At 35.8% G+C, this 72,089-nt stretch overlaps 4 protein-coding genes across 6 annotated transcripts in view; 2 read left to right on the forward strand and 2 right to left on the reverse strand.

Moving 5' to 3' along the window:
- The first annotated feature begins 5,328 nt into the window (after nucleotides 1-5,328).
- On the forward strand, nucleotides 5,329-27,324 carry LOC109113578 (calmin-like). Its single transcript, XM_019126386.2, has 13 exons — nucleotides 5,329-5,759; nucleotides 15,790-15,851; nucleotides 17,624-17,719; nucleotides 17,809-17,892; nucleotides 17,989-18,081; nucleotides 18,484-18,677; nucleotides 18,791-18,984; nucleotides 20,615-20,697; nucleotides 20,791-22,788; nucleotides 23,982-24,145; nucleotides 24,524-24,599; nucleotides 25,155-25,213; nucleotides 26,808-27,324. Exons 1-13 carry the CDS (start codon nucleotides 5,675-5,677, stop codon nucleotides 26,962-26,964), a joined length of 3,345 nt encoding a protein of 1,114 aa, XP_018981931.2. The 5' UTR covers nucleotides 5,329-5,674; the 3' UTR covers nucleotides 26,965-27,324.
- Nucleotides 27,325-31,157: 3,833 nt separating this feature from the next.
- Nucleotides 31,158-39,975, reverse strand: LOC109104784 (ensconsin-like). The gene is given in 15 exon segments (XM_042773765.1): nucleotides 31,158-31,305; nucleotides 31,650-31,842; nucleotides 31,915-31,965; nucleotides 33,086-33,187; nucleotides 33,576-33,747; nucleotides 34,000-34,156; nucleotides 35,237-35,424; nucleotides 35,812-35,934; nucleotides 36,029-36,176; nucleotides 36,355-36,468; nucleotides 36,599-36,704; nucleotides 37,143-37,306; nucleotides 37,405-37,479; nucleotides 37,695-37,820; nucleotides 39,607-39,975. Coding segments are annotated over 15 exon segments (1,863 nt in total). The 5' UTR covers nucleotides 39,740-39,975; the 3' UTR covers nucleotides 31,158-31,294.
- Nucleotides 39,976-50,234: 10,259 nt separating this feature from the next.
- On the forward strand, nucleotides 50,235-58,430 carry LOC109104786 (zinc finger protein 395-like). 2 transcript variants are annotated; one of them, XM_042773767.1, is made up of 10 exons: nucleotides 50,235-50,674; nucleotides 53,047-53,273; nucleotides 53,393-53,580; nucleotides 53,657-53,763; nucleotides 54,585-54,778; nucleotides 54,883-54,983; nucleotides 55,077-55,308; nucleotides 55,468-55,566; nucleotides 56,198-56,316; nucleotides 57,050-58,430. In XM_042773767.1, exons 2-10 carry the CDS (start codon nucleotides 53,130-53,132, stop codon nucleotides 57,159-57,161), a joined length of 1,296 nt encoding a protein of 431 aa, XP_042629701.1. In that variant the 5' UTR covers nucleotides 50,235-50,674; nucleotides 53,047-53,129; the 3' UTR covers nucleotides 57,162-58,430. The 2 variants fall into 2 exon arrangements, with proteins under 2 accessions (XP_042629701.1, XP_042629702.1); XM_042773768.1 differs by having other exon boundaries at nucleotides 53,070-53,273.
- Nucleotides 58,431-59,317: 887 nt separating this feature from the next.
- LOC109104788 (prepronociceptin-like) overlaps nucleotides 59,318-72,089 on the reverse strand; it is a 13,219-nt gene continuing 447 nt past the window's right edge. Inside the window, exons 2-3 of one of the 2 annotated variants that reach the window (XM_042773769.1) lie at nucleotides 63,120-63,272; nucleotides 59,318-60,528 (exon numbers count right to left, since the gene is read on the reverse strand). In XM_042773769.1, the coding sequence (XP_042629703.1) occupies nucleotides 59,938-60,528; nucleotides 63,120-63,242 (714 nt within the window). In that variant the 5' untranslated portion in view covers nucleotides 63,243-63,272 and the 3' untranslated portion in view covers nucleotides 59,318-59,937. Of the gene's footprint in view, nucleotides 60,529-61,932; nucleotides 62,059-63,119; nucleotides 63,273-72,089 lie in introns of those variants that run through there. The other variant, XM_042773770.1, reaches the window with a different exon arrangement.

Here is a 72,089-nt window from a genome sequence, read left to right on the forward strand (position 1 = left end):
CTTGTTCTGTAAAGCAGAAAAAAAAATCCAATCAGTGCTACTGCAGCAACTAGTGGCATCACATCAGTGCCTCGGGTCAATGCACAAGAAACACAAAACAGCTGTGGCCCACATCAAAATAAGGTGAGTGTCAAATCTAGAGGCAGAATTTCTGCCTAAATTAAATATAGATTCAGATGGCATCAATATTTATCAGATTCCAAAGCTCAGTGACTCCCTTGAGGTTTTAGAATGATTGTTTCCAATATTGATCAATAATGCATATTTTAATTTCGCAATATTGACTATGGGAATCCAAAGGCTGAAACAACACACTCATTTTAGTTCATAACTATTTTATCTTTTGGTGAACTGGTGGCTAATTCGTATAATCCTATTTCAGTCATGACAACTCTTGGAAATAGTTTGTAAAACATTTTATTAATTTAAATGGAGATGTACATAGGTTTGGTATTGGTGGACTTGATCTGCTACGCTGCTGCTGCTGGAGTTGTGCTGCAGAGCAAGTATGACTTGCTTCTGCAAAAGAACATAAATAAAGAGAGAGGTAGATCTCCCAAGCAGATCTAGGCAGGTGGTGCTGGGGAGGTGGTGGGCTAAGGAGAGGGCTCTCATAGCTTGTGGGTATGGATGTGATAAGATTAAATGGTTGAACTATTAATGAATGCATGAAGCTGATTGGTTGGAGAAGTTACGACTGAATGAACCAATCAGGACGCTAATAGAGTTCCATGGTTATTTGTGTGTTTTTGTACAATTTACCCATCCTTGCTGAAAAAAATAAAGAAGAAGAAAAAAACCTGCTAAAACCAGCCTAAGCTGGTTGGCTGGTCTCAGCTGGTTTAAGCTGGAAGTAGCTGGTTTTAGCTGGTCTCCCAGCCTGTCCAAGCTAAAGAAGTGGTCAAAACCCCTCTAAAACCAGCCTGCAGGCCAGCTATGACCAGGATGGATAACCAGCTAAAACCAGCCGGTTTATTTTCCCCGTTTTTTTTTTTTTTTTTTTTTTCCAGCACTGATGGCTAGCCTAAGGGTGGATGTGCGTTCTTAGTTTTTCAAAAAATCTAAAGTTTTTGAACAAATCACATCGTACAAATTAATATGAAATCACCACCTTGTAAAATACTTACAATTTCTAATGAGATCGGATTGTCCGAAACATGCTCTATGCAAGTACACTAACACACGGTCTGGTTGAAAATAATGTACTTGCAATAATGCAAACGTTAGTCCTAAAATTTTGACAAAGAATGTAAATCTAAGGGACGAAACGGCACACTCTCACAGGAATTCGTAACTATTTTATGTTTTAGTGAATTGGTGGCTGATTCATATCATCTCATTTGTAAAATCTACGTATGCTGATGGTTAGCTTAGCGTTGGAACTTCATGCTTAAATTTTTTTATGTCATTTGTACATCTTTGGTATGCTTTTGACTGTTTTTTTTTTTGAACTTTTTCTCTATAAAATCTTTTAGTAATTCTCATAAATTATATATCATTTGAAATCTTAGAAGCCCAAGATTCATGAAAACATTTGAAATCGACATTGCGTTACATGGAAATGGTACTTTAAAATCTTATGGCGGTCTCCTCCCCCTTAGTGGGCAGTGTCAAGTGTCATATTACAAAATGCATTACGGTCAGAATCAAAACTTTTTAAATCTTGGCAACAAACATATCATTGGAAGGTTGAGTCTCAGGATCCATGAAGTAAATTGACAGCGATCTACGGGGAAAAAAATTCATAAACAAAAATTCAAAGGAGTTTTGATGGCTCCAGTGGCTGTTTGTGGTATGAACGCCCTAAATAAAATCTCACAGAAACCATCGAAATTTTTTCATATCAACGTCAAATTTTGGAACATAACTTATTTAGACACAAGGCTTTAATTTTATACCAAATTTTAGAGTAAAAAACCTGTTATGTAAATATTTTATAATAAATAAAATAAAAATAAAATTAATATAGCGCATTTTTATTTACAGTACATTTAAACTTCTATAAACTTTATTTTTTTGAAAGAATCCACTTTTGCCAAAAATCTGCAAATTTTCCTTCTTTAAAAGAGACCAACCATTTAGGTCTATATTTGTTCATAAAATAAACAATTTAGTTGGGATAGTGAACTTTAATGCCTATTGTAAAAAATGGACCGTTAAGGGTTGAAAATGTCTTAAAAATCATGTTTTCATACAAATCACATCTTTCAAATTCATACAAAATCGACACACTTCTAAAATAGTTTTTGTTGTTGTTGTTGTTTTCATAAAATCTGATTGGTTGAAACATATTTTCTGGAAGTACACCAACGTGTGGCCCGGTCTGTCATATTTGGGCTTTTTCTTGCGTTGGTCTGTTGGTAAAAAAGCATTGATTAGTTTTTTGTTTTTTCCTAGAATGTTCTTGTTGGGTTTCCAAAAAAATAACCAAATGGGAACCATACGGGAACGTTAGGGGAACGTTCTGTGTTTGCTGGGCAGTAGTTAACTCGAAATAGAAAAACCAACCAAAAACTAAAGACATTACCACTGATTTCTGCTATAGTGCCCCCTGCAGCAACACTGAGACAGTGCATACTTGCATTAGGTTATGATTTGTATGCCTTGAAACAAGTGAAATTAAACAATATATATTTTTTAAATACACCCATGGTGTTATTGTAAATCAAAGGATTGTTTCATGGACTCAGATGTTGTTGGTTTTATGACCTGATAAGCATCATCTCCAGTGGTACATTTAAGTTAAAACAGCAACATACAAAAACTGCTACTATTCGGTTATAGACATGCATTGTAGACAAAATCAATGTAAATATCTCAAACAGATCAGTAATTTCCAGTAAGCATGCATAGTCCCGGATAGTGTTGTACATTTAACCCAACAGTCCTTCCCATTATTCAGCATTGGATTATAAGAGTAAAATGCTAAGGACAAAGACTTGGATGAAATATTTTGTTCCAGCTTCTGTTTGTAGGCAGTTTTTAATTCTCATCTTCTTCCCTGTTACACAACAGCCGCCTCTGCCTGGAACAGAGGGTGGGTGAACGCTGGTGCTCATCAATCTTTATGAATATTCTGCATAACTGACCCTCGCAGACATGTCTCATCATAATCACTGCAATGCAAAAACGACAGTGCTGTTACACCTCTTGTTCTCTGTCACCTCTTGTTCTCACAATCCACATTCAGAGGATGGGACACCATTATTGGGCTACACGTCACGTCACATCATGTTGTTAGCAGCACTGCATTGCTCCTCTACAGGAGATCCCTGTTAATAGGCTATATTATAATGGCTTGCTTTGGGACCAAATATCAGGATGTTGTAGTCAACGGACTGTACACCTTATTACTACAATACATTTTCTAAAAAAAGCCCAATATGATCTCACGTATACTAAAAACACAAAGCACTTTATTTATTGGGCACTTGCATTTACTTTGCATTGTAAAAAAGAAACATTTATTGTGAAATATCAGGCTACCGTGATCATGTATAATCATAATTATTAAAGATGTTAAGTTTTGCAAATGATAATTTTGTAAACTACACATAGTGATGAGCAATACCAATCTGATATGTTTTCCATTAAGATAAAAGTTTGAAGGCTTTTATCTTAATGTATCTTACTTATAAATGTTTGAAGGCTTGTGAGACTTTAACAAGAAAATGTTTGCTGATTTAGTGAAGATATATCAGTGATCTCGTGTTGACTCATGTTCCTGGATGATTAAATTCCATCAAGAGTAAAAACAGGCGGATCAAGATAAAACCTACAGTAGTTTAAGCTACTGTGCTGCTCTCTGCACCAGTTTACTATTGTTTAATCGATAACCTTTAACGCGACTATTCTTGTTTCTTATCAGATTGATTAAATCTTATCAGTGTTTGTTGGTTTAATCAGAAAAGCTCTGCAGGAGTGGTCACGAAAATAGATCGTTCATTACAGCTCACTTTAAACGATCAGTCGGATATGTGCTCGCGGGATGGGGGTGGGTGTTTACATCACATGAAGCGGATTTAGCTCGGTCATCGTGTAGCTAAAACGTGCAGCGAAGCCTGTATCCTTCTCATTTACACGACCTATATGCCGCACAACTCCGCATACAGACACGATTCCTTCAAGTCGTCTTTCGTCAGTGATAAAGAGCGAGAGAGACCAGTTGTTGCAATGTCTGATTCATTTTAGTGAACCGATTCGTTCTGACGCTCCGTTCAAATGAATCGAATCTCATGGCTAATTCACCTGTTCTATTGAGTCTTCACTCAAAATAGCCTCAAAAAGTCATGAAGGATTTGATTGATAAATCTTAATTATAATTTATCAATTCTTATAATGGCTTACGATCTCATAATAGGCTAATGATTTATAAATATACACCTACTATAGTTTACCTGTTTTGTTAACAAGTTTTAGTATTACGTGATGTAGGATCTTTGATTCAAAGTGAATATTTATCAATAACCTAAGTGTAGGCTATATTTCATTGGGTGCTACTTTCTATAAGTTTCTAGAAGAAGACATGGAGCCAGTTAATGCTTATTGTTTTTTTTACAGTGTAATGCCCCATACACTCATAAATTTTGGATTTTTAAGTTACTAACACATTTCTTTTCACTATTATTTTATTTTGTACTTTAATATTGTCCTTAATAAAACAAAAGAAGACTTAGAAAATGGAAAAACATATAAAGCTGAAAATAGTTTAAACATTAAAATAATATGCAATACAAATATTATTTTTAGCTCCAGGGTTATTGTTATGAGACAATTTCTAAATATCATACAATTTTAAGTCATAATTATGAGAATTATTAGGCTAACTCATATATATATATATTAGATGTAGCCTTCTCATAACTGCAAAAAAGCTTTCTGTTATTATGAGATTCCCAATATTATAAAATGTTAACTCAAATTCCCCTGGTTTCTCATACAAAACTTAAGGCTAGTCCCAGACTAAAATACATGCCTGGGCTGTTTAAAAAAAAAAAAAAAAACTTGTACTGACATATCTTAAAATAATGCCCACATATCTTAAAATATGTCAGTGCCCTAGATTTGTCTAAGATGCACCCCAGTAATTTTTTTGGTCTAAGGCATGTTTATAAAAAAATACTTAAATTATCTAATTGAACTATTGCCCAATCCTGACCTAATCTAAACCCTGTCTGTGAAATCCGGCCAATAAGATATTATATATAATACACTAACATTTAATGATTTAAACCGGCTTCCATATGTCGCAAATGAGTTGTACCCCCGCTTTGCCATCGATTCTACTGAAAAAGAATCAGTTCAAATCAATGATTCGTTCAAGAATCAAACGAGAGAGAGAGAAAGTCCCGTCCTCAGAGTATCGGAGGTTGCGAGGGCGTGCACAGAGAATCCTGCAAACATTAACCAGGTGGTTTTTCCTCGCACATTTTCCTCCTCCAATCTGCGCTGGAGAGACTTCCCTGTGCGTCACGAGGAATCAAAGTAACTTTACTGGAGCAATGCGGGAGCCGAACACCAGCATCTCTTCGGATCTAGACCCCTGAAACCCCCACGAACTCCACTCATGGCCACCGCCTGGCCACCCGCCTCAGAGAGCACTTTATAAGAAACAAATCGACCGACATCACGGGACGGGAGCTTCATAAAACGAGCGACGCTCTGTTTGATCCAGATGGCGGGACACGAATGGGATGATTGGTTTGAACGGGAGGAATTGATCGGGCAGATCAGCGACATCCGAGTGCAGAATCTGCAAGGTAAGAGTGCTGGAGGCATGGGATGGGTAAAAGAGGATAAATATTTATGAGCACTAACATTTGTATTGGAAGTAACTGGAGTCGATTAAATGTCTCCATTAAGGTTTCGCTATAAAAATAAAAAATAAAGAAAACGTTTCACTTTTCATTTAACAATGTACCGGCGAGGTATAGCAGTGTTGCGCTTTAGTGTTCCATTATGGCAAGCCATTTTAACATGCGTTCATTAAAATTTTTTTGTTACTCGTACCTCTTTTCTAAGTAACAATAATTTGTGCAGTAGTGACTGTTAGCCTATATATTCAGTAACTATTCAGTATTTACACACAAGGAATTGGTCATGATGAAAGTGAAACAGTGAGATTAACTAGTTTATGTAATATCTTTCTTAAATAAGTTTAGTTTTTGGGTTGTTTACATAGACAGCGATTTACATTAACGTTCATTTTCAATGACAGCTTGTGAGTTTCAGTAACACTAGCAACAGAGGCCATTGCCAATGCAACAGAGTTGACGTGTTTAGAGCATCATAGTTTTTGAGGTGACTTGTTAATATTTTAATATGCCGAAACCTATTTGACTTTGAATTAAGACAGATATTAGTCAACTTGTGTTTAGGGAACCCATCAGCTAGTCAGTATTTGAGCCCAAGCTTTAGATGCTACTGGATAATTTACTATTAATAAATAAGTTTATACAATAAGTACAAATAACATAAATACTGGTTAGTTTTAAAGAATAAATGTTACAGCTGCTTGCCATAAGTGCACTTCTATTCAGTACTTTGCATGATTAGTAACTTGAGGCTGATGGTTATAACCCTATAATTTTGAGAGTTGGAACAACTGTTAAAAACCTAATTTGTTTGTTGTGTTATGGACATGATGCAGTACCAATGGGTCACCGGAATATCAGTCTTTTTAATTTTCATAGACAACTTTTTAGAGAAGGGAAGCAACAGTTATCTGAATATAGTCTGCATGTATTCACCTGCAAAGCAGCATCTGGCCCACATGTTTGACGCATAAACAAGAATAAATCATTACCCTGGAAAGAATTGATTTAATGAGCAGGAGTTTTACACATCAGTGATTGTGCATGTTCTCAGCTTTGCCATCAATTACTTCAATGTGCACTGTTAGTTGCTGCTCAGTGTTGGCCGGTGGCATTTCAGGGCTGTTTTATGTGTTAAGTATTGCAGGTTGCATGACTAAAAACATGTCAAGTGGGGAGAGAATGAACATTAGGGCCTGTTAAGTAGCTCTCTGATGAACTTTCAGATTGAATGGAAGCCCTCTGCTCCTGTGGCCTAGTGCTGTTCATTGCAATAAGGATTAGGTTGTAATGTGGCCTGTATAGGGCTTAGTGGCAGAGAAATTACTGTAGAATATAAAAGAAGCACTGCAGAAAACAGATGCTGGAAGCCGATTACATTAACATCTTCTCTTCATTGAAAGAGCATTGCCCTCTGCATTGGACCACTGGAATTTCAGTGCACTGTTCCCACAGTCAGGCCTTTGAGTGCTTTCCAGATAATTGGGATGCAATTCATCTTAGTACATGCCTGCTGTAGGTTTGTTCTAAAAAGGAGGCAAAATCCATATCTGTATTAAATGTGCATGTGTGCACACACATTCACACACACGCTCCTTACCTCATGTTATTACAGTATCTCCTCTGCAAATTAGAAGTGCACAAAATATCAGTGGCTGATACATTATTTGGTGGTAACTTGTGAAATTAAATTATTATTATTAAGAGTTACAGCTGATCATTGCAGGATATTTGCTGTTTTTGCTGTTGTATTATGACTGAGGATTATTTTGAGATCTTTTCATCGTGATATGCAAGTGAAATCAATATTCTTCCTTTATTCTACTAGTTAATTTAGGACACCTAAAACTAAATCAGACACCTAAATAGATATGTATAAATAGATGTAAATAGAACATACAAACAGTTAGGCTACATATGTTTTTATAGATTATATTTGCAAATTATGAAACTGAAAGAAAGCATGTGTTTGTATTCAGGGTTTGGATTTGGTCTGTAAGTGCTTTTTATCATAAAGAATCTTCTAAAACTGTGATAAAAACAAAACCACTTGCCATGAAGCAGAGTGCCGCTGATGATGGCAGTATTCAGTACCTAAAAGAGTCCCACATCTGCTGAAGCGTTCTGAATTGCTGAACCAAAGCCAGTGTGCGCTAGGGTAGAAAAAGTGCAATAAAGTAGAGATCAGTGCGACTATATGGATGAAATTGTTTTGGGGTTGTCAAGCAGTACAGATTTTCATATGAAGTGTTGAATGAGAAATTACTGAAGTACCTCCTCCTTTCCTGCTTCACATGCACACTTGCAGGGAAGGCAATGTTTTTTGGGAAGCGCTGTTCTATATTAAAAGGCTTTTCAAGAAGAGTTGACCGTAGGGTAGAAGTCTTTGGTATGAGTGTGCAGAAACGCATGGAAATCAGGACAGTATCTCCCTTTCTTTTCCGTTCTTTTCCTGTTTTTATCTGTAATTTTCCTCAGGCAGCTGCAGCAACTCTGATAACTCACTTTAGCCTCACTTTAAAGTCCCCCCTTCTGGTCCCTGTTTATGCATGAAGCATGTTGAAATGATGAACTCTAAGTAGTTCATCCTTGTTGTGTGGCATGTTGATTGGTTCAAGGGATAGTTCACTCAAAAAGGAAAATTCAGTCATCATTAACTCAGTATTTGTTGTCCAAATATCACCTTTTTGTGTCCTACAGAAGAAAGTTGTACAGGTAAGTAAATGATGACAGACTTTTCATTTTTGGAAGAACTCAACTAACCCTTCAAAACACAGCATTCATATGTATTTTCTGATGGGAATCCAATCCATACAGTACAATGCACCATTCACTGTTCTTTTTGAAAGTGCTTTACCTATTGTTTAGCTTCAAACATAGTTCCATATTTTCTTGGAGTTACTTGAAGAGTCTCAGATAAGAGTTATTATAGTGTATAAAGGACCTCGGAAACCTAGAAATATCACTGCCATTTCCCACAATCCTCCTTTTTAAGATATTAGGGATTCTGTTCTGATTCTCTGGACATCTAGAGCCGTATCATCAGTGAAGGAGAGCCATACTGTAGGTGTACCATTATCTATATTTAGCGGCACTTTCTCCTGCACGCCTGAGCGACTCGCCTGCCTGACATAGGCTGTATGTAAGGAGGGTGCAGCTGAGTGCTAGAAACCTCTGCAGCTGAGAAATTATGTAAGCCTTGTTAACTCTATAGTTTCCAAGACAGTTACTGGTGAATCTCAAAATGGATCATTCTTGTGGGATTGCATTATTCATGCTTTGCTTATGGGATGTTACTGCATCAGTTTAGGCTTTCATATTGATTGTGTCATGGAAACAGTGGCTTGGCAAACACTGTGTATTTTATTAGTGATGCTAGTGATCCATGAATCATACTTACAATTATGCAGCTTAAATGATCATACTTACTGTAGATGATTTTTAGATGATAAAACAAAAGAATCCTATAGAGTTACAATGAACATTGAAGAACATCTTAGCAACTGTATAGCATTATAGGTGAGATTTGGATGAGAAAGCAATATATTTGTATAGTGTATAATGAAATTGGCTTATAAATTGTTTTCCCTTTGTACTCATTAAAAACTTTATTATGTACCTTTGTGCTTTTTCTAAAAGTTGCCGTCTGTTTTAAGAACATATTTTTTTTCTGTTTTAGGTAATGAGAACATCAAGAAAGCTATTTTATTCGTTGCAGGTGTTTCTGACTGCTGACACAGTCCAGTAGTGATGAATAGCATCAATGTTGTAAAACCTGTGCTGGCTCTGTCATTTTTTTTAAGTAGACTCGTGGTCTAAAAGAGTCTATGATTGACCTCTCGTCATGATAGAAAGATGATAAAAGTCTTATTCAAAAGCAGATATATGGTGTAATGTCTTGGACATAAATGAATGGCATTGTTCATCATAAAAAGCACATCCATCCTTTGTCTCTTAAACAGAATATTGTTGGATCATCAGCGAGTTGCATAAAAGCTCAGGGCCTCTGCTATGGTTTGGTCCTCATGATACACAAATCATCAAGGGTCAGATAGGTTTCTCCATGAGAGATTTGCAAAACTGTCCGTTTTACATTGTTCACTGCAACTTGCTTAGGGAGAGAAACCGGCTCTAATTGCTTTTGCATAAGAGTTTCTTGGTGTCAAGTAGAGTTGGGCTTTTGTAAAAGGCTTAATTAAACTCTTTGGGCTGACAGATAACAGCCATTGTCCAACAATAACACCTCTTCTGCTGGTATTCAGAGCTAATCACTACGTCTTATTGTCTTATAAACATAAATGCTGTGAGAATATCAGCAAATAGATTTTTGAATATATGTTTTGTTCATTTCTTCGTTCACCCACCAACATTAAATATTTCTTTCTCTTCGTCTGTTTATACATTCTGCACATCTGTGATCAGAGGTGAGCTGTTTTCTCTTGACATTGCACAGCCTGACTAGTTACCTCATTCCCAGTCTAGGGACAGACGTACGATTCGTTTGATGTTTGAATATGCCATTTGCACTCTGAAGTCCTTAATCCTCTGAAACAAATTGTGACATTTAATCTCATTTTTTAAGCATGTAAATGCTTCAGTGTTCACTTCTTTCATGCTGTGAAATGCTTCATATTTCAATTAACATTGGATTTATTTTTATGGGTGAATCTCACAAAATCATTTATTTTACTTTTTTTTTATTGTTTTACATGCTGCTACAGTAAATATAATCTAATGACAATAATGTTTTCTAATGAGAAACACTTGTTTTATGAGCATTTTAATGGGAATTTGGGAGAACAGTCTGTTTAATTAGCATGAGAACAATACAAAATGCTTTTAACAGTTCTGGATATAAATTTTTCTTCATGTTTTCTTCATGCAAAATGTGTCTTATTGGCATGAAATGTGACCTGAACACATGGCATGTAGTGTGGCATGTAAAGTACACAAGCAGCAGCTCACTTTGTAGCACTTGTAGCCTACAGTGGATTGAGACAGATGAACCAAGCGTGTCTAAATGTATTTATTTAGACCAAAGAAAACATTGACATGCTCACAATGGCTGCTCTCGAAGTTTCAGAAAAACTGAAGCATGACTCAGTGACATTATCCTGTGTGCCATCTTTTAAATGAACACAGTAGAGGTTTTGACCATTTAACTTGTATATTGAAAGCCCTAAATAAATTTCAAAAGACCTTCTTTTGTGTAGTAATATAATGCCTACCCAGTTGGCACTCAAGCCCACCTAATCATAGTTCTATCACATTTTGTATGGAATTAAATATTATGAAGCTTCCAGTATGGTGACATTACCGATCAAGCCAGTGGAGTTGGATATTTCATTTTTGCCCATATATATTTCATATATATATGCTTATAGGCTCAACATTAATTTGGCAGCCTACCTTAATAATCAAATTCAAGCAAACACTATCTATGTACAGTAGCTGGCAAAATGTGATACAGTAGCATTTATAACTATACTATAACCATGCTTGTTTTTCTGACAGTGCTTCATTGTTACCCAGCATATAGAGTTGTTAACTTCTGACTCTTCAACAGCTTTTTATAGAACAGATTTCTACTTGCATACTTTTGGGATCCTGCACTTGCCGATCAGCCGATCATCCTTGCAGCATAAATCAAATTCTTATGTTGTGCTTTTGGAAACCTTTTTCATGATGGAGACTACTTAATTGACTGGTGGTTTCTATTTTATGCCCCTCTCTTACTATATATGGGAAACTTTCCTGTTTAAAATTCACAGTGTCTCCTAAATGCAAGAATGGTTGGTTTCCTGCTGGATGATATCTCACTCGCCAAACCCATTCTTTGCATGTTAAGCAAATAAGAGTCACATGATTCTGAGTCTCTATGGATTTATCAGGTGAAGGCAGACTGGAAGTAAAGAGTCCTGAACAATAATGAATCTGGTCACTGAGACTTAAGTGATTTTGTTAGTTACTTTTATTTAATTCTCATATTTAAATCAAATCTGAGCATTTTGAGAGATAATTATACTGTATATCAGAGACAAGGTTCTTCCACAGAGAAAAATTATGTTGTTCTATTTGGACAAAGCATTGTTTTCATCACACATCCATGTTTCTGATTGTAGTTTTTAGCTTTGTTTCTTGATCGATTTACTGTGAACTGTTATTTTGAAGAGCATGTACAGTCATTGTAACATAAAGCTAATTCTTCTATGAAGTGAACTTCTGTGGATCTGAAAATGCTAACTTTGGGCAAAATAAAAATGTGTCTGTCATGTAATATTAAGAGATATGTGGGAACATGTAGGAGCCATTCATTGGGAACTGAAAATAGAGCAGAGTTTGCTTTGTTAAGCTAAATTATTGCAAATCAGCTAATACTTAGCATATGAAAAAAATCTCTGAAGCCGTCTTGTTATAAATTCATTCAGCTCTTGACATAATTCAATAACATTAATTACGGTTGCAACAACTAAATGATTAAATGGTTTGTAAAATACGGTAATGAAAATGACTGTTTCATTATTGATTAGTCAGTTTATTCATTAATGATTTCATTATTGATTAGTTTTGTGGTTTCACAGTGCATAAAGAACCTCCATCCTGAAGTGTTGAAAAATGCATTCCTATGTAAAAAAAAAACACATTTACAAAAATCATAAGTCATTACCATAATGCAAATAACTACTTTTTTACTTTTTATTTTTTAACACTAAGAATCGCTACTACAGTAATGATAATTGCTGAAAAATAAAGAGCAGCTCCTTGTAATCTCTGATGGAATAGTCAGTCAATCGAAGACAAAAATCTTCAGATTAATCATAAATTTGTTATGTGAACTGCTGGTCACAGCAAAACAAACTAGCTGTGCTAACAAAGACATTTTCATGAAAGGTTGCAGCTTTACTCTTGTTGAACCTTCAGACAGCCAGGGTTCAGGCCTGTCTGTCACACTTGAGAGCTCAAAGCTGTCCCGCGCAACCAGGCAGTGGCCTTTTGTGTTTATGAGCACTGGCTCTTTGGAGCTGGAAGACGGCCCCCTCATTAAACAGACATGGTCTGTGCAGAAAGATGGAGAGGCCTGTGTTCTTGGCTGGGGCCCCTGGCCTGAAATGCTTTATAGATCCTTTGGCAGGAAAAAAGAAATGAATGGCGTCGTGTTAATGATCTTTGTGATTTCTACAAAGGGATTGCTTTTATAGTTTTGTTAAATTGATATTGCTTCACTGAACATCAAAGTCATTATCTAGTTTCATATCTTTTGTGTGATATGGAATTTATAAGTATCGGTGGATATTGTATATTTATTTGTGCATGTGCATTTTCCCACAATTTGTAGATTTAGATTAACTTTACATCATCAAACACTTAAAGTTAATCTTTAAAAACACTAATAATTTAATAACACTTATAGATGTAATATTTAGCGATCTATTTTTCATACTGTACATTATAATGTTGTCATACTTAAATAATTTTGTAGCTTTTAAACCATAAAAGTTTTTGAGTGTTTAATTTTTTTTATTTAGTCAAAGTAGTGCAGCAATAATTTAATATCAACCATTTAGCAATTATTGACTCATGATTCGGTACATAAACATTAAAAGATGTTTGGATGATGCACATGTACATATGTAGCATATATTATTGTGAACAACAGACTCCATTTGTTTTTGGGCTTGACAAAACAGCTAAAGTACTGTAGGTGATCGAACTGTTTGTCATACTGGATCTGGTAATGTAAGAGTAGCCAATAGTAACCAGAATCCTTTGCAAGGATTAACTGTTTATTAGGACCGACCAGAAAGAACCAGTTCTTGGAAGCCAGGAAATTACAAAACACTGTGTTGTTTCATTAAACATTGCATTAGGCCTACGTATTTGAATTTGGTAGCACCCATGTTTTTAGTCAATATAGAAGAAGGATATGAAGTCACATGGAAAACATAGATAAACATGTAAAATAAAGCATTTTTGTTGACGTAATTTAGCACTAGCTGAATTTAAGGAGACATTTTACAGGGGTCACATTATCCAAACACTGGCTTGTGTTCAGAATAATGAATTATCTGCCAAAATCATTTCTATTAAGAAAGCACTCTACTGTGAGGTATTTATGGTGTTATTATATGTTGTCACAAAAAAAAAAAAAAAATGGTTTCGACTTGGCCACTCTCTGAATGTGCGCTATTGTGCTGTTGAGTTCTGTGTATGTGGCGACATGCCTAGACTTCCTGTTAGACTTTTCAGTCATTATTCCATCATGGCATTTGGACCACAGTTATTGATTCTAGCAAATGGAGCCTCTTTATGTTTCCAGTGATATCCCCTTCAGGATCTTCCCGTTTCTTGTGTGTGTACACCTATAGAATCCAAGCTGCCGCGGAGGAAGAAAAAACTTGAGAAGAAACCAATCATCATGAGTAGACGGTGTAGATGCTCTGCCTGACGGATCATATAATTAAGCACAGTCTCATGGGAGTCTCCCCGACCGCCACCATCTCTCTAGACAAGATGTCTTTTATTTTGAAGAGTGTGCGCAAGGTCCAAAGAAACTTGTGTCCTTTCCTCCCAAACATGCATTAATAGTCACCACTTGGTACCATATTAACTTTTTCACAGTGGAAGCAAAGTGTTACTGAGATTTATGACTGAGATGTGATTTATGACAGAAATTACAGAAAACTGGGTGAACGTACAGTACGTTCTTTTTTTCCCAGACATGTCCTGGCTGGGATTTCTAAATTGCCTAAAATGGTTTACAACTTTGTTTTTTCTATTGACATGCTCTCTACAGTCCTCGTACATTATATGTAGATATATTTGCATTGCTTTGACCATGTGCAATGCCTGCACACTATTGGTCAAATTACTTTTCAGTCATTATCTTCAGCAAATATGAAAACAAAAGAAAAACAAACCAAAATTGGACATTTTTGACAATTTAGAAATCCCGGCCAGGACATGTCTGGGGAAAAAGAGGACGTATGATCACCCTACAGAAACAGTTAATTAGAATTAATTTACAGTTAATTAGAATTAATTTAATGTTTATAATTTTTCCAATGCATTGCTAATAGTTTTTTGCTTATGCAATTTTCAAAAAAACTATTGAAGCAAGTCAGACTCAATGTAAATGTTATATTAGAAGTTATTGTGACAATTTATGTAAGCAGCGTTTTCTGAACAATTTACACATTTGTTCTGTTTGTGTTTCACGAATAAGCAGACAGAACAGCAATAAAGCTGCTTACAAGCTAAATGTATCTGGGGTGAAAGAAAAAAAATAGTTGTGTCAATCTGGGATTTGCATAAACAGTTTATGATTTTTACAATATAAGAAAAGTTTAAGGAGTTTTCTTGATGTTGTGAGCATATTAAGTATAATTGTGTGTGTGTGTGTGTGTGTGTGTGTGTGTGTGTGTGTGTGTGTGTGTGTGCGCGTGAAACTGTGCATATTATAATGTCTTCACTGATTTATTGTGTACTTGTTATACTTGCTGGGCTAAAGTGCATTGCTCCTCAAGAGCACGATTGTGGTAGTTTTTTTACTAGCCTTTCCTAATCATAGTTTTGCTTTGCACAATATGTTTAATGTTTATTCTTCATGTCAGCACTACACTTACAGCATATTGTAAAACATTTGGGTTTTAATGATGTTTCTACAAGTGTCTGTCAATGCATTCTTAGTGTAATAATGCAAAGACTTATTGAAGTTGCTGTTGGCTGCTCATTAAATAAAACAGCTCAGTGGAGGTTTGCCGTTTATGGGCACTGGTCATTCCACATTGACTGTAATGATCATGTGCTGTTTGGCCTTTGTTGCCATGGCGTGCTCACAAGTAAGCGATTGCTTCAGGCTACGTGTGATTAATGACATGGAGCTGCTGTTTTAGATGAAGCAACTTCTTGCCGTTTCATCTCCGTGCATCATTTACCTCCACTGACATGATGCTGTTGTGTTTTGTTTCTCTTCCAGTTGAGAGGGAGGTGGTGCAGAAGAGAACATTCACCAGATGGATGAATCTACATCTAGAGAAAGTCAGTAAGAATTCATTTGGATCCTATGAAACTAGTAGAAGGAGTTTATAGACTTCAGATGTTCAGATTTTCCTCGTTGTGCACAGATCAAGCCTTCTTTGTGCTTGTAACATGTAGCCTACTACAAACAGGAAATGTATACCTCTGTCTCTCTGCTGAATTATTAATGAAGGAAATTGAAATTGTAATTTCTTAGCATTAATTATGCATGATGTAGAAACATTAACCTAAATTGTAGAAAGAAATATCTGCAGTGAAGAATTGGTGTTTAGGGGAAGTAGAGGTTTAAATGTATTATTGTACTTATTTTTTTTATTAAAATTGGAGCAAAATACAGTTTTATTAACAAAAAGTTAATTACAACAAAAGTGAATATTAATACTAAGTATAATAACAAAAAAAAATACCTAATTGTCACAAAAAAATTTGATTTATATATACTGTACACTATAAAATACATTTTGTACATTTTAAATTCTGTTAAATTATACATGTACTATACATAATACTATATATGTCCTAGACATATACATATGAAATATTATACATGTGTGTGTATTGTATTATTTATATATATATATATATATATATATATATATATATATTGTACTTTGAATTGTGTAAAATTTTGAATTGTGTGTATGTATGTACATACTGTATATATGTTGACTAGTGTATATACAGATGTGTGTGTGTGTGTGTGTGTGTGTGTGTGTGTATGTGTTGGTTGTGTTTTTTATATATATATATATATATATATATATATATATAAAATAGCTTACTTTTTTTTTCTTTTTTTTTTTACAAATTAATCTAGGATACTTCATAAGTTTATTTTAACTTGCAATAATTATAATATTATGTTAAAATAGCTTTATTTTACCCTCTGAAGCGCTCAGATTTTTCTTCCTCCTTTTATTAGTTACCAGAAATGGCGAGACGGACACAAAACACAAACACACACGTATTTGCATGAGGGATTAGTCATTGAACACAACAGTAGGGCGACTCGTTTAAGCCTGCTCTTTTATTTTCTCTGGCAGCCCTCCGCTGGTCTTCTTGTGTTGTAGACAGCTTATAGATTGTAGTGTTGCCATTCTTCAGAGTCTCATAATACTGACTGAAAACACTCAGCGATGAATCCTTTGTTTTCATACACAATGTCACTCTATTCTGTGACCCCGAGTTTGGCTTCTTCTCAAAACTTCGACCCACTATTGAACAATTACACTTTGTCTGTTCTGTTTTGGTGGAAAATTTCACCCTTAACCCTCCAGTTCCACTGTTGTCCCATCATATCCTTTTTATTCTTCTGAGAAATGTTATTTTTGAAGAAAAGTGGGATTTTTCTCAATATACATACAGTACATGTGTTGGCTTGTTTTAAATCACAACTCTGTAAACAAAATTACCCGGAAGGAAACTTTTTCTGTTCAGAGCTCTCAGTTTTGTTGTAAGCGTCAACTTTGTCTTAGTTTCTAAAATTTCACTTTCACTTTTTTTCTCTTAAAGGGACACAAGAGTTTTTGAAACTACAGTACGAGATGACCGTTTTTATGTTTTCTTTATGTTTTTTACAGAAGCATTTGATAGATGACTTTTAGGACAACAATATTTTTTATATATTATTACATGATATTTGGATTTTTTTAAGTATTTGATTTTAAAAATACATAATTTTCTCTCCTTTTAGATCTATATATTATGACAGAAATGTAATCTTTCTTGATTTTGCACAAGTTTAAATACTGCATGTGTTTTCTGGTGTGCAGTGCAACCCTCGTCTGGAGGTGCGGGATCTGTTTCGTGATATCCAGGATGGGAAGATTCTGATGGCTCTACTTGAAGAACTCTCAGGATGCAAATTGGTGAGAATCGTTTCAGTAGATTTTCTGAATCATATTACTTCATCTGTTCCCATGAATGACTAAGAAAATGCTGACCTTTGACCTTTCAGCTACATGGCTTTAAGCCATCCTCACATCGTATTTTTAGGCTCAATAACATCGCCAAAGTATTGACATTTCTGGAAGAAAGAAACGTAAGTATCGTTTGAGGTCACATACCCTCACAAAAAGCAAATAAAACACCCTGAATGCTTTTCCTGAAAGTGTGATAAATCTGTTAATGGTTGTAGGTGAAATTAGTCAGCATCGATGCAGCAGATGTCGCAGATGGCAACCCATCCATAGTTCTTGGACTTATCTGGAACATCATACTCTTTTTCCAGGTAGTGAAATCTTGTTTTCTACCTGTGTGTTTCTTTATTTCTATATCTTGATGCTTTTGCATTTGGATTAGACCATATTTAATTGGCTTCAGTGGGGTAAATAGTTAAACAATGGATTAATTGCCACTCAAGGGTCTTTTCTATGTGGTTTTAAGTGTCTGTGGGTAACAATGAGGTCTAATTGGACCAATGATTGAATATGCACTTTCTGAATCTCTTGGGAATCACATAATATTGGATTAGGGTCCAAATGTGGACTAATAACTAACTCTCTTATCACTTATGTCTAGTCAGTGTTTAGATAGGACCAAAGAGTTTACTTAGCAGGATGATAGGAAAAGCCACCACGCTGAGTAAATGCTTATCATCTACTTTTTCACTAATGACTTGTTTGTATTACAGATCAAGGAACTCACGGGGAACATTAAGAGTCAGTTCCCTTCCTCCTCCAGCCTGTCATCCATACCCACCAGCTCAGATTCAGACACTTCCCACTCCAGCTCACCCTCAGATGAGAGAAAGCCCACCATTGCTCCAAGAGGTCATGGAAGGGTGATCAAGACCCTCCTGCAATGGGTCCAGAGACGTACTAGAAAGTAAGAGGGATTTTAGTGACCACTGGGATTTTTGTTGTTGTTTTCAATTAGGACTGGCTAGATTTAGGAACTGTTGTTGGTTTAAAGCATCGCTTGATGCTTTGTTCTTTCAGATATGGAGTTGCTGTGCAGGACTTTGGAAAGAGCTGGACTAGTGGTCTGGCTTTCCTTGCTGTGATTAAGTCCATTGACACTAGTTTGGTGGATATGAGGAGGGCTCTGCTCCGAACGCCAAGAGAGAACATTGAAGAAGCCTTCAGAACAGCACACTACAGTCTTGGCATCCCAAGACTCCTTGAACCTGAGGGTAAATATCAAAGTGTTGGATGATTTACAGTGGCCCCAAAAATGTACAGTGAAATCACACATAAAAATGTACAGATGTCATTGGAACAAAGTAGCATCGGCAAACAAAAGATGCTTAGAACTAAATTCTCTTTTTATTTCGTAAACGTAATATTTAGTAAACGTATGAATTCAGTTTATTCTTTATTTTGACCCGTACCATTTGGGTTCGTTACGATATTTTTATGTTTTTGAAAGAAGGGATCCTTTTTTTTAGGATTCTTTGATCAGTTTATTTTTTTTTTTCAGGATCTCTTGATAAATAGAAAATTTCATTTACTTAAAATAGAAAACTTCTGTAACATTATTAATATCTTTACTATTATTTGTAATCAATTTAATGCATCCTTGCTGCATAAGCATAGTAATTTCTTTAAAAAATAGCTTTACTGACCCTAAATTTAATTTAGTTTGTTCTCTTTCTTTAAAATATAATTATTGTATTTTAAAATTGAGAAATAATTGTAATGAATGGTCTACTGAAGGGCGAGTTTAAGAACCCAAGTGCAGATTTATTCCAAAAGTAATCCAAAATACAAACAATTCAAAACAGAGACTTGACTTGGCATGAACAGACTTAACTTGAACAGACTTGACTCACCAACAGCAGGTTACAACATCAAAGCTAGACAAAGACAAAGGCAACATGAGGGCTATTTATATCAAACATTGAGGGTCACATGACAAGAACCAACCAATGAGAAACAAGATACATGACTATGAACCAATGAACCAATCACAAAGCAGAACAAAAACCACGGCTGCGTTCAGCTCCGACAAAACGGTGCAAAACCTTTAATGTAAATAAACATGTGCAAACAATATACTTGCTCTTGTGAATTTATTTTGATGTTAATTACATTGTGCCAGCTATCTCTTTAATACTGGGTGGTTTATAAACGTTGCTGCTGATTGGGCTGACATTTTTGACACACCCACCAAAGAGAAAACGTATCTCAAACCCTGTTGCACATCATTTCCAGGAAACATGTTGTTCAAACCGGAAACCTAAGCAAAACGTTGCGCACCGGTTTGAGCTTGAACTTGCCCCACAAGACCAGATAATAAACCAATGAAAGCATGACACATAAAGAAAGGACCACATTGCAGGATCACATGACAGGATAGGGAAACACATGACAGGAACATGAAACATGGCTAAATATCAAAATAAAAGACAGAAACATGAACACAAAAAACACAAAATGATAATATATAATATCAATTTTTCTTTTCTTTTCTGCATTGCACTTCTGCTATAGCTTGAGTTCTGTAACTCTGCATTGTGTACTGCAAATATTTGAAATGCGTATCAAGGTGTTCATTTGCTTGTTGCTTTGAATAGTGTTTGTAAAGCGTCTGCTGAATGAATACATTTAAATGTAAAAAAAAAAATAGCACTTGGTTTGATATTAGGAAAAAAATACATTCAAGTGAGGCTGAAGTGTCCAAATACCTTTTGGAACCACTGTATTATGCAATAAAATGTATCTTGGCTACCTTCCATTTGACAAAGCTTTGTTTTGTTTTAATACATCTATTGAAATGCATTTGCACAGTTGAACTAAAAATGATGTGTTTTGACACTTCAGATGTGATGTTAAATCCTCCTGATGAACAGTCCATAATGACCTATGTGTCCCAGTTTTTGGAGCACTTTACTGGAATTGAAGAGGTAGTAATGTTTCAGTGAATTACAGCATCACGTCAATATACCGTAAGTCTTGTACATCTTAACTAAATGTGCTTTTTTTATTGTTTCCTCCAGGATGACACGTCAGATATTCTGGAGCGAAATAAAGCCAGTGCTCGAATGAATGAACCTCCTGTTCGGAATGGAGTACAGAGGAAACGGGAGTCTTATATGGTCAAAAGAGACGTGGTTCAGCCGCCACCCAAGATCTTTATCTCCTCAGTGTCTGAAGATTGTGAGCAGATCACCTCTCCAGTCTCTTCACACAGCCCTGAGGACAGACCTTGGACGAGTGAAGAGTCGTCAGTGGGTTCAAGTCCCAGTCCTGCAAATGATAAGCCATTCTTGGACTTGAACTCAGACGTGTCCACCACTAGCTCTCCACAACCTTCGTTCTCGGATTCTGCTGTCAACTCGCCAGACTCATGGAGCGAGATGCTTAGCGAGACTACTAACCCTCACCGGATCAATGAGGATCCAATAAACGAGAGCAGTACTGCTGGTACTGTTGAAGTGACCTCAGATTTAGTGTCACCATTTTCACCAGAGAGCACACCGGAGAATCATTTGGACCGTGAGCTTTTCATAGATGAGGGCAACTATTCGCTCAGCTCCATGGATAGTTTACCTGCCAAATCCACTGCGCTGTCTGATGAGGACGATGCTTACAAATACATCTTAGATCTGAAAGAAGAACAATCTGCTAATCATTTGCCCAGTGACGACATGAGGAATAAATCAGATACACAATGTTTAGAACAAACCGAAACCAATCCTTTGGAACACCAGGAACAAGTCAAGCCATCATCTGATGATTCTTCGTGTTTGGAAAGTGACTCAGGATACTTTCAGGATAATAAGGAAGCCATGCCAGCTCAACCTGAGGATGATAGTCTACTCACTTCCACTGGTGATGAAGAAGTGAGTAGAGTTCTGGAATCTGAACCTTTTCAGGACAATGTTGAGTCTTCCAATAAAGAAGCCGTGCAGAGGGACACTGTCGAATTGACGGATGGACCTGAGGAGAAGCCTTTCATATTTGAGGATGACAGTGAGCCCGAATGTCCAGTTCTACAGTACGAGAGGGTTTCTATATCAGGAAGTGAGGAGGATATTAAACTGTGCGCTGATCTGTCTGAAGAACCAACAGAGGAACCAGGCAAAAACCTTCCGAATGGTCATTCTGAAACCAACGAGAACAGTGACCTCCATGATGGGGAACAGGAAGCTGTCTTGGAAAGTGAGGTGAGGGACGTGGTATTTGAGGAGCCAGAAGAACCTGTCTTGAATTGGAGTCAAACAGAAGTTGATGTTTCTGATAAGGATCAAGTGTGTTATATGTGTGGAGGGCCAGTGGCGAAGAGCTCGGCTGAATCAAGCGAACAAGGTGACGATAGTCAGTCCCATTTAAACTCAACTGAGAAGGACTGTAATTCAGACTCAAGACATTTCAGTGAATCAGAAGCAGGTGGAAACTTTGAAACCAATCCAAGGGAAAAGAACAATGAATTAACCGGAACTGTAAGTGATCTCAAGAGTGGGTCAAGAGAGAGTAAAGGTATTCATGAAGATCTGCTTATTATTGGTAATAGTGACTTGGAAAGTGGGTCAGACGACATAAGGAGGATGGAGTTTTCTCACAGTACAAATGGTGAAAGCCAGGCTCAGGTTTCAGACAATACGCAGCCTGGAGGGGCCAAGGATAACAGACCTGTATCAGTAGTGGACTCCCACTATAGTGTTCTGAATTCAGTCACTGAGGCCTTTGTGGAGCCTCTTTATGATGCTAACATCCATGATGGAGAAAACAACTCTACACCGTCCCAAAGCCCGCACAGACAGCGTCCAGAAGTGTCCAGCGCTGAACTACCAAATGAAGAGGAAAGCACCTTCGAGAACTCAAAGTTTATTATTGGGGTCCGTGGGTACCCTGAAAGACATCCCGCAGAGTTACGCTTGTCCCTCAGCATGACTCCGCTTCAGCCAGCACCTCCTAAGCGCTCACTTACTGAATCGGATACAGACACCGAAGATGCTTCAGAGGACCACAGCAAGGGATTTAAGTCGAGAAAGGTTATTTTTCATTCTCACTTTCCTCTGGCCTAGAAAACAAGGCACAGTTTTATGCACAGACTGACCTACTAACAGAAGCAGTGGTATCAGCATATGAGCTCTTTCAGCGTCACAACCTCCTTTTCCAAATGTTGTTCACTTGAGCACATAACATTGCTTTAATGATCCGTTACAGTTGCTATCGAGTCCTTAGAGTATAGCCCAAGTATTTAGAGCCAAAATAACTAATACTGTATTTATTCTCCTCACTAGCATCCTTTTGATTCCCAATTAAAGATTGATAGTTGAGACGAACTATGAAAGACAAGTTCAATTCCTTCACATAACTCTGTAGAGTTGGGTTCAGTTGCAGTGCTTTGTGTGGCTTTTCTTGGACTGTACATATTGAGCTGTGGTGCTTATATGGGCAGTGTCAGATTGAGTCTGGTTCATGGAATTTCTCTATTCTCTCTCTTTTTTCTCCAACTGACCTTTTAATAAATGTGGGGAAAAAGCCAAAATAAAAAACGATAGCGGTTGAGATTCTGATATGTAATTCATATTGAATATAAATGGTATATATTTTTCATAGTTCATATGAACTATCACTCTCTCTATATTATACTACCTTTAAAAAGGGGTTGGTAAGAATTTTTTTTTTATGTTTTTGCTTTATTTTTATTTAATCAAAAAAACTATAAAATAATGTTTTGTGGTGAAATATTATTACAATTTAAAATAATTCTGTTGTAATTTAATATATCCTAAAATGTAATTTATTCCTATGATGGAAAAACTGAATTTTAGCAGCCATTAATTTAGTCTTCAGTGTCACATGATCCTTCAGAAATCATTTTTATATGCTTATTTGGTGTTAAGGAAACGGCTATGGAAATGGTGGTAGGACTTTTTTGATGAATAGAAAGTTCAAAAGAAAAGCTTTTATTTGAATTTATAGAAATCTGTGACATTATAAATGATATGTCTTACTGTCACTTTTGATCAATTTAAGTAAAATTTATTAGTATAATATAAATTATTATGCCTTTTAGTACTTCATCAAGTTCTTGAAGTACTTCAGTACTTGCTGCAGAGACAGTCATCACAGTTGATAAATTACAAAAGTGGATTTTCAATATCTTGAGCTTGTATTTTGGATATTGAACTTCAGTCTTGCATTATAGATTCACTCTATTCTACATGCGTCCATCTAGGACAGAGCGGGATCCATGCATATCCAGGAGCAAAGCCCGTTTGACAGGCACCCGGGAGAATGGGGCGCGGTGGAGCCTGATTCACCAGCTGAGCATTGTGAGCTCATTAAGACAGATGACGACCTGACCAGCGCTGGTGCCAGAGAAAACACTGGGGCTCTGAGGTACGGCTCTATTAATAGAGTCTGCTACAGATACTCAGCCCATGCCACAGGGGAGCATTCTGTTTTCTGAAGGATGTGACCTCATAAGTCTCTTGGATCCATTGCAAATTGCCTTAAATGTACTTAAAAGTTTAGTTTGAAAACTTTGGTGGTTGGTGAACAGGTCATATCCATTTTAGAGGAATGATGCAAACGTTTTTGATCTCACAGCATGTGTTTGTTAAATGAAAATTTACTTTCCGTTTTTGACCAGGATTCAATCTGTCATGAATAAATTTGCTTAATTGTAACTTAGCTCCATATATGGTTTCTTAAAGTTCAGTGAGGCATAAGAAATGTGTTTTATCAGCCATAACAAATTTGTCATTCTCTTTAAAGGGAAGGAGCTGTGACGGATGCAAGCCAACCTTTGACTATACACTTGAGAAAGGTCATTGACACCACTGAATCAAAGGTTTGTTAATGCAAAAGGTTTTTTTGGTGACAATAAAATGCATAGACTTTAAAGGATTCAAGCTGTATCTATGAACAAGAATATTATAGAGACTCGTGGATGGGCTCTTTTGACTTTTGCCAGTAAATAAAGCCCAGAAAACCCTAGAAACCACATTGCAATCTGCTAAGCAATAGTCAGAACACCTTAGTAACCACATAGGAACAAACTGGCAACCAAAAATCTCGTTGAAAATTCATCTTTGCCATCATAGGAATAAATTACATTTTTAAATATATTCAAATATAAAACAGTTACTTTAAATTGTAATAATATTTCACAGTTTTACTGTATTTTTGATTAAATAAATGCAGCCTTGGTGCACATAAGAGACTTCTTTCAAAAACATAAAAAAACCTCACTGAATCCAAACTGTTAAATGATAGTGTATATAATTATCTCAGCTTGCAGTGTCCACATAGTTAACATTTTAAGAAGTTGACAGCCTTTTTTTCTAGGACTATATAAATTTACATGTTCTTTGATTTCACCAGTCTGTTGTTTTATTTTTACCAGGGACAAAATGGGAAGGCCTTAGACCGCAGCAAAGTGGACAGTACCATCATAAATAAAAGGTAACTAAAACTATATGTTCGTATTGAAGATTAGTTTAAATAAACCTAATCTTTTACTAAGTTATAAAAAAAAATTGTTGTAATGCAATACAGAGACTTGTATCTGTGATTCAGCCTGTGGTGTAGTATTATTGTTATTATCTTATCTTACAGAAACAGTCAATACCAATTTCCACCCTAACCTCATGCAATGTAGCAATTGTAGTTTTAAATGACTCGGTGCACTTGAGGGCATTAAACTTGCTTGGGCAAACACTTCCATCCCTGTTTTAGTAGACCTTGTGTTTGTATTGTTCAGACTGGGCGTCGTCTTTGTACCTGGTTTAGGGGTGTGGTATGGTTTGTGTTTACGCCTCTAAGGTATTTTTAATCCTCAAACGTAAGATGCTTTATGTTGTCAGTGACAGTCTTGCAGTGATGTACTGTAATTGAGTAAACCATTTGCAGCAACAGTAATCTAGGAAAGACGGAAGCACAATGTAAGACACACCCAAGCATAGCTGAAATTGTTTTTGCACAGAAATGCACCGTAATTTTCCATGACAAGATGCTTTCTTGACTTTTAATTGACTTAAGTTTCATTTTGACAAATCACTTGACTCCAGTGTTGACATTTTTTATTGAAACCACAGTGCAAGATGATTCATCAATATTTTTGGTTTGTTTTCCTGGAAGAGAAAGACTGTACTTTTTAAATGTGTATAACTTTTAACTTTTATGAGGGCACTAGCATATAAATAGATGATTCATCAATATTTTTGGTTTGTTTTCCTGGAAGAGAAAGAGATAAGGGATTTAAAGGAATAGCCCCAAAAATGAAAATATTTTGATTTTCACCCTCAGGCCATCTGAGATTTAAAGGAGCTAGTTTTCTTCATCAAAACAGAAAATTTTGCTGAAAATTTGCATACCATCACTTGCTCACCAATGGATCCTCTGCAATGAATGGGTGCCGTCAGAATGAGAGTCCAAACAGCTGATAAAAACATCACAATAATCCACAAGTAACTAATTTGACTAAGGTATGTGATTTAATTTGTTGTGATGTGAATTGCTGCGTGTTTGTAAGATATAGCATTAAGATGTTTTAACTTTAAAATGTTGCTTCGGGCCAAAATATACGTGTCCATAATCCATAATAATGCTTCCACTAAAGTCTATACATACATTTGTTTAAAACTGTTTTGGACCGGTTTTGCTTGTAAACAGCTTCTTGTGCATATTTCTCTCCTGATTCAGACTTTTACATTGGGGAAAGTTATATTATGGATAAAGGACTTGTATTTTAGTCGGAAGCTGGAGTCGTGTGGATTACTTGTGGATTATTGTGATGTTTTTATCAACTGTTTATCTCTAAGTCTGACGGCACCCATTCACTGCGCTAGTGAGCAAGTGATGTAATTCTATTTTTTTTTTTTCTGATGGAGAAACAAACTCATGTACATATTGGATAACCTAAAGGTGAGTAAATGTTAAATAAATTAAAATTTTGTGTGAACTAAAAGTTTATTTAAAGGGGGAAATTCTAATCTACTAGCTATAGAAATAAATTTGACTTGAATAATACTTTGTGCACTGTTTTGTTTCATTACAGCTCGGAGAGCAAGATTGCTGCAAGTTCAGAAAGCACATCCTTGTATGACCTTGTCTACATCCTTTTGGCTGCTTGGCTATTTGTGTACTGCCTTCTTGTCCTGCCTCAGATTGACTCAAGAACGCTTCCTAAACTCCTCTTCAACATAGATGAATGACTGCAATATTAACATACAAGACAATCATTGCTCACATACAACTCTGATCACGTCCTTCTAGTTAAGGAATAATTCACCTGAAAATTAAAGTACAGACATTCTGATAAAGATTTCCTTTTATGTTCAAGTGAACATACACGAGGGTGAGTAAATGATGACAGAATGTATTTATTTGTTTGAGTATTTCTGAGTGAACTATCCCTTTAACATGAACCAGGACCTCTGACCCAGATCTTTAAGGAATAAATAAAAAAGTTTGGAAAATCGGCAATGGTGATCAGCTTAGTTGCATTTATAGTTCCTTTCACATCTGCACCCAAAGACAAAGTGTTTTTTCTCTTTTGGTTGACGTGGGGTTTTTTTTTTTTTTTATTTTTTTTTGGGGGTTTTTTTTATGTAGTAGTTTTATATGGGTAATATTTGGATGAAGTATGTGCATTTTTATTTAATTTGCTTGTGAGGTATATGGTTTTTGGCCTTTTAAGTTGTTTGTGCATACACTTATATGAAGAAAAAGCATCTGTAAGACTGTGCAACTGTTTGTATAAAGTAAGTGAAGGTTTTTGGTATGCTTTAAAGCTGTTATGCTATGAGATCTTGAATGTATCTTTTTTTAAAAAGTGATCACATTAGATATACCCCTTTATTTTTTGCATTATATAGTAAAAATGAAGGCTTTTCAGCACAACATGCTTTGATTATATTCCACTTACATTTTTGATAAGATAAGGCCAGGGTATTATGGTATTAAGAAATATCATATAGGGTTCTCTAAGTTAAGAGACACTTTTATAGTGTCAACAGCACTTTTTTTTTAAACTCAAGACAAGAACTGCCAAAGATTCAGTTAAAGATTCTGAAACCTATCCCCAACACAGTGAACAAATTATGAATTTGCCTGTTATTTTAGTAATAAATCCTGCACTTACAGTATATTTTATGCATTCTACAAAATGCAAGAGCACACATCTAACACATTTATTGGTCATTTTACACATTTTAAATACAATATTTTGCCTGAATTTGTAATATTTTGGACACTGAAGGTGTTACTGGTGGTTTTTAGATCTCTGGAGTGATATAAATCCTAAAACTGAAGGATTTAATTTGAGCCTGTGGGGCCTGTAATATGTTGTAAAAAGTGTTTTCTTATATTTTCCTAAATTGTAAGCTGATATATCCACAGTACAGAGCAAGCACTCTGGCTGCATGATCATAGCAAATAAAAGTGAACTCTGGACAAAACCAGAATGTTAATGCATCCTGATACAGTTCTGAGCAAAATATGTCCAATATTGCAAACAAGCCAAACCTTCTGCATGAGAATGTATATGGAGCGTAACTTGTGTCTTTAACATTTTTAAAAGTCACCAAGTCCTGCTTTTGTAATGAAAATTGTTACATTTTCATGTTTGAATGCACTGGAGTGCAATAAATGATATATCATTTGGTTGCCATGTCTGTTAATTGTGTGTTTTATTGTATCCTAATTTTATACATTTATTATTTTTATTGCTAAAAGACAAGAAAATTAATCCTAGTCACCGGGAATACTGGAAATCTTTTTTATTAGTATTCTTATTATTATTAGTAGTATTCTTTTTTTTTATTGGCTTGTAGCGCCACCTGCTGGTCGGTTCGAACATCTACGTTTGTTTATATCTGTCCACGTCGAGCTCGGGCTGTCGACACACCTCAGTTTAATATAGCTGGATATAAACACATAAAACTGCTGTCTAGGCACAGATAGATTAATTTGCCATACTTCATGTTCATCTTAAACCAATATGAGGTGACATGATACGGCTCACAGTTGGTCGTCTCACAGACAGTCAAGCAGCACCTGTGGACAGGTGATGCAATTAGCCTAAATTTACTTGAGAGCTCCAGAGAAGTCTTCAAACAGCGATGCCTTTGTGTCATCTGATGCGGCTTTGCTGGGATGATCCAACCAAATGTTGTCCAAACTCCCTTTAATCCCACAAAATCTGGTAAGTGCTGCAAAATTCAATCCACCGAGGTTCAATGTCTGTTATGGTTGCATGTGGCACTTTCCAGGAATAGGGTACAATTTGTTGTCCCATTTAGTTTTTTTGAGCATTAGGGGCACAAATCCCATCGTTTTGAACGATTAGATAAGTTAGATAAATTATTATCTAACATGAAGTTAAATTGGGCATTTTGGCCTGTCAGTCTTTATATAACCATTAACATTGTACAACAACGTCACATTTTTGCCATAATCAGTTGAATTCATATTCAGTTAACTAGTAAAAGATCTGAATTTTATTAAAAAAAAAATAAAAAAATGTAATATTGCTTAAAATTGAATACCTTTTTGAAACAAAATAATATTTAACCATTTTTTACAATTAAAGTAGGCCTATAATACAAGTATGAAAACATTTTTTTCTAATTTTTTTTATTATTATTTCTAGACCACCAGTGTCACACCTTTTATATTCTTTGTGTTCTTTACATGAGAGATGTCTTTTTATTTCTAGTTTTCAAAGTTCTCATTATCAGCTTTTTGTAAATGTATGATTGTTACATCTTTTTAGCAGAAATTCAGAAAACAATTGTTTATAAAGACGTGTACATTTTCATTAAGTCTCAAGCTTTTTTTGTTTGCAGTTCTTGTAGGCATCAATTAACAGTACTGAACCACATGCCCTCTCTGCTAGACTTGCTCCAATTATCCAGGATTCTTCTCATCTGAGGTTTCTGTCACCATTTGCCTCACTGGCAGCCCATTTACCAAACATGTAACAATGTTCTCGGGGTACAAGAACACTCAGTTCTCACACAATTTCAGCTAATGCAAAACCTCAGCGGGAAATGTGACGGTTATTCCTTTTTAATAGTGTTTTTGTAGAATGTGAAAATACAAAAAAAAAAAAAAAAAAGTTACATATATAAACGCCAACAACCAGTCTGTTTTTTTTAAGCTTATTTACTTACACCAATAAAAAAAGGAATTCAACTGTTTACATCTTTACATCATATTTGCATAAGCCTCTATCATTGCACAAGGTCAGCAGGTACCAGCACAATATAGTTAAGTTTATAAGGCAGACGAGCACATCATTTTCATTTATTAAAAGGGCTTGTGGGGGGGGTGTTTTTAATTGGAACAGCTAAATAGCAGCAATGCAAAACCAGCTCATGAAACTGTGGAAATGAATATGCTCACCTCTCTGCTGTAATACTGAGATACAGAATCACTGGTCAGCAATAAGGACAGATGGAACATGACCTCTGTATACTTGTGTACCCTCATGAGTCAAAACAGCAGCATTGCAAAGAGAGATTCTTAATTACATGAATGATTTCTAGCACAGATATCTGGTTAAAAATAAATGCACAGACATTACCATTCAAAAGTTTGGGGTTTGTAAGATTTTTTTTTTTTTCTAATGCTCACCAAGGCTGCATCTATTTGATTTAAATAACAATCATAATACAAATATTGAGAAATTAAGATTAATTTTTTTTTTAAGTTTAAATGTATTTTATTCCCGTGATGCAAAGCTGAATTCAAATCTTCAATGTCACATGATGCTTTAGAAATCATTGTAATATGCTGATTTGGTGTTCAAAAAATGTATTATTGTTATCAGTGTTGAAAATATTGCTGCTTATATTTTTTGGCATCTATAATACATCAGAAAATTCAAAAGAACAGCATTTATTTAAATATTATTTTTGTACAAATCTTGAGTCTCTGCTGTCACCTTTGATCATTTTAATTCATTCTTGCTGAATAAAAGTATTAATTATTTTAAAATCATACTGACCCCACACCTTAAAACAGTATGCATTCGTGCAGGTGAATCACTGTTTACATGTGTATATTTATGAAAAAGACTGATAAATCTATAAGACTATTATGTCACTGCTCAGAGGAGAAACCATAACACCATAAACATACTGGCTAAAATATAAAATATTATGAAATTAAAGCTTAAAAATTAATAATTCAAGTTTTATTTGGTGGGTAGTCTACCTTTAAGTCATTAAGTATTATTCAAGTATTATCATTGTTAATAATAATATTATTATTATTATTATTATTATTATTATGTGAATCTTACCACATACCCAAAGCTATCTGTTTACTGAGCGATGCATGATGTCACTTTAGCAAATCAAGCAGTAATTTAAGGGGAGTAAGGAACTGTAATCTGTAGAAGGAAGTGTGACTTTATTAAACTACAGGTTTATTAAAGTGCAGGGAAATCAAGTGCATATGTTGTATTTGTGTTTGTCAGAAAGACAAACTTGCTGAAGTTGCTCTGACGATCTTGGCATTGTAAGACAGGTCCGTGGGTTAAATAACCTCTGAAGCATGGGGGAGAACATTAACATGTTGTAAACCAACTGTATGGCAACTTTTAAATATGAATTGACTTAAATCAGATGTATTTATAATATAAAAACAGGTGGCATGCATTTAATAGTATACTATATAACAATTTATTTTTTTTATCAGATGGTTTTTACTTCAGATATCATTCAATTATATTTAAATAAATAACTTGTTAAACACCATGCTTGCGTTATATTTAATCTAATCCTTGAATCATCAAATTTAAGATTGAGTTGTGTAATATTAACTTAATATATTAGCTTATGTTTGATTTAAATGCAGATTTACATTAAGTCAGATGAATGCATTCACATACCGGTTTGCTGATGGGCTTGTATCTCATCCAGGCCAGAAAGACTGCGGAAGGACCGTCGCTCCTTGAAGGCCACAGTAGGAAGCATATCCTCCTCGTCCCTCAGCTCCAGCTTTGGCATTTTTCCTGGATCTGGTTGCCTGATTACAGACTTCACGTTGTCACAAGGCAAGTTGTCCTTTACTGATGCAGCTTTCTAAAGAGGACAGAAAGTGAGCAGGGCCTCTAGATGGGGCATAAACAAACCGCCTGCCAGTGATAGTCTTACCTTGTCATCAGAGCCTGTCTGTCTTGTTCTTTTCATGATTTCTTCCAGGCGCTGATTTGGGAAAAATTTAAATCACAATATACATTAGGAAGTGGTAAGATTTTCAGTGTTTTTGAAAGAAGCTTCTTTTGCTCACCAGGAGGCGTATAACCTGATTTGGGATTCTTATCCTATCTCACAAAACTGTATCTTATCTCTAATTAGGAAATCTTAAATTCCATTATCATGCTTGACAATCCACTTTTAGGTCTGTTACCAAGCAACCAACACTGCGCAAGCTGCTGATGAGGTAAACAAAATAATAGAAGCTACTTCACTTTAAAAATCACCATTTGCAAAAAACTGTAAGGCATTAGTCACTTGCACTATAAGCGGTAATGCTTTGTGATGCTTTTTTTGTCTCTGTAATGCTGGTTGTATTCCTGTGCCAACTGTAATATCATGTTGCGTGGCAGTCTGTAATTACTTATAAGTGTTTTTTCATCAAAATTTAACACATCCTCAGGGTCCTCTAATAGTCTTTCTACCATTAAACATCTCTGCTCTTCATTTTCAATTATTAATAAATGTAATACCATTTTTGGACAACGCAATTGTAAGAAGTTTTTCCGTTAGCTTTCAAATAATTTTGAAGTTAGGATATCTGTGGAGTTGTCCAAAAGTTAAGACAGTTTTTAGGATTTTTTGTCAAGTTAGGAGGTTTCTGTAATACCTCCTTCCTATCTGTAGTTAAGATAAGATAATACACTTAGGAAATAAATGTGGTCCTAACTGAAATTACTATGGTTACCAAACAGATAAGATAATATGCCCCCAGGGCTGCATTTATTTGATCTAAAATACAGTAAAACAGTAATCTTGTGAAATATTATTTCAAATTAAATTACTTTTTTATATTTTAATATATTTTGGAAATATAATATTTTGGAAACTATGATAAATTGGTTTAATAATAAAAAAAAAACTTCAAAAGAACAGTATTTTTTAATATGATTAATGTCTTAACTGTCAGTTTTAATCAATTTAATGCATCTTTTCTGAATAAAAGTATTAATTTCTTTAAACAAAAACAAAAAACAAAAAAAAACTTACTGACCCCAAATTGCAGTGTTCAGAATGGTATTAATGTTGTATATATTTGAAAGTGATTCTGTTTCTAAGTTAGGGTTACCTTTTTCCTCTCTTGGCGTTCGGCCTCCTCTCTCTGGAAGCGACTCTCTCTTTCCAGTCTCTGCTGCTCTGCCAGCAGTCTCTGACGAGCCTCTTGCTCTCTCTGAGAATAGATTATGGAGCATTATAGGATTTTTTTTATTTAATTATTTCCAATAATCCATTTAATATATGATCCTAGCTTTATTTAAGGAGAAAAAATAAATGGTCTGAAGACGTGTAAACTCAATGAGAGGAGCACAGGAATCACCGTATATAAAGCCTGATGTGTATTTTTTGGACCAGATGCACTTGCAACATTATTGACTGTTTTCAAACATGTTTCCTGCACTTCCCCACTGGTCAGACAAACTCAAACTCAAGCCAGTGCTGGTCGGGATGCTCAAAATGTATTCACTTTTCAGTTACACTAAGTAAACCATTCGGAAATTGTTTTTACACATTAAACCAGGTTTGGAAAAGTGATTTAAACATCCAAAAGCTTTTAATGCCTGCTGTTGAAGCCTGTTTTCCTCCTCTTTCTGTCTGCGAGCATTCTCTTCTTGAGCCTTCAATTGCTCTTCTTCCTCTCTCTTCCTCTTCTCCTCCTCCAGTCTCAGGGCCTCTGCTTCCTCTCTGGCTCGTTCTTCAACTCTTCGACGGGACAGGTCCTCTCTGCTCTTTCTGCAAAGATTTATATCTGCCATCATGAAGTTCAAACTCTGTGTTTTTTTTTTTTTTTTTTTTTTTTTTTTTTTAAATACAGAATTTTAACTTTAGCATATTTAACTGTCCAGTTACTTCACCAAAGAACAACTTTAAATTGTGGCCTTTTTTATTTTACAAATTTAGCATTTGATAGTCAAAAGCAAAAAGACACAAAAGATAGAGGAAGATTCACTGATAGAGGAAAGGTAAGAATACAAAAAAAAAAACCTCTCCATCTCCTCCTTCAGTCTGTGTTCCTCTTCCTCCTCCTGTCTCTGGAGTCGGGCTTGTCTCCTTTTCTCCGTCAGCAGGCAAGTGGCCTCTTCTGCATCTGTAGTCCAAGCTGTAGGTCTGACTTGAGCCGCGTCACCAATCTGACTTGGTCCTAAATGTAGTCCAAGCTGTGTGTGTGTGTTATATAATCCTAGATATAATATATATATCCTAATATATATATACTTGCAATATGTTCCATAGTATATAATATGCCGTACCTAGACTACTAATCGATTTAATCGATTTATCGATATATAGTTGTCAATAATTTATATCGATAAATATATGCCGTATATATATGTATAATATACTATACAGCAGGAGAATACATAGCCAATATATATATATATATATATCTCTGTCTGCAGCTTCCCAGCGTGATGGGTGAGGCAGGCGGCATGGAGTAAGCTAGTAAGAAAAAGAAAAAGCGGAAGATAAAACTAACGGACGAAGTCATCAAAGTGTGGGAGCAAAAAGAGATAAGCCTAATAAGGCCCTATTTAATTAAGTTTTTCTCAAATAATACTATGAATATCTGCCTCATTTCCCACAGGTAGTCGAATCATTTCAGGCATAGCTTTTTTGTTAACATTTTATATATTTTGCACTATATACCACTATATTTAAATATATATATGTATTTGCACCTGTTTATATAATAACATTGCTTTTTAACAATTAACATTTAAAGCTTTGTACTTCCCATTCATAATTCAGTTATGCAGCCTAATTATGACTGACTGAGGAAATTAATGTTTTCATTTTTAAAATGTTTTAAATATATAAGTATTATTAGCAGGTTTTTTGTGTGTCCAATTTTTTTTTCTGGACAACCTTCTGATTTATTAAATTTTACTTTAAAATGTGAGTTCCATTCAGGTTTCATGCCATTGGTATTGTGATTGTTTACAGTGTGTGTTTTTTTTATATAGCTGTTTTATATATATACTTTATATAAAATTTACTGCAATTTATTCTTATATTTTGTGTTATTTCATAGCTTTGTTCGGATGTTTACTTTGGAGCCCTGACTGCCATTGCAATCTCCTTTTTTGTTGAGTATGTTCTATAGTTACATAACTAACCCTAATGCAGTACCATTGTAGCAAAAAGGTTTTAAACTGAGTTATTAATATTATGAAAATGTGGGAATTATTGGAAAATGTGTCTGAGCAAGACTTTCACTTACCATTAGGAATCTGAGGGCCTGCTGGTGGATTCGGAGGCCCATTAGTAGCAGGATTCGACTGGCGTTGGTTATCTTGCAGACATTGTTGAGCAAGTGTTTCGTCCGATTCTAGATCCTCCTCTTCTGGCAGTGGAGGCAAACTGTCTTGTTTAAGTGTGGCTTGTCTGACATGTGATCTGTACTGCAGCCTTGGAAATGGGTAGATAAAGAGACAACGGGTCATAATGACCAAAAGTATAATTTTGAGAGTTTGAGGAAAGTTTGATTTTACTCATTTCTTTAAAGAAAGTAAAACCACAAGTTAGAGCTTTAAAGCTGTACTACATAATTTTAGCGCCTCTGTCGCCATCTGTGGTTGAAACGTAAAATTGCAAGTTACAGCTGGAGTGGTTTCTTTAGTCAATTGTGCTTTGCCTTTGCTCTTCTGCATGACATGCAAGGATGAATGACACAAACCTGAAAATTACTACCATATAGTGCAGCTTTGATATTGTTTCTCCTAGACAGCAGTGATATAAAATGGAATGACTTGCTGAAGTCTAAGAGATTGTTCTGTACAAATATATAAAATGTACCATGATGTAGGGAGGACAGTATTCTCTGGTGGGGTTGTGTGCTGTTTGGGCTTGATTTCATTTGTTGTTGCTTGTAGTTGTGGCTTTTTCAAGCCCTGTCCCTCAAAATCGCCTTTTGCCACCTGAAATATTTTTTGCAGATAAAACCACATGCAGTATGTCATGCAACAAAGTGATGTTTGTTTTTATATTTAAAAAATTAGTTTGAAATTTGAATGTGTATTTTTACCTGGTTCTGCGGATGGTGAGATTTGGACTTGAGCTTGCAAGCCTGTTTGGCACTTTCCCACAATGCACCTGGGGCTTTCGCGTGGTGCTGGTGTTCATGGTATGACATGAGGCTGAACGATGACAAATAGGAACAACTGAAATCATATGGTGTTTTTTTGTTTTTTAAGATGAGGTAAATTCATGAGGATGAATGAGTATAGAGAAATAGGTTTTATGAGCATGAGAAGAAGAAAAAAGGAAGTCAATATTTATTACACCCATCTGAATGAAATATCTGAGTGATAGATGCAACTCTTAAGTCTAAAGTGATACCTGTGTCTCGTGACAGACACACAGCGCTCCTGCTTCTGGCTAGATAAGAGATGGTAGGAGTCTGAAGACGGCGGACAAGGTCAATCTCCCACTGACTAAGAGAGCGGCGTTTAGCTAAAGGAGAGCAGAAAGCAGAACGACTAACAGGAAGAGGTCAGAAAGGGAGTTGGGAAAGTGGATGCAAGGCTAGAAGAGAGTTTTAGCACCAGTTATTGAATTTTGAATCATGCATTTAAATATTCACCATTATTGATTTTGTTCTTGGTGACACTTCGTGAGCAGTGACCAGGTTTCTGTTTGGCCTTCTGACTTTTCTCCATCGTCTTCCGCACCACAGACTCATAACGCTCCTAGAACACAGGATGAGAACACACCCATCATCCAATGCTGCGTATGTTTTTAATCACGGTTGCAAAATCTTCACAGCGATATGTATGTGTATATATATGTGTGTGTGTGTATGTGTGTATGTATGTATACAAAATACATTTTAATTAAAGATGTAATTAATAAATTCAAATATTACCAGTATTTGGTACTGAATCTTTTTGTAATGGTGGTTTATATAAATGTTATAAAAATTTGTTTCTCAATCTTAAAAACATATTAAGTTTGTAGACCTAATGCATCTGTATTTTTGTGTAAAAATTCCATCCATCCCTATGATTTTATTGACTTTATATTTTTTCTACAATGTCCAAACTCTTCACTGGAAGCATATGTATGCTATACAAACAAAATCTCTCCCACCAAGCATCAGTCATGATTTATCTCATGCATAAACTCACTCTTTCTTCTTTGAGCCTCTGTTTGCGTTTCTCCTCGACCGCCATCCTCCTCCTTTCCTCTCTTTGTCGCTGCTCTTCCAACTTCTTCCGTCGATCCTCAAGGTTTTTCTCATAGAACTGCTTGGCCCTCTCTTCCTTTGCCAGCCAGCCGTGCTCACGCAGCACTACAATCCAGGTACACCAAAAAAAAACGTAATAAAGCTTTCCGTTTGTTCTTCAATTGGTAATGATGTTATACTGTATGTACAGAGTAAGGAAATACCCAGCTGTTTTTGATGCGCCTCTCTCCGTTCACGGGCCAATCGCAGTCTCTCATCCACTTTTAGCGCATTTGACTCTAAATAATAAAATAATTATTCTGAAATTTTTCATGCAGCACATAATATAATACATTCAAATATGTTGGAATGAATGACAAAAATGAGCATCTGGGAAGTTTCAGCTTTAAAGACATAATTGTTATTGACATTGTATCCATACCATCAGTATCAGGCACTAAAGGTTTGAGAAAGGAAAATGCAAATTGAAGGATAAATATTCGCTATTTAAGACCTGTGTTATTTCCATTTCGTGTGTTGATATTAATCTGTGCTGATTTAATGTTCAGTGGAGCACATGCTTTTCTTTTTTGCTCCAGGGCTATGGGTTTCACATCAGTTTTCACATCAGATCTGGAATCTGGGGAAAAAAAGAGAGAAGCCGTTTACTTAGTGCTCAAAAAGAAAAAAAAAAGATATATGAACACCAAACATAAGTCTTGTAGTTTTTTGGTCTTTAAATATTCTGCTGAAATTTACTCTTTAACCCAGTTTGAAAAGCAGACAGGTAGGTTAGAAGGTAAGAGGTGTGATGATTTACAACATTACGACACTGAGCAACGCATGGCATAGTGGAAGCCTTCATGATTGATCTCTTTGTCTTTACAAATTCTTGAAATAAGCACACAAGGATGTTACTACAACCCTTTGAGTGACGCATACATCAGTTTCATTGTTATTCAGACAAGTAAGAATCTCATTTACTCATGGTGCTTCCCCCTTGAAAGTGTAAGTTAGGGGCCTGTAACTTTTTAATACTTTTATTTGCCAAAGATGCATTAAATTGATCAAAAGTGACAGTAAAAACATTGACAGTGTTTTAAAAGATCTCTATTTCAAATAAATGTGTCTGTTTGTCAAAGAATCCTGAAAGAAATGTATCACTGTCCTCACAAAAATATTTAGCAGCACAACTGTTTTCAACATTGATAATAATAAGAAATGCTTCTTGAGCACCATATCAACTCATTAGAAGGATTTCTGATCATGTGACACTGAAGACTGGAGTAAATTCAGCTTTGCCATCACAGGAATAAATTACATTTTTAATTCTATTCGAATAGGAAAGTGATTTTAAATTGTAATAACATTTCACAATATTTCTGTTTTTACTGGATTTTTATCAGATATTTGTAGCCTTGGAATTAATAAATATATCTAATAAATATATCTTGAACAATTGTAGACACCTACAAAAAATACTTTTTTTAAATTTTTTTTTTGACACTTCATACTGTATACCTTTGGCATCTCCGTTTCATAACTCAGCAAAACCTAAAAGCGGTGCTTTACAAGCATGCAACATTACTTAACCCAGAATTAATAGTGGCCTTACCCTTGGGTTAAAAAAAAATGATAATTTAGTGTTCAGTGTACTCTGATAAACCTATAAACATAATTAAGTAGTGTATTTCAACAAATACAGGCTTGGGCTCCCAGACTATGCAAACCTTTTTTAGTGTCTTTGAAAACACTTCTACAAACAAATGTTAAAGGCCAAAAGGCAGATATAAAGATGTACATGAGGCTTGTCTCATGCCAGTTTTGACTTTTTCTTCTGAATCAAGACAGCCCTAGGCTTGTAGACCATTACAAAGCAACATTTGTTTTACTCTTACTGTGTAGAACAACAAATTCAGTGCCTGACTGAAGAGTTTGTGGTGACGGTGAACTCTTTAGGTGAACCTTACACTCCAGATCACCACAACAATGATATAGAGGGGTGAAGTGTGGAGCATGACTGATGCAGAACCTATCAGAGCTGCAGAATTTGCATGCATATTTTAGTCACTTGTTCTAAGAAAATTAAAGCAGATGAACTTGACATCGGGGGCGTTTCATAACAGACATCTATCATGTAATGTGAGACCCTTATAAACACCATTAGCACAGCTAGCATCATCACACACAAGCATAACCCATTCTTAATGTCACTATCTGAGCAAATCATAAAGAAGTGTATTGTTATTTAGTATATGTACTCAGAAGGGTCTAACAGCGTATGCCACCTAAGAGGATCTGTATATGTTTGTATCCTGAATTTTAAGATGCACATGCTCTGTCAAAGTTGTGTGCAGTTTATTGTCAGCCCTGAATTAGCAGATGCGGTTAATGAATGTCATATTTATCGTCTGCATCTCACCAACCTCTCTGCTTCCTCGCAGTGTCGCACATCTTCATCCGTCCCTTCTCCGAGATCGCAGCGAGACCCAGCTCTGCTGTCCTTGCCGTCTTCCTCCACACACTTTCCTGCTCTGCCAGGCTCAGATGAGCTGGCATCTTACAGTGAGTGTGTGTGTCCCCGTTTAATACATGTAGAGCATCTGTGTTCCCTGTGCACAAGTCTTCCACTCCAGCCAGCGGCTTATCAGTGCATCTCTAACAGGGAATAGACTGGATGAGAGAGAGAGAGACCGAGTGTGAAACACATTCTTCCTGAGGGAGATTGTGTGAGCAGCTGATTTGCTGCTGTCTGGGCTGTGTCCAGCACACATGCACGGCAAACAAACTCAGTAAGCTTCTGTAAGTACAGAGTGCACATGTGCCATGTTCTCACAATAGAAACCCACCCAGCTGGAAGCAGCTGTGGTTACTGAAGGTGTGTTTTCCTTTAACAATCCATAGAGCCCTTTGCATTGCATTGGCCGGTCACATTGACGGCATACGAGCAACTGCAGCAAGGATGAAATATTCACACTACAACAAAAGAGGCCGAGTTGGATGCAAGTGCTTTTTTTCGAAGTGGTTGCCTGGGTGACTGTGATATGAAAAATTGTGGGAGGCATAACACTGTATGCCAATGTCCAGAAATAGTGGCAGAGAAAACCTGCTTTTATCCTGTGCATCGATTAGTGACATGTAACATAAAATATACAGCCAATCACAGATCAGATTAAATGTTCTAGTACCATATCTTGGACATGTTTTTCACATCCGATAATACTTCTGATAGGCTTGAGGATCTGCTCTCAGACAGAGAGATGACGTTATGTCTTCGCTATCAGTAACAACTGTGGATCCATATTTGTGGCTTTTTATGTAATAGTCCACAAGTATTACAATGCATTAGTCTTCGTTTAGCAAATCTTTTCTATCTAAAACAACTTGCAGTACATGTTTAGGGACAGTCACCCTGGAGCAATGGGTTGGGTAAACTCATAAATCGCCCTTTCAGCACTCAGTTTTGAACCTACAAGCTGTAATCTGTGAACCATTAAGCCACACCAATCATGCAAATAGAAGAGACAGATACTACAGACTACATTTTCACCCTTTTCCACTCCATCTACCCCATATAAATAAATTTTTTCTACAAACACCTTTGTTTGGCTAGAAAAATGCTATTGAAAATTCCTACCATTATTGCATATGTAAAAATATACAGTTCATTGAACATAAATTGATTGGTTATAGGGCGGGGCATGTTGTCACAATGGGAACCGACTATAGGCGTTTCCACAAACTATTCAGCAAAAATGTTGGAAATGTATATCAAGATTTTTTTTTGTTATTTTAGTACTATAGTATGTATTCATATTTTAAATTGGCTTTCAAATTATTTTATAAATGTGTGTGTGTGTATGTGTGTGTGTGTATGTATGTATCTGTGTGTCTGTATGTGTGTGTCTGTGTGTATGTCTGTGTGTGTGTGTGTGTGTGTGTGTGTGTATGTATGTTTGTTTGTTTGTTTGTTTGTTTGTATTTATATATGAGCGATATTCCACAAGTAGACATGAGATATGGCTGTATATTGGCACGGCTGTGATCTGTGTGTATATATGTATTATAGTCTTAGTAATTTTATAAGTTTACATTAATAATAATATTACAGTTAATAATATTATAATAATTTTAGTACTTCAGCTTAAACTTATGTCAGCACTGGATATAAAACCAAATGCTAAAATATATTTTATTGAAAAGTCTGTAATTATTACATTTAAATGTTGTAATTATTTTACAATTAAATTATGCATCTTTTTTATATTGTACAGTTAAGTTCAACAATTACATTTGGGACTTTTTGTGTGGAATTGAAAAAAAATGTAAATAATTTTTTGAAACTTATTTGACCTTGGGTTTTTTTATTTATTTATTTTTTTACCTTTGGGCTGCTGAGATGAAGCCATTTTGACCGCTAGCCTCGGTTTCATCTACATCCTAACATTACACCATATATCAAATGCAAATTACATTTATCTGGAAATGAGCGTTAAAGGCAAGAAAATGATTTTAAAATGTTCCCAGGGTTCAGAGTACGTCTTTAATTTGTGTAAATGCAAATTATCTGTTAGTTACACTAAAAATATACCCACAGAGAGACTAGTTAGTAGTTAGAAGCAGGTTAGGTCAGCCCTTTGACAGATTCTTGGGACTTCTGAACGAGGAGTAGCTAGCTGGAATGGTAAGTCCCTACATTAAACTAATGTTCAGTACTTATATTAATTTCTAATTAATAAACAAACATATTTTGTGGGTGTTTATGATAGAATGTCATCCATATAATCTTTTGATTCTGTAAGTGGATATCAGTATGTACATCTGAAAGTGGGTGTGAGAGGGAGGAATGTGCATCAGAAGTTAATGAGTGATTGGCAGTCTGTCTGATGTGAAGACGACTGAAAGAATGAGGAAATAGGGCTTGACAAAGCTTTATTTTCCCTTTCCTGTCAGTGTTACTCTGACAGGAGCTGGCTGAAGAATGTCTGTTGTCTGCACCGATATGTAGCATACAAGAGTAGAGGAGAGACTGCCCAGGGACTGCATCTGAACGCTTCAAACAAGAGTTCACTGACAGAAGGAGGTCACCGAATTATTTTCTGTATAGGTACTTTATCCTTTTGCCAATATGTTTTTGCTCATATTTTGCACCTGTTATGTTCTTTTAAAATGAATCCTGACTTGTACATTAGTTCATTTTTGGCTCATATGGAGATTTTTTTTTTTTTTTTTTTTTTTATAACCATTTAGTTAATTATTTAGTTTCTGTCTCTTTGAGAAAGTTTATTTGGTCTTACGTTGTTCAATGAGCATAATAATCGAACGGCGAAACTGGGAGAGGTGCGTTTTTTCACTGTTGGTAAATGACTAAGAGCAGGTGGATCTCTTAAGGTTTGTTCTGGAACCTGTTCCATGTGTCATTTTGGTTTTGGGGTGAGGTTTACCTACCGTACCTGTAGTTCTGTTGGATTTATAATTATATGTTAAAGACATGTCACTACAGTATAAACACCAAGGAAGATGGTTTACCATTTCATTAAAAAGTGGTTATACTGTTTTGATTTGTTGTGGTAAAATTACAAAAAACAATCCCAGCTAAAGTTTTATATGGATATTAAACAAGCAATATTAAATTCATAGAATGTGCCTTCTATATTCTGTAATAGTTCACCCAAAAATTAAAATTCTCTCATCATTTACAGTACTGACCTTCGTGTTGTTCCAAACCTGTATCATTTACCTTCTTTTGTGGAATGAAACATTTTGGTTCTGGTTATTCCAGGCCACACACAAATTACATGACTACAGAAACTTTGAGCTTCAAAAAGTAAATAAAAACATCATAATGATATCATAAAAATAGTCCATACCGCTCTTACGCTATATTCCAAGTCTTCTGAAGCCATACAATAGATTTGCATGAGAAACAGACTGAAATTTACATGGCTTTTCAATAAAAGTATTCCTCCCTAGTGAGCTGTTAACCACTACAAAGCTAGTAATTTAGTCAGCTCGAGAACCGGCTCAGTCAGATCCAGTTTCAGACTGATTTTTCTGAACTGGACCAACCAATTCATTCAAAAGCTCTGACTCAAATTAATGATTCATTCACATGTCAGGCATCATACTTGAGCAAAGCCTTCTTATGGCCTGAGAAGACTGGATTTTATGATACTTTTATGGTATTTTTGTGTCACTGTTTTGGAGCTTGAAAACTTCAGTACTTGACTTTGGAAGGTGAGTAAAGCCTGAGAGTTGTAATTTTTAGGTGAATGATCTTTGGTGTTTTATGGATAAGAGCCCTTAAGAGAAGAACAATCTGGTTTCTCAAAAGTGAACTGTGACTTCTTGAGAACAGTTTCTTTTTTTCTTCATTTGTTGCTTTAAAACTGCTTCATTGCAGTTTTGGAAAACTTTTGGTAATACCAGTGGAAACATATGAAAACACATTTCTGTGGTAACCAATGTTCTTCATGGGCTTTTGAATTTTATAAGTATGTGACTAACTTTTGTGACAAGATTCCTGAATCTATTTTTAACTAGATGACGACTTTTATGTGTAAAGCACTAGCAATTAAAAATTGTTTGATGTCCACTCCTTAAAATGTATACATTATGATAAGACTTATAATTATACACTTTGTATACATATGACAAAATAATTTCCACCGTAATGAGTAGAAGACCCATTTTCACATGCTGTAATCATGTAATATAAATGATGTGCTTAGTATTAATGTAGTATTACAAAAATTATTTTCTACTTAAGAATATCACATTTAATTTAGTGTTTCTTGCCACTTTTGCCATTCTTTATGAAATTTCCTAGCAGGTTCTAAGTGAAAATTGTTTCTACGCCATTTTTTTTTTTTCAGTGTATATGTACATGAAATAATGCGTTTAATATCTGATCTGTCTTCCTGTAGGTATCACAATCATGGCACCAATCAGCACTGATCTGGTAGGCTGGGCGGTCACAGAGCAACCAGAGGCTGCATTCCTCTCCATAGTCGTCCTCTTAATCGTTAGCATCGCACTCCTCGTCCTCTGTGCAAGCTGTAAAAAGTGAGTGGTTTCTGAGTGACCTTTAAAAGATTTTGATGGGAGTTAGTTACAAAAAAGCATTCCTTTAAGAGATGAAGTCAGCTGAAACGGGCAACTATGCATGTCCTATAGGTATGTAGCAGCAAGTGACCCACTCTGTTGTAAGCTACATTCCTAGACATCACTGTCAAGTTTTTCCACTATGGAAATTTGTAAGGAATGAGGCAGGAATGTGGCTCTGTCACAAAACATGAGAGCAGCGTCTTACTCACACTAACTCTTGCTTAACATATGAATACATGAAAGGGAGACCAAGCAAATAGGCGGTATATTGTGAGATTTTATTTTATGAAGTCTATACATCATCTGAAAGCTGAATAAATAAGCTTTCCATTGATGTATGGTTTGTTAGGATAGGACAAAAATTTGGCTGAAAATCTGGATTCTGAGCGTGCAAAAACATCTAAATACTGAGAAAATCACCTTTAAAATTGTCCAAATTAAGTTCTTAGCAATGCATATTACTAATCAAAAATAAAGTTTTGAAATATTTACAGTAGGAAATTTACAAAATATTTTCATGGAACATGATCTTTACTTAATGTCTTAATGATTTTTGGCATAATAGAAAAATCAATAATTTTGACCCATACAATATATTTTTGGCTATTGCTACAAATACACCCCAGCGATTTAAAGGGGTCATATGATGTTGCTAAAAATAACATTATTTTGTGTATTTGGTGTAATGAAATGTTTATGCCGTTTAAGGTTTAAAAAAATCATTATTTTCCACATACTGTACATTATTGTTTCTCCTCTATGCCCTGCCTTCTGAAACGTGTCGATTTTTACAAAGCTCATCGGTCTGAAAAGTGAGGGGTGCTCTGATTGGCCAGCAATCCAGTGCATTGTGATTTGGCCAAATACCTCAAGCGTGTGATGGAAAAGTTACGCCCCTTAAGATATGCAGTGTCCCAGTGTTCTAATGAATAATGCTATCTATCAGATTATGGTACCAACGCTGTGTTTATCCTACTGTAAGGGTAGGTTTAGGGTTGGGGTAGGTCGTGTTTTGTAGTTTACAGTCCTTGCACCCCCCTGCTCTGCACATTTTGTATGTTTCTCTTATCGCTTCAGACGTTTGTTCTACTGATTATCTGAATCAGGTGTGTTAACAAAGAGAGACATGGAAAATATGCAGAGCTGGGGGGCAAATCCTTTAAATTTGAAAACGTACTCAGTTTGTGAGTCACAACATCAGGCATTGTAGTCTTCTCTCCCAGGATCAGGAAACAGTCCTCCATAAAATGTTCTGCACACATCTGAATATTTGTGTTAAACTGTTCTGGAACAGTGTTGTTTATACAACTTAACCACTGATTTCTAGTTGTGTCCTCTTTTGTGAGACCAAACAATGTATTTTCGCTTTTGCAAGGAAACACACAGCCTCTTCACAACATGGCAGCGGTGACAGCAACAATAAAGTTAGGCCTTCTTTCTTTGCGTGAACATTTAGGCGGCGTTATACAAATCTATAGATGTGGGGACGTATTTAAACGAGGCGTTTTAGGAGGGCGTGGACAAGTCTTAACTTTTATAAAGAATATCTTTTTGCGTTTGAGACTTTAGTCTTTGCAACTTTAGGGATCTTATCTATTCACAAACAGCTTGTAACACTCCAAAGAGAAAGGAAAACTTGAAATCTCATCATATGACCCTTCAAGACTGGTTTTGTGGTCCAGGGTCACATAATAAGCCAGTAGGTCAAATAATAAAAAAAACTTGTATTTATTGTAATTAATGAAAATAATTAAATTATTTGTATGTTAAAAAAGAAGTTAACCCGTTAATCCAATATGATTTTAAGGTTAATTTTTGATTTTCATATTAGTTGACATTTATTTGCCGATGTACCCTCAGCTGTGGTTGTAATCTCGGCCACCAGAGGGCAGTCAAGAACTTTGGTGCATGTGGGATAAACTTTAGGCTTTATACTTTATTGCACTGGCAGTAATTTTTTTAGTGTCATGAATTGGGTTTGTATAAAAACTGCAGTGAAGTTACTTGTGTTTTAAACAAAAAGACTAAATTCATTAAGTGCAAAAAATCACCAGTAGCATGGCAACACTTCATCAAATCATTCAAATCATTTTGATTTATTGCTTTGCAGAAAATCATTTGAGTTAGACGGGAGCAGCGCACCCGAGCAGAAAGCATCCACACTTGTGAGTGTGGTGAGTGTCATACTCTGTGAAACCTAATTGGGAATGTATATATATATATATATATATATATATATATATGCACACACACACTTGATATTGTTTAAGGATTCTTTGATGAATATATATATATATATATATATATATATGTTCCATGAACAGCACTCATTTTATTTGTGTAACATTAAATGGCTTTACTGTCACTTTTGATCAGTTTAATGCATCACTGCTAAATAAAAGTATATATAATTAAATGTAAAAGTGTTTTCAAATTGTAATAAATTTCACAATATTACAGTTTTATACTTAGTATATTGCAATGTTTCTATAAACTATCATATAAATGTGATGTACATCTTGTACTCAATTGTAATTCTTAATTGAACAGGCAAGAATGGACAATTCAAGCGGTGCCAGACAAAACCCTGCTGCTTATGACATCACAGATGATGAAATGGGTAAACTGAGTTGTCAATGAATTTCTGTTGAATCTGAATAGCTGTTTATCTCTTAGTGATGCCATCAAACCCACTCAGCAGATGCACTTTAATCTTGTCTTTGCAGGTTTAGAGGCTGGGACTGGTGACGTTGTGTACAGACCCTGGAGAAGTCACACTCTCACTCATGGTATGTCTCTCCAGGACAAAAAATGATCATTGCGAGTAATTCAAACCACAAGAGTCATTTAAACCCAGTGAAAATGCTTCACTTTTCACCACACATGAGAAATATACATGATGGTCTTATGTATGACTATATATCTGTGCTTTTTGCAGATTCAAGTCCACCAACTCAAATAAACGGCGGGGTTGGGACAAAGACTGAGGGTTCAGTAACGCTTTAAGCTATCTGAGAAAATGTAAGCACTTCGGATGACCCTGTTCTACATTTATAATACTCTTTGAGTGAAATTTCACTTGACAATACAAACATATAAGTACCTCTCTTAATATTTTTTTCCACTCAGATGACAAATGGCATCACTGCCGTAGGCGTAACACCACCGACTTCGAACAGTGGAAACAAGCCTGCAGAGAGTTCCACTGTATTTATTATGCAACCTGAAATGCTCATACTAAGCAAACCCCCTCATTATTTGGAGATAAATGGTTTCTGTATCCTTCTGGGGCTGGTCTGAAGTCCTGCTTTGTGGCATTGACTCACATAAGTGCCCATCAAACTTTGAGGCCCCCCTCGATCTGTCCCTCAACATTGACTGGACTGATTCAGAGCTGAATCCTTATACAAAGTTTCAGATAAGAATGGTCAGTGTCCCTCAGAGGAGGGAGCCTGATCTTCTGGCCACACCTGTTTTGACAAATAGGGATCTTTATTCAGGTGGTCACGGATTAAGTGCAATGCAAGCAAGAAAATCAGGTGTCAAATCTCCATTTGAAGAAGAGGTGGAAGTGTCAGGATCGCTACCAGAGAGACCTAAACAAAAGAAAATTTCCTTTCTTTCTTTTTCTAATAAAGTCCAGTATTGTGAAATTATTCTGCATTCACATTTATAGTGGGGTGATATATTAGATGTATCTCTCAGAATGACTGGTCTGTGTATGTTTTACTTCTTGCATATAATCTGCAGCATACTGGTGAATATTTTTAGGTTTTGAACAAATGTATGAATTCTAGTGGGCATGAATAAATTGGATAAAAAAAAAAAACTTGTAAATAAAGTTACAGACTCTTTAGAATTAACCTCCCCTGTTCTTTTGATATTTACTTTATTCTTTTTTTTAGGTGAAATATGTGCTTCCCTTTTCTTCACTTTTATATAGGTGTTTAAACAACTGTATATGATATTTAACAACTGTGTATGATATACAGTACACTAAAACAGTAGTGTAAACATGCAAGAAACATTTTAAGAAAAAAATGACTCCATGTATGCTTTTTGTAAAAGATTTATGACTTTGAAAAAAAAGGGGGAAATAAAATAAACATTTTGCTTTTTTAGTCAAACAGTTTGTAGAAAATGTAGAGAATTTTTCAAAATATGCAAAATGTACAGAACAATCCTAAGAACTTTGTTTTTGACTAAGCACATGGTTTTCAACCAAAATCTTTTGTCATTTCAGACATCCTTTTTTTGTCATTGATATATTAAATAGACACTATACTGAACTCAAAACTAGATCTAAAGTAAAATATTATGTAGTACATCAGATATTAGATAACCAAAGAATCTTATATTGTGACAATGTTTCATTTATTAATGTTTTATATCTTTGATCTGTTTCACCGAACATTACTGAGGATGTTTTGATTCATGAGCACGTGAACATTATGTTTTGAACCAGTTCTCTCATAACCCTGATACTTCAATGCAACGCCTATGTTTTACAATATATTACAAGAGCTTTAATTTGCATGCCTTATCAAATAAATTCTTAATGTAATTAAATGTTTTTGCTTATGCACAATGACAAATACACTATTAAAATATACAAATCAAGCTGCACAAAAAGATTGCATCATGCATTTATCATAAGCTTATCAACACATTTGTCAATTAGATCACACGTAGCTGTCAAAACATACTGAAACAGTGCAGGTGACAAAATCCTTTTAAAAATTCTATTAAAATATCTTTAAAACGTATTTCTTTGACCTAGTTTCCGTAACGCTTAATACTCACGTTCGATGGTGAGTAAATAAATAACAATAATAAAACAGCTGTCATGTTTAAAGACCCTCTTCACGTGACGCCTTTCCTTGCAGTCTTTGGGAAGCGCACACGGACCTGTGGCCGACGTGCAGCACGCGGGTTCAGTATGTTCTAGTACGTGTACGTGCTCTCGCTCACGTACGCATTTCATTGGCCTCAACTGGTGCACGAGCGCAGCGCGTGGGGAGATACGTCACAGCGATCGACCAATGGCGTGCGGCGGCGATGTCACCGGACTGGGAAAACTCGTATTATGTAACCCTTTCACACCCTCCCCCTTCAGAAACACAGCTAATGAAGAAGAAAGGAATATATATATATATATATATCCCCCTTCAGAAACACAGCTATATGAAAGAAAGAGAACACAGCTCCTTAACTTAATACTCTCTATTGTACGTTTACACACAACATGCTGTTTGGTAACCATATAGATTAACACTTTATTAACCCTCTCAAAGTAAACCATTGCAATAACTTGACTCTAGCTTATGGTATAAGACCCCCACAAGAGTTAAAAGATAACTCTGGCTAAATCTTTGCATATAAACCACTCGGCATGTTGTATATTTTGTAACAGGATATATATATTAATAGCATATTCTTACTCAAAACAAGTCAAAGATGACCGAAAGGGTTAATCCTATTAAGGTAAATAAATCCATACAATGCAACACCAGCCAGCCACGAGTTACACGATGTACACACACATGCACAGAGACAAGTACTGCACTATGCATATATGATCATTAAATGAGTGCAATTTTAATGCACACTTAATGTTATGCAATAAAAATGTGCTGGAATCAACTTTTTAAATTATAATATGCACAGTAAGCAACAATGCAGCCACATGCACGTTGTTTCTCTGCATTCCTGTGGAAACGCATTTTACAGGAGCAATGCAAAGCCATAGAGATTTAATAACAGAGGTGCAGGAGTACGTGAAATACAGTGCCCTGTGTGTGTCCATTGTGTTTCTTGACCCTTCCTCAACTTCTGCGTAAACAAGTTGGAATTGTAGGGCGTGTGTCTTGGAAAGCGGTGCTCAGCCAATGAACGTCGACATGCCTACCACATGGTCAGGTTGTTTACTACAAGAGCAGAAGCCCGCTAGAAAAACCCGGCATCGGATTATACACTGGAGCGTCTCATCTGTGTGAAGACGGAAGCAATGCGGATTAAACCCGAATCAAACAGAAGCTCGACTCATCCGTGGCGTGTAAAGTGAACACTGCAGATTAGACTAGACCGCTTTAATAGCAGTGTTCTTACGCGCGCGGTGCTTTCTCAAACAAGTACAGTTATGCATAACTGTAAAAATCCAGGCCAGGATTTTGAATACCTGAACGCAAGCCGTTCTCTGGGCTCTGAAAAGGGACGTTTTCGAGTTACAGCCGGTCAGAGCGAGCCTTGTGGGAAGGGGGTGTGTTGAAATTTGGCAAAAGTACGTGCGCAGCGTTCATTGAAAGTTTTTTCCGGTTTCAATGCATTCGTGTCTTTTCGCTGCTCTGTACACTTCTCAGGAAAGACTGCATTTTTGCTGCCTTTGAGGTTAGTACACTATTACAGTGATTTAATATGAAAAGGCTTTTGGATGTTTGATGACTTGGTTTGTTTATGCGATGTTGTACTTCGATTTAAAATCCTTTAGGAGGAAGACTGTTTTAGTTTTTCAGTAACTTACTAATATCAACACCGCTGTGAACTGTGCATTTGATATGAAAAACTGTTTCCAGACAGAATGAAAAAAGTCAGTTGGTTCGTTAATTCGGGTTTAGAAATCTGCAGAAACGATCTTTTCCTCGTTGGCAGAGATTAACTGTCCAGCTGCTACATGCTGGTCAGTTTTGCAAGGACAGCGTTCAGCGGTTTGAATGAATAGCAGTGTGTTAATCTGCTCCGGCTGCAGGTTCTAGTCGCTTCGCTTCTGCAGCGCGGCTGAGAGCATGTGTGGAGCGACTGAAGCGCTGATGTTTATGTTCTGAACGATTCCTGAACAAACGGTTCTTTTGAGTTAGATATTTTCAATGAATTGAATGAGCGGGTTCACAAAATTTGAGTTAGATATTTTCAATGAATTGAAGTAGGTTTTTCAAACATGTTCGGAAACGAGTGACTTTGTTTGAAATTGCACAAACAACATAAATGTTACAAAGAAAGCGTTTGTGATTGTATACAAGTTTATACGAGACCGGGGTGAAATAAATAATATTTCATGCATTATTTATGCTAAAACATATCAGCCCTGAGAATGTTCAATGTAAACGCAAGTTATTAGTTCTGACTTTGTTTTTATGAGCTGAATCTTGACTGCAAAAAGTGGATACCTTAAATCACGGTAAGCGCCCCTGTTAGTATAAAACATCGCTACGTGCCTGCAACGTCGTATTTGGAATGTTTTCAAAACATGTAATATGCCACGCCGGTGTGCCAGGAAACACACTATGACGTAATCACGTTTTGACGTAATAGAATAGCCGGGTCGTTTTTTGAGCCGGTTCTTTGGCGTGGCTTTCTATCACTAAAATGTCCCGAAACCATTATCTTATATTCTTCAACTTTTATAATTACCCAGATATAATTAGTTTTTTAACAGATTTAGGAAAGGAAAATGGATTTTGTTGCAGGCTGGATGTAAATAAAAGGCGTTTGCATGGAAACTATATATTTAAAAAAAAAATGGTTTGCATAGTATTTTCTGCTCTGCTGTTATAATTTGTCTAATACCGGTTATACATAATACTAATACATTTCCTTCAGAAATATGCTGGTTTGGTGCTTAGGAAATATTTCTTATTATCAGGTGTTGAAAACAGCTGTTTAATAATTATGTGGAAACTGACATTTCTCAGGATTCCTTGATGAACAGAAAGTTCAAAGGAACATCATTTATTTGAAACAAATCTTTAGTGGCATTATAAAGGTCTTTACTGTCACGTTTCAGCATCTAGCTCTTATCCCCTGGTTTACAGGACATTTACATTTTGGATTTAGCACATCTTCTTATTCACCTCTATTAATCCGTATGCAATGACTTTATACATAATACAAATAAAAGAAAAGAAAAATCGCAAGAAGTAATCTCTCTTTCCTACTGTTAAATGTGTAGTATTTGGCAATCAAAGAAATTTTCACTTCAATCAGTTACAGTTAGTCTGAATCACCTTTTACTGGAAGAGAGGAAACTTAATACCTGACAGCAGCGGGTAATAATGGGCGATTCCTTTGTGCCCTAAACTCCTGAGTGAACATTCTGAAGTTACAGGGCTTAGCATGACCATAGCAGTTTTATGAACAACGTCAGTTTAAAGTAGTTTTCCCTGGGGTTCATTCTGTGCTGACAGTGACTCATAGTCAGTGTGCACAGTTGCACGTAAACTTTAGATTTTGCATCATTCGTCCTGTGATGTCTTAATATTTTGACACTTAGTTGTCAGATGTTTAATGGAAAGATGGTTGGTTACTCATGCTGATTTAATTGAAAAGGTGACCGCAATGTTGAGACTTATACTAATATTTTGTACATCATACACCAGTGGCTTGTTCTTTTTTTTTTCTTTTCTTTTTTTTTCTGAATTTGTAAATGGCGAGGTTAATATATCTATTTATGCAACATTACACATTTAGATAACTCATATATATTTAAATATGATTGTATGTCATAAATGCTTTTTTGTTTGGTTAGTTGCAACTTTTGGTTGACTGTCGGGTTTTTCAGTTTCCAGTACTGATACCGATATCTGGAGAGCAGGGTGTCCAAACTGAGATAATAGTTTTGGCCTGTTCCTCATATATATACACGATAAAACCACCAAATGAGACATACAGAAAATTACTATCTCCAAAACATCAGGCTCTCCTTCTGGCAATAAAATGTGCTGAGAGCCCAAAACAGTAATCATTTGTTTGTTTCCTCTTCTCAGCTTCCTGTTCGTCATTTGAATAGCGCTGCTGAATCTCCATCAGGAGTTCTTCAAAGCAGTCAAGAAGGTGCTAGGAACGGAAAATGGTGCCGAAGACCAGGCTTGGGAAACGGTCCCCACTGGGCACCCTGGTGTGTGGTTCCTCAGCTGAGGGCCTGACAGAGACGGGACCCCTTGGATGCCCGGATAGTGGGCCTCACAGAAGCAAGCTTTACCCGGGACAGAAGGTAAGCTTTATTCTTGAAGATTTAATCAAAATATGAATGGGATGCTCAGGTGTGGTACACAAGGTCAACAATGCTACTATGCTCAGCCATTTCATGGTGTTTTACCTGATACGTTTCAGGTGTATGTGCACTGTGGAGGCCAAGAATGTGGAGGTGTGGTCGAACAGCATAACCACGTGGACAATGAGGTTTCTATCTTCCTGCCGCAGCTCAACCAGCACGTTCATCGCAAGCTGGAAGACGTGTGGACGAGCCCCACGCCCAGTCATACCTCCTCAGTCTCCTCATCCATTGATGTGCCAAGAAGGTACGTCATGTTATAGTTGTCGGAATGACCGTTTGAATGAGAAACACTCCTTTATAACTCTACTTCAACACTGCAGGAATACAGAGACAGTGGACATGGATGAGATTATGGCTGCAATGGTGCTTACAAGTCTGTCGTGCAGTCCAGTCATCCAGCACTCCGCTCCGGTGAAGGCAACTCAAGGTTAGTAGAATATTACATTAATGTTTGATTTTTTTTTTTTTTAAGTCACAAGCAACAATGCACTGCACAAATCTGGCATAAACCAGCTGAGATTACTCATCACTTGCTGAGATAGGTGTTAGTCACCAAGAAGAAATCCCTAACAACTGCATATACAGTTTTCATTGGTAAAGCGAAATCCTGAAGGAGCTAGAACAGAATTGCATATCATTGTGATTTTTTTAATCACTCCTGAAGGATCCTATCCAGAGTAAATAAGATCCTACTGCGTTTTGAATAAAATATAAATGTATAATATTTATATATAAATTAAATAAATGAGATTTTTACTGTTTTTGAAAGAAGTCTGTAATGCTCACAAAGGCTGCATTTATTTGATCAAAAATACAGTAAAAATTGTAACTTTGTGAAATATTGAAACAATTTAAAGTAACTGTTTTCTATTTTAATATATTTTCAAATGTAATTTATTTCTGTGAGGGCAAAGCTGAATTTTCATCAGCTGTTACTCCAGTCTTCAGTGTCACATGATCCTTCAGAAATCAATCTTAATGTCTGATTTGGTGCTTGAGAAACATTGTTGAAAATGGTTGTGCAGTATTTTATTTAAGTATTTTAGTAGAAATACCTTTTTTTTATGATACTGAATGAAAAGAAAATTAAAAAGAATAGCATTTGTTTGAAACTGATATCTTTTGTAATATTATAAATTTCAATAGTGTATATATACATTATAGTTTATTATGTATTACATCTGCATTTTAAATAAAAAAAAAAATAAAGCTAATTTTTTCATAGAGGTCTGTTATTTTTTGTATTAGCTTCATGTCGAATAGAAAATGGTGGTGGCGAACTGTATGATGGTGGATATTGGAGCTGCGACCATGGAAACGGAAGCCCCGCCCCATCCCCACCCATCACAGAGATGGACAAGAGTGCCCCTCTCGTTGATGAAGGCCTGGACATGGAACTGGACCAAATGTTGTTTAATGAGCCAACGCCAAGGAAACGCAAGGTACATTGTAAAACCCTATAAAATTAATAAAACCTAATGTATTAGGTGTTGGTTGTTTATGCAGCATGTAGCATATCTTTTTCATGTTGTTTTCCACCTTTTAGAACTCCGTTAAAGTTGCATATCGGTGCTTGTGGCCAAACTGTGGAAAAATACTGACCACAGTAGTGGGCATCAAACGTCACATCCGAAATTCTCATCTTGGGTAAGCATCACAAGCACCATACGATCAAACCAAAGAATGAAGCAATCGGGGACATTTTTATTGTAATCACATGGTGTATTATGTTTCCTGCAGACAAAGTGATGAGCACTCCCAAAGGGAAGAAGACTTCTACTACACTGAAGTTTATCAGGACTTGGAACAGACCACTCCCTCTGGTGGCCATCGGTCCTCCTGCACTTCTCCTTCCAGTCCCAGCCGGCACACGACCCCCTCTCCCACCACCCCGGAGATGCACCAGCACAGCCCACTCAGCCAGTCCGCCCCGGGCAGCTTCTGGCAGGTCCATTCTGAGCACTCTTACCAGGTGAGATGCTTGACATTGTTGTGGCGTAATAAACATCATGTTTCTCTTGAGCGTGTGTAGTGCCATCAGAGATCTTATCAGTGTCACATGTCACTTTTTGCATGTAAATGAAATAACAAAAATGGCCGATTGTTCAATATGTTACTGTGAATTCCTCAGGCTCCTCCACCTGTACAGGTTGTGACCCCGATCAAACCGTTGTCTGTTTCTGTGTCTTGTCACTGGACTCCATCGCTCACAGTTCACCAGAGCAAACAGGTGAGCAATTCTTTATTAACTGATTTCATTATCATCTACAAGGCAGGAGAAATTTCAGCACAGATGTCTAAAAAGACGCCTTTTCGCTGTGAATATTTATAAGTTATGAATTGGCCATGCAGCATTTTCTCTGAGGCTTTCAGAACATACAAAGCAGCACGCGGTCTCAAAGACATTCTGTGTTTTTGCACTGAAAATGGGAGTAACATTCACATGTTGTTTTTGTGTCCTTTGTTCCGCCCACAAGAAATGTGGATGGTATTGCATTGCCATCTAGTGGAGTTGAGGACACTGTGTTCTCTTTGTCTGAACAGAAGCTTGTCGCTAGGTTGAAAAATAAAAAATATTTGTATTTTGATCTCGGTTTTCAGTTTTAAACATCATACTCGCTGATTTATATCTCCTGAAATAATGTATCATTTAATGGCTTTAATGCATGTAAATTAACTAAAAAAAAAAATCTTTGAAATGAATATTATCTTATTGCATATCTTTTACCAGTTCAAAGTTTTGCTGCACTGATGCATTGTTTGTACTGTAGAGTTGTGTTTACAGCTGTAAGATAAACTGCAGTGCGTCATTCTGTGACTAAGGGTGGTCTCTCTCTCTCTCTTTCTCTGCCCTTCCCCAGGGCTCACCATTCCGCCGTCGTTCAGTGAGTGTTGGTGAACAGTGGCTCCAGAATAACAACGCCACCTTCAGGCCACATCCTGCCAGTGTTTCACCTCCAAGAAACCATTGCACTTCAAGGTGGGATTTGATTGTTTTGTTTTGTTTATTCAGTTTCTTATTGATGCTGTCAATCTTCATTAATAAACTTTGTTTGATTAAAAAAAAAAAACTTGAGCTTGAAATCAGAAAATGATTGCCATTATTGTGGGCAGAAAAAAGAAAAGTATCTAATAACATTGTAGTAATAAATACAAAACTATAAAATATAAAAAATGTACATAGTACATTTTAAATTCTGATGGATTAATTCTAGTCCAGTTTGGCTGGGATTGTTTTACACTGGTGACAGGAGAAAAACACGGACATTCTGGATTCGGATGGCAATAAAACCACTGACTAGCCCCTGCAAATGTTGAAAATACCTTACGTTCCCATGAGAAACAATTACCGTCCAAATAGGGTGAATGTTGAAAACAGTTGTGCTGCTTAATAATTCTGTGGAAACTGTATTACATTTGTTTTTAGGATTCTTTAATGAATAGAAAGTTTAAAAGAACTGTGTTTATTTTTGAAACAGAAATCTGTTGTAATAGTCTTTACTGTCAGTTGATGCTGTATAATGTTTCATTGCTGAATAAAAGTATTAATGGTCTTTTAAAAAAAAAAATCATATTGAGCCCAAATTTATGAACTGTAGTATAAATTATTTTAAAGCTCACCTTTAAAATGTGTTGCAAATAGCTTTTCATATGTTTTTTTTCTATTTAGATGAAATGTTAAATTTAACTCTGAATTTATTTCATACTGACAGGAGGATTCGGGGCGAAGCCAAGAAATGCCGGAAGGTGTACGGCATTGAACACCGAGACCAGTGGTGCACCGCCTGCCGCTGGAAAAAGGCATGTCAGAGATTCCTCGACTGAATCCTTCTTTAGAAAAAGAACACTTACGTTATAGAGAGCCACAAGAGGGGATGTATCTGGAACTATGGTTGGAAGAAACCAAAAGAGCACCTTTTGTGACTTAAGACTTTTTCAGCTTTCATCACAATTGCGTGTTTTTGAAATGTGCTGACGAACAATGTGGGTGCTGCAGTCTTCCTGCAACTTATATCAAGAACTGATGAAGTCTGACCTTCCTTTTACAAACAGTATGCAGCCATATACAACAGCAGCAGTCATATACTTTTTGTTTAATGTGGTTTATACAATGTCGTTATCAGACACATATGGAAATTTTACTTGTCATTCCAAATTAATAGCTAAAATGAGACAGGAGAGAGGTCTTTACCACGGGCTATTGCTTTCAGGGGCAAAATTGGCAGCTTATGCTTAATTGTAGATACACAAGAAAGCAGAGTAAATGTATTAATAGCATATAACGTTTATGTTCATGTATGCCATGTTTACCTGCAGCACAAAATTTTCTAAAACAAACTTTTGAAAAAGAAATAGGAAGAAAAAAGGTTTTTTTATTACGATTTTGATATCTGTGACGTGTTAAATCCTGTTGTGTCATTATCGTGTATTTCTGTGTCACAGGGTATACTTCTGTGGAATGATATGATTCACTTTTCTGTCACATCGATACTAATTGAAGTATCTGTGCAAACATGCATGATCTTATGCAATTATTCATTTACTTTTGTGCTTCTCGCCCCAGCCTGCTCACTTGCTGTTTGTCTGTTTGCCAAAGAGAATCTTAGCAAGATAATACATCATATACATCTCTGCATAATAAATGTGAAATGAATCTGATGACCATTTATGTGAAACCAATTGTTTGGTTGGTTTATACTCTTAATACTGGGTCCAAATATTTTGTTACTTGGTAGAACACTTCTGTACGTCATCTTTTTGGTTTTTATCTGTAGCTCAACATATTTTGCAATGCTTGATGCTTTGACATCATAAAACTGAATGTACCTGAATATCTCCGTAAGTCTTTATGAACTTCCGACAGTCAGTGTCATAGCTGTTTAAGGATATCCTAGTCTGTAAAGTCTGAGAGACATTCAACGAACCACATAGAGAACAATCTATTTGTATATTTTTTGTAAAGTACTTCCCAAGTATTTGAATTTATGAAAAGTCATAAACTGTCTGAGATCTATTCGAGATAAAAGTATAATTTCTTTTCATGAAACTTATGTTGCTCCCTGCCTTTTATAAATAAACATTTGTGTAAAACAAGTATGACTGACAGTATTGCTTTTTAATATTTGTACTTTTGAGGATGACTAAGGTTAACCATTGAAAAAATATTGAAATCCAAATGAATGATGAACAAAATACTTCAGGACACACAATCATTTGCTGCATGACAAGCCACAGAAAATAGTAAACTATTTTATTGACATAGTTCAGTTACTATGTACAGTTCATTTAGTCAACACCATGATTTTTATCATTAGAATAAAGGGGAAAGCATGATTTAGCAATGTTTGCATAAATACATCATTGCATCAAATCAATTTTATCAGTTAAAAAAAAATTTAATGAATGCTTTTGGTTTCCCACTCTTAGATGAGGACGCAAACTCAATGTGTGCATGTGCATGACAGAATTTGTTATGTTTGTATAGGCATTTTACAGTGATGAGTTTTTGCTGGAATGGTTTATGCGAAATCTGGCTTTATTTATTTTTTTCGGGAGAGATAGTAAATACAGATTAGCTTTCCTTAATCCCCTTAAAGCAATAGTTCACCCCAAAATGAAAATGATAACAATTTCTTATGCTCATATGATTCTGATCCCATTTTATTTTATTTCTTCCTTAAAACACAAAAGGAGATGTTAAGCAGATTGTTAAAGCTGCTATTTTCCCCAACACACTCTCATGGCAATGAATAGATTTTGATGAATTAGTGGCTAATTCATATGAATTTGTACAATCTCATTCATTTGTTTTTGTACAATCTGCTTACGCCCCAGTGATGGTTTCTTTTATTTGTTTTTGTGGAATTTGATTACGCCCCAGTGATGGAGTGAAAAAAGGCATACATTTACGTTATAGAAATTCAAATGAAACTGCCACTTAGAAAAACAGTTTCATTTAAAAAAAAAAAAACACAAAAAACTTTTTTTAAGTTTGCACACTTACATTTTTGTCTGTTTCTTATGCTTTCATTAGACTTTAATTCTGATTTACGTTCTGTTTGGAGCTCTAAATGACGTGAGGGTGAGTGAGCCATGGCGATTTTTTCATTTTTGGTGAACTAATCCTTTAATAATTCTATTTTGCCTAGTAATTACCTCTCTATATGACATTCCACCTCGATTTCAAGTATTTTCATGGAGATTTCATTATGGTAACTCTCATTGACCAGTAGGTGGCAGTATCATAGAGGAGATGAATTTGGAAACAGTAACGTTTTCAAATGGCTTTACACACTGTATAATTCTTTTACTGTCTATGGTATAATTAAACTACAGGGGCCATCATATGCAATACCAATCATCTAATGCAATCTATAGATGTCTCAAATCGAATCTGAAGAGTTTTAGTCAAATTGCAAGCTAATATCACTTAATGTAAGCTTTGTTTGACACAGATTAGATGCTTCATTGAGTAAATGCACATCTAACCCTGTGGCACTATGAGAGCTTTTTGTGTTTGAGGAGAACGGTGCATGATATCTTTCGAATGAGCATGACAAATGGTTTGCTTGGTAAGTTTATTCACTTCAAAGGTCAAAGCTTATTCATTCTGTTGGGTGACATCAGCAGACATACTATTAAACTCACTAGCTCGAGTACTCATGCCCAAATACTGCTTGAGGAACTCGCTAAAGCGCTTCTGGTTGTTCCACTTGCGGGCGGACTGGCGGACGCCTATGAAACCCCCATATCTTTTTTGCAAAGACCTTCCAGGATCCATGAACTTCCTGTAGCCATACTTGTTTTTGAGGAAGCCTCCAAAGCGTTTTATTAGGTGGACGGCAGCCTCTTCCTCCTCGCCTTCCATCTCGCTATCTCTATCTCGCTCTTCCTCAGATTCTTGTGCTGACTGTACTTGCAGGAACTTGTATTTTTTACTGAGCTGCATATCTTGGTCCTGATCATCCGTTCCCAAGGCCTGTGATATGTGGTCGAACCTCTGGAGGGTTTCAGAATACTGCCCATCATCCTGGTCCACAGGCAGAGAGGGGTCCGCTTCCTCATCTGCTCTTTTCAGCATGCCATTGCCAACCGATAGCAAGGCTTTTGGTTTCTGCTCCACAATGGTCCTGCGACACATCTCCCAGGTGTCGCCTGGAGAAAGGTTACCATGACACTCCACCAGACACACCTGAGTGAAGACCCGCACAAACACACGTTACACGGTCAACATCATCATGCTTTAATACAGTCACACTTATTAAATTACAATATGAGAGTGTGTAGAATGTTTTGTAACTTTATCTTCTGCACAATCATTTATAGGTCATCTGGTCCTAGCTGCTTTAAGCTGGTTTCCTAGCCAAGCCAAACCTCCCCTGGCTGCAACCACTTTGAGTTTTTTTTAAATTTATGTTATGCATAATCTTTCTGCAACCAGTTGTTTTTTTTTATGTATATTTTTTTTTTGTATTTTGTTTTGTTTTATTAATCTTAAATATGCCACATGGAGGTAAAATGGGATTTATTAAGTAAAACCTTGGTTTAATTTGACTGGCCCAGCGTCTTGTCAATGCCACGGCTTTATGAAGTGAATCGTTTGTCTGGTTACAAGTGAATCATCGACTCAACCGATTCGTTCAAAGCACTGTTTCGATCATTAAGCGACGGTTGATCTCGTTTGGGTTCGTTTGGAATATTTTTTTTTTTTTTTTTTGTTGGATAGACGACTTTAACTGCAAATATGGTATGTAAAATGTACGTTACCCAAAATATTACCTTGTTTTTAAAGGTTTATTGAACTGTATGAAAGCAATATCACACTCGCAAAAGCTGTTTGGTCTGATCTGGAGATTGGTGGAACGTATATTTGTAAAAACAGCTCTCTTGCTCGTTGATATAGCTTAATTAGACCGTTTTATCGATAAGTATACTGGACCAGAGATGTTTTTTTCTCTCTCTTAAAAGTGTTTCTGAAAAAAGATATTTTCATAAGAACTTAAAGCTGCAGTCGGTAACTTTTGGGGCTCGCGTCTGGCGGAAGAACATTGTAGCCGGAGCTACTTCTCTCCAATATAAACAAAATCCACCACTCCCGGCTCTTCTGGTCTAATCAGCGCAGGGCTGTGCCACAGTGTTGTTTTGTGTTGAAAATGTAAAAAATATATATAATGAGCGAGTACATCATGAATCCATTTTCCAAACCGTGTTTTGTCTTATCCTGAATCACTACGGTACACCTGTAATAAGTGTTTATATTTGGACTATTTTAGTCTGGTTAGGGTCGGCAATGCTGCAGAGTAGCACAGTACCTGCGTGACTCGCCATAGATGTAAACAGAGAGAAGTAGCTCCGGCTACAATGTTCTTCCGCCAGACGCGAGCCCCAAAAGTTGCCTACTGCAGCTTTAACTAGCATCTAGAAACTAAAATCTCGACCATCGCACATTAAAACGGGAGGAGCGCGAGCTGTTCCTCGTAATCCGGTGTAATCAATTAACCCTTTTAAATTAAACAGTTTAGTTTCGAGGGAGTTGGTAGTTATCAGAAGAGTTATAGCCTGTCTGCTCATTCATGCTGAAGAACGATAAGAACACCTGAGGGTGAGTCTGCTGTGGAGGGCTACTCAGGCCCATCAGTTTCCGTAAGCAGACTTGCCGAATGATGTTATTGTGTTTCTACTTAATTACAGACCAAGATAACTGAATCACCCCGGCTGTTTTGAGTCAAAGGACCATATTTAACCAAATTAGCACTTCTGCCCCCTCAAACGCGTGTTATTGACATGAATCAGAGAGTATGTCCTCCTCCTCGGAGCTATAATCAGCTGCAGAGCACAGCCGCATTCCACTGTTATGATCATTATGATTATGTCAACTAATGGCGAGTCACGGGGAAATTCGACACAATTGAGACCATAGGTCTTGGACAGTATACAGAAAATGAAATAAAATGAACGAAGCTGTAGAAGATCTGTGCAGAGTTACATATAAAACTAGACTTTTGCAATTTTTCTGAAGAAAAAGAAAGTGCTACTTGCCTGGGACTTTGTTGTGGGTGGTTTCTCATTTTCTTTAGTTTAAGTTAACGTAATAACTAAACATAACTCAAACTAAATTAACTAAAACTAATATTTTTTTTTTATTTAAATAAATTTAATAATAATAATACTATATTTTATAATAATAATACTATATATTAAAATAAAAAAAAAAAAAAATAAATTAAATAAAATTAATAATATTTATTTAAATAAAACTAATACTATATATTAACATAAAAACAAACAAAAACAACAAAATTACTAAAATTAAAGTGAACACTGAAATCTAATTTTTATATTAGTTTGTATTATTGGTGGTTGTTTTTATTTGTTTGATTTTTTTTGTTATCTTTTTTTATTGTATTCTGGTTTCTATGGTTTGGATATCTCCTTTATTGTAAGATTATGTTTTTTTTCCTTCTGTTTTATCGTCTTCTAGACAAAATAGAGGATCAACTTTGTATGTTTCTCCTTTGACAGAAAAAAACTTGAATAAATGATGTAATTATTGATGTATATAAGAATGTAAAGCTATAAAATTAATGTGGCTGACATAACCAGTATATTTAGTTTGATAATTTATTTAAATTATTTGAGTTCATAGTAAATCTCTGATTGTTGGCACAGTCTGTGATGTTGAGATCTCTTTTGAAAGACATGTGAGAGATTATTATTATTATTATTTTTTTCATCTTGTGATATTCTTTACTATGGGAGGTGATGGGGACTGCAGGGAATTACCAAATTACTGAAGGCATATTCATTAGGCAGTTTTTGGCTGCAGAAGAGGCAATCCTTCTGGCAGTCACACCATGCTGGGTTACACAGTCCAAGCAACAGTATTGTCCACAGTGGAGTCTTCATCACGCAGTGTTTTAACAGCTGAAGTGCAGTCTGTAGAGAGGATAGAGACAGAGATGATGGTGCGAGAGAGAAAATAGGTTACGATTCCTGGAAAAAAAATCTCACCACAACTGTATGTGTGTACGTTATTTCAACTTATTAATAGACTTATATGGAAAATTCAGGAAAGTGCGTTATTTGCCATCTTTGTGACTCAAATCTAATCAATTAAAAAATAACCAACTGAGAACTTAAAATAGAGCTAAATATATTGCATAGAGAAAGGTTGATAGCAGATTAAACAATTTATTCTAAATTAATATTATTTTATTGGTGCAGTGTTTGGTTGGTTGCTGGGCGACTTGTTTTCTGCATTGTAATGGGCTGTTTTTCTTTGCAGAAGCTGTAAGCTAATATAAGATAAATTAATTTAATAAAATCATTTCAACTCAGTTCAGTATTTAATGACCTTTAATTTGTTTATTTTGGCAAGTAGCAGGTCATTAGTGCAAAATAAACTCCTTCAGGGTGATATTATTTTGTGTTAATGGATGTATGAATGTACATTATCCCTCAAATAATCGAAACTAGATTTAGTCAAAAAATGCTGCCTATCTGTGTGACGTTAACTAATCATATTTAAAGGTACTTTTTGAATGTATTCGAGACTGACTTTGCAGTTGCCAGTACTTCATTATCAAAACTCATCATCTGTAGTAATTGAAGCTAGAACTAGTGCTTGTGGCGTAATGGGAGCAGAATGGAGAAGAGGAGGAGGATTTGAGCCGCTGTGATGCACGCTGGTTAAGCAGTCTTAGTCACCACATTAGTCCAAACAATAGAAAGGACTATAAAGCGCTTCAGTCCTTTTTATGCCAAAGCTTTAAGAAGAATAACCTCATCCTGCAGCTGCCTTGTCAAGCAAATAAAGCACAGATGAATGAACGTTTCAGCCTTGACGGTTGGCCGGTGACATGCTGCCCGCCAAACCATCAGTTGTTTAGTTTCTACAAAAGCAACTTCAAGATAAATCAATTTCACCTGCATTACACTTGTACTGATGGTGTCACCAGGAACAAAAGCAAAGGTATAAGTCACGGAGAATCAATAGGCACCCCTTGAGTGAGTTTTATTGAATTAAGTCACTGTAAGAGTAACAGACAAGGAAAGACACATAATTATAAGTGTGAGTGAATAACACACAACTTTATGAAGGGGGAACAAACTGGATATTGATTTTTGGCGCTCCTTTTAGTTAATTTATGTATTTATTTTTTCTTAGGAACTACAAGATGACGTAATAAATGGATTCAGGCCAGGCCGCAGCATTGTTTAGAGGTGATATTTCAAGTGGGGAATGTTTGTTACAACTATAGTTTTTCCTTTTCAGCGGCTATTTTTTTCTGGTTGAAGTTTCTCATTTAAATTTATATTACCAGTACACATTTCTGTGCACCTCAGGTGCCCCAGAAGTTCTTAATCTCACTGCAGACTCATACATACATGTGGGATGCAGGGCTTGGCAGGCTTTCAAGATTTAATTAACTAACTCAATTATGTAATAAAAAAGACTTAACCAAGATGGACAGAGTGATTTAACTTTTGACCTTTGGAACTATTTCATATGCTCAAAGAAAAGAACAATCTCTCATTGACTAATTGGGAGGAAATCTGTGCACTTAGAGAAACTGTGCTTTTTGTATCAAAAGAAAGCTTTTCTGTTTTGAAAAGGAATGACTAAGTGCTCTATTTACAGAATGTCAGTGCTTTATAATCTGTCCTACAGTAGCAGAACATTTAGTGATTTTTGACATTGTTTAATGCCATCTTTACATTGCTTCTAAAGTGGCATTTTTACCACATTAAGAATTATTTACACAAACAGTTTAATGCTGCACGGATTTGGCATACATGCATTTGCATAGAAATTACAATTACTAATAAATGTATGAAATTAATGTTTCGAATATGAAATAATTGTAACATATGAAAGTCAGTTTTTTTTTTACACTTTATTTCTTGTAATTGTGACTTAATTTCTAACGCTATCTCATAACCAATTCGTATGTATTTTATGAGGTGGCTAATTCGTTTGAATTGGTACGATCTCACTCATACGATTTTGTACGATTTGTGTAGACCCCAGTGACGGGAAGGTTTAAGGGCAGGGTTAGGTGTAGGTCATTCGTACAAATTCATACGAATTGTGCAGCTCGTAAAATACGTACAATTTAGCACAAATCATATGACTTTGTATGAATGAGTTCATACGAATTAGCCACCTCGTAAAATATGTACGAATTGCCATGAGATCAGGCTGTAATTTTTCATAATCGCATTTTATTTCAGTTCAGACTTTGTCTCCATTACTTAATCTCACAGTGTTATTATAATTGTGCTTCAGTTTCTTGTAATTGTGACTTGATTTTTCATAATTGCAACTTTATATTGCAAAGTTTCACTATTTCTCACAACTGAGACTTTATATCATACAATGTGCATTTTTATAACACATTTGCTACTTTTTCTCTTAGTTGTGACTTAATTTTTCATTGCAACTTTTTTTTCACATTTAGGACTTAATATCTCACAGTGATATTTTATCTCACAATTGCTACTCTGTATCTAGTAACTGCAATTTTTTTTTTCATATTTGCAACTTTATATCACACAGTATGAGACTGTAGCTCACGTTAAGACTCTATATTGCAATATGACTCTCACAATGTTGTTTTATTCCTTTGTCTCATGATAATCCATTATGTTTTTTGTTTTGATTTAGGTTACAATAAAAAAGGTGAAATGAATGAAAATATGAAATTATTAATAAAAATATGTAACTATAAATTATAAATTAAATAAATACTCTATTAAGACAACAGCAACGTTTCCGGCTGCTCTGCTGCTGCATTTTATTTACATTTACAGAAAACAAGCAGCATTAGATGCTTAGGGGCTCAGGTGGATCAGAGCAGCATATTTTAAAGGCGTCATGAACTGCCTTTTTTATTATTTTGTACTGTTCTCTGAGGTCCATTTATAATTTTATCAAGATTTTTACATCAAAAAACATCATAATTTAGGAGTAATAGGCTATTTTCTGTCCTGTTTTGACCCCCTCATCAGAACGCTCTGTTTGAATAGGCGTGGAGGATTGTAGACTCGGAAGTAAACGCCCACTGCTATGATTGGCTAACAGTTGAGTATGTTTAACAGCCTACATCCTTCATAGTTGGACGCATCTGTGATTTAGGTTAAAAACGTATAAATACTTGGTACATATGAAACGATCTGAAATAACAGACAAAGCAATAGTACCATGAAATAAAAACAGTTACTCACACTTGTGTGGTGCGACATTACTTCGTATCCAATATAGTCTGCACAGCATCGTCTTTTAGTTTAAATCGATCTGAAAATCCTGCGTTAAATTGTGCCTTGTTTGTAAATGAATCCGCAGTAAAATGAAGTGATCAAAGGACCAAATTTTTACTGATGCAGTCTGGATCTTCATTAAAAATAAAGCTTATCCACTCTGTTCTAATGTTGGGATCATAAGGAAGGCAATGCAAAGACTGTTTTTCTACAACTTGGCACTGCACAGCATCTTGTTGTCTTCAGAGCATCTTTATCATTTGATTTCTGCATAGACCTTCGTCTTCCTCTCTTGTTATTTACTCATGTGAATCGGTGGGCGGGGCTAAACAGGCAGTGATATAGAAGCAGGCGTTGATCTTCCTCTGTGTTTAGCCACACTTTTATATCATAAAGTGGCACATTCCTCAACCTGTCATTTTTGTAGATTGGCTTCAATATAAGCTATTGAAAGTTTTGAGTTCTGAAATTCACAGGATGTTCCTATAGTACAATGACCTCATATATGTCAAAAGATCAAGGGATTTTTGATTTCTCAGTTCATGTTTTTATGCAGAATCTGACACAGACACGCAGTGTCCTCTGAGCAGCTTTAACTCATCTGTGTAAAAACACACCTTAAGTGTTAACCTATACATTTCAATGTGTCCTGTTTTCATATTTGAATCCACCCTCCACTGTCAGTTTCTTTTCCATTTTTTGATCATATAAAAGGAGATAAGACTCTGAACTGGTTTCTAATGAGTACAATGAAGCACTTGTGTCATTGCTTAAATGGGGCTGGTTTTGCACAGCTCATTTCTCAATCAAACGCAACATAATCAAAGTTTGATACCGGAGGGGTTCTCAGTGGCAGAGACAGGCAGCTCACTGCTGTGTCTAATTAGACCAGAATTGTGCAACTGCAGATGGAAAGCTTTGAGAAATTGCTGTAAAAACTAGTTATTTCTGATACATAGTAAAATGACACTGACACAATAAACTAGAGAAATATTGGAATATGATCATTATGTGCTGCCCAATAATTTGAATTCGGGTGGAGACTATATGACGCTAACTTCTGTACCTGGTTTTGATTAATGACGTCAATTTCCTTCATGCATGACGCACTAGATCAATTTAAAGAGAAAATAAATCAATGACTATCATTACCAGTCCAATACTAACCCCATGAGCCTTAGGATCCAATAGTTGATGAGTAAAAGTGTCATTATTATTGGCTGGAAGCATAGTGAAATATCAATGAAATGACCAGTGATGTATCAACATCTCTGAGGAACATTTATTGTCCATATGTTGCTCTTACATAGCTCAGGAGATCATTTGTGTTTCTCCTAAGAAATAAAAATGAGGTATAATGATATACAGTGAGAGTGTAGAACTATAAAAAGAAGGTAGATGACAATGCAGATATAATTTGGTTTTAGAAGAATCTGATGAGAAATTTGCGTTTATATATTGTGATCTCTTATGTTTGATTGCTGTTGAGATCTTTTCTGGATGGGTGGAGAATAGACTGTAGTGTGTACTTTGTTCACCTGTATGTCTCAGCAGGGCTGCTGCAGCCCATCAAGGTCAAAGAGAAATTTGTTTGGACACACACACACCTACAAACTCACTAGAAGATAAACTCAACCACAAATTGAATGGAAAATTGCCCCAATAACCACAACTATTTCTTTGATGATGAATGAACGATGGCTGGAATAATCAATGGGATGGAAGGATTCACCACACTTAAACATAGCTGTCAGGGCTTTGCATTGACACCCATGACATAAGGATAGATTATCTAATCAGAAAGCTTAAGATTGTTTTCATGCTTGTGATGTAAAAGTAATTGTTTCATCTGCCATATTGAATGCAGTTGTTAAACTGACATTAAGGGCTGAGAAACTCCTTGATGAAATATCATTAGGACTCCTCCTGCAGTGCAGTCCTTCACACCAATGCAGTTTAACAATGCTTTTCATAGTCAAGCATCAAACAGACATGTTAGTCTAAATACTTTGAAATACCTGAAAAAAAGTCTGGGGGGAAAATCAAGAGATGGTAGATAAACTACTTAGAATTAGAATTGTTTTTATGATTGTTTTATTAGAAGAAAGCATAAATCTAAGTCACATCACTGCCGTACTGCACTGCACATCCATCTTCAAACAAGGCTTTTTCGTGATAGAACCGTACACACAAAATGCTATTTTGTATAAGTAAAATATTGACTTCTTTTCAGATTTTTGTTCAGGACGTTTTGCACAAATGAATATAGAAAAACTTTGATTTTAACAAGTTTTCTTTGGCCAAATTAGAAGTAATACTTTTCCTGCACGTTCAGGTGAGAACTAGAAATCAGTGAGGGTACTCTAGCCTTAATGTACATCTGTTTTTACATATTTTTTATAATAATTAAAAAACTGTCACTCATTTCAGTTTATCGCAATCTCACAAAGTTCCGTTATAATCAGTGAAGCTCTACACTGCACAATGAAGCTCTTATTTACATCATATTATACTTTGTTTGTCATTATGAGAGGTTGAGTGTGATCTACAACATGTGAAGATCAACATGTTCCTGGATCAACATCCTTGTTGAATTGAGATACAACTTTTCAGGAAATATCTGTTTTAGGCTTAAAATCAGGGTTAGGTGCTTCTACACCCTTGTTAATCAGCTATCATTTCCCACTGATTTTAGGAATAAATTATGGGTAGGGTTAGGTTTAGGGGTAGGGATTGGGTTAAGTCTATATTTTTGGACAGTAATGTTGATCCAGCATCATAAAAAAGATGTTGATCCAGGAACATGTCTTACTTGGCGACCATTATGAGAGACTCTCCCAAGCGTGCGGCACTGAACAAAACTGTGGCATGGAGTGGATTCTAACTTAAAACGCCTGGCCAGTGCATTCAGGAGATCAACAGAAAAGCAGATGATTGGCTACGTTGGCTACACAAATGGACACTGGAGCATTTGAAAAATGTTTCGCCAGTATCCTATTTCTACAGCTTCAACAGAAGTGCTCTTACTTTTGTTTTGTTCCTTCAGGCATTCCTGTAGAACAGGCCCTGGATACAGTTAATTGCAAAGAAATATGTAATGAGTATTTCTTACATGTTTTTAGGTGTGAAAAATTGTCAAGATCATAAAAATATCGAAGCCAAAGGTTTTCATAAAGCAATAGGTTACCGCATGGGACAAGACTCACCCACTTTTTAAGATCAGTGATACTGGACCCACTCACTTTTACAGTCTCTAATTCAGCACATATGTCTGTTCACTTTTCAGAGCCCCGTCACTCAAATCCATTCCACTTGGGGAATGCCCTAATAAATTAAACTCCATATCACGTTTTAGCTACAGCCTTGACTTCCACGCTGCAGATTCCTCAAATCCATTGCACTTGGCTCATTCAGAGTCCATATAAATTAAACTCCATTCTGCGTTCTCACTACTCACACCTGCAGCACTCCCGCGACACAGCAAGGTAAACAAAGCATCTTAGCATATCTGCTGTTCAGGTGGGTCTGGCTGTGTGCTCACATACTGTAACTAATCATGCTGCTATTTAAGTGAATGTTCATTATTTGTTCGCCTGTTGTTTTTAAAGGCATCATGTAGTCTTTAATGCTGCTTTGAATTACATCGGTGTCCTGTTGTCACACATAGCAACATTCTGCTGCTTGTCACTGTGGATTAACTACTTGGCAGAGAAGTTTTTTTGTTCAAAACAACTTACTAGACTTTTGTTGCTGTGTTAATTTTTGGGTAACCTTACCAGGTATGTGGTAACCATTTTTGGCTATAAAAGCAATTGTTAAATTAAAAGGCACCAGAATACAGGAAATGACATCTACTCCTGTAAATTCTTTCTGAGGAGGACCCACCCACATTTTTTTTTTGCTTCCGACACCCATAGGTTACCAGTAGCCACATCAGTCACGTGAAAAGGCGCTTATATTATCTTTCTATAGGTGCAAAAAATCTAGAAATTTAATTTAGCATTTATTAACATTAAAAACAAATTATTTGTAAAAATACAAATTTTGAATAATGAAAATTAGTTTGTATCTGCTTATTCTATTCATCAGTGTTTGAACCATAAAAAAAAATAAAAAAATCTGTATTTAATTTCTGAGTTAAAAAAAATGAATAGACACAAAAGTACGTGGACCACCTTGGTATGTAGTAGATCACTTAATCTTTTATTATAAAGCTGATTTATATATATATATATTATATTTTTTTTTTTTTTTTTTTTTTTTTTTTGCAGTTATTAATTGTCATTATACTGATATCTTTTGCTTTTATGCTTATGAATATGCGTTCTGTGCATCAGGATAAAATTTTAAAGCAACGCAAGGACAGCTAATCAGGAGTCAATTTCACAGTGGTTAAAACTGAGCCATGATTTTGGGATGAGCCGGTACATATGCCTCAGGGCCTTCTGAGGAATAATCTGACTATTATTAGATTCCGCAAATATCCTTGCTGCACCTCTCCTGAATGATTTTTATACTGTATTTGTGAAAATTTTCTATTAATCACTGTCGATTTGTCTTTTTATACGTTTTTGAAAGAGAAACTAAGGCAATTGCCATGATTTGGCTATTGCATAATCACCTAAATGTAATTTTATACATAACACCTAAATGTAATTAATGTTATTACACAACATACAAAATTAAGAATTTGCTTGGAATGAACCAATAGCACTTACATTTTTTCGTTTTAAGTCAGCCAGGTTTCTTTCTTTCTTTTTTCTTTTTTTTAAATACATTTTAGTACCACTTTTTTATATATATGATCATAGCCACAGTTCTTCAAATCAGCTAAAACCCAGCTTTTAGTGACACTTTGTGGTGTACAAGTTGTATGAAATTATCTAGTACAAAGCAACAGAAAGTCACATTCTGAACTAACCAAGGCAGAATTGCTACACAATATTTAAAGGCTATTCATTAGGATCTCATGTGAAATCAATGAACAATTATCTGTCGCTCTTTAGTTTTTAAACCTGAGCACTATATCCAAACTTACTCTAGCAGATAAGACATTTAAAGGCACTGGCAAAAGATAGTAGGAAATTGCATGGTAATGGAGCAGGTGCTAGGCATTTTAAGCACCAAAAATCAGCTCGTTTTCAAAAATATTTCACAATACTGCCAATATTCCTCTCAGCTGAATTAAACACCTCAGAGTACAGTAAATTTCCCCCTAAAATGAAATGGGGTGTATAGCAGCCTGGATTATGCCCTGTAAAGACATGCATCGATTTCACTATGTATCAATTGATGACACAATTATGAGAGCTAAGTGAAAAATACATCCCTGTCATTCACATAAATAGGTTTCAGAAGATGTATAACAGCCATAAACCATAATTTTTATTCATCATTTGATGTTTTATGTCAATTAATTATGTGAAGAAATATAAATTTTCTTGCATGTGGTAAACTATGAATTTATTCGTATTGCAGATAAAAGTGGACAAA

The sequence above is a fragment of the Cyprinus carpio genome, chromosome A17, assembly GCF_018340385.1.
Source record: "Cyprinus carpio isolate SPL01 chromosome A17, ASM1834038v1, whole genome shotgun sequence".
NCBI classification, from domain to species: Eukaryota; Metazoa; Chordata; class Actinopteri; order Cypriniformes; family Cyprinidae; genus Cyprinus; species Cyprinus carpio.

Coding starts and splice junctions, on each gene's coding strand:
- LOC109113578 (XM_019126386.2), top strand. CDS start 5,675: ATGGCGGGACACGAATGGGATGATTGGTTTGAACGGGAGGAATTGATC. Junction 18,082..18,483: donor ACATCATACTCTTTTTCCAG/GTAGTGAAATCT, acceptor TTTGTATTACAG/ATCAAGGAACTCACGGGGAA. Junction 18,678..18,790: donor GTCCAGAGACGTACTAGAAA/GTAAGAGGGATT, acceptor TTGTTCTTTCAG/ATATGGAGTTGCTGTGCAGG.
- LOC109104786 (XM_042773767.1), top strand. CDS start 53,130: ATGGTGCCGAAGACCAGGCTTGGGAAACGGTCCCCACTGGGCACCCTG. Junction 53,274..53,392: donor AGCTTTACCCGGGACAGAAG/GTAAGCTTTATT, acceptor GATACGTTTCAG/GTGTATGTGCACTGTGGAGG. Junction 54,984..55,076: donor ATCCGAAATTCTCATCTTGG/GTAAGCATCACA, acceptor TGTTTCCTGCAG/ACAAAGTGATGAGCACTCCC.